The sequence below is a fragment of the Phodopus roborovskii genome, unplaced genomic scaffold (genome assembly GCF_943737965.1).
Source record: "Phodopus roborovskii unplaced genomic scaffold, PHOROB, whole genome shotgun sequence".
Lineage (NCBI taxonomy): Eukaryota > Metazoa > Chordata > Mammalia > Rodentia > Cricetidae > Phodopus > Phodopus roborovskii.
This window is the reverse complement of record NW_026126475.1, coordinates 1,163,054-1,235,142: the sequence shown is the minus strand read 5'-3', so window position 1 is coordinate 1,235,142 and position 72,089 is coordinate 1,163,054.

The following is a 72,089-nucleotide window of genomic DNA, read 5'->3' as shown; positions in this document are numbered from 1 at the left end:
AAATGATGAAGTAATGAGATGATGTTACATCAACTCCCAAAATCTGACTCCAAAAGGGACTTATGGTCCATATCATTACCTGTATTTTAAATTCATTAATTAAGTGATGAATTATCATTTAATTTCCTAGTTTAAGAGTTAAGGAAGTAAGTGTAGTATTAGATGATGTGATGGTCTGGCACGATGGACTCCCAAGGGAGGCTCAAATCTCCAGTGATCACTGAATACATAACGACAGATTTTCATAATTAAATGAATAAACTTTAATCCAGTGAATGGTGTTTTATGTGTGAAGCCTAAATGATGGCTCAATACTGAAGGGTCATTGTATTCTTAATCATAGATAGGAAAAAAATGTATAAATGAAGAGATTGTTTCTCATAATTAACCCCTAGAGAGATAACAAAATGATATCAACATTGATTTAAATAATGAAAGGAAGAAAGAAAGAAAGAAAGAAAGATTCACAAGATACAATTTAACACCAATAAGGTGGATCCAGACTCCACTATTCCTGGAGTAGAAAAAGAGAGATTTGTATAATGAAATAATCAGATAGTTAGATCGTCTGTCAAACTTGAGTCACACAAGGTGGCACCAAACTTCAGGGATCACAGATTATATAATGAAAGAATTTAACAATTACATCTTTATATATGTAAGTCTTTGAAATTTTTTGTATCTTCAAATCCTGGGCAGACTTGACAGATATGGAAATGTATGTTGTCATCAATGATTTTTAAAATGCCATAAGTTAATCATCAGATAATCATACTGTCTTGCATGATGAATTCTGTTGGCCTTACATCATCACCAACATCTGAATCTCTGTTTTGGTGCTGCAGGATCTGAGATAGTAGGCTCATTCCTGTCTTAGAAGTAGTAACCAAGATGTTGCTATCAGCTGAAAAGAAGGCTGCATCAGGGTAACAATCAGCATGTCTGTGGAAGAGATGTTCTTCCCTGTTCTGGGTCGTCATCGTTTTGTCACGTCTCTGAGATGGTGCCGACCTCCTAGTGCCACTACTTCTTCTCATGGTAGATCACACCCGATGTGAAGATGTGTAGGAACAGGAGGTAGTCCACACCCAGACCACCATGACGGCCTTGGTGTAGTCCTTGTACTTCTCGAATGGCCCCGAGCAATCTTCTGGACTCAATCATCCAGCATCCTTTTTACTCTGGGAGATGCATAGATCATTCAGAAAATGCTCTGCCCATGTCTACATCTTTCCTAACCTTGTCCCTGACAGATATTTGCACACTAATCGTAATCGGTGACGGCATTGTCTATCTCTTACATAATTTAAAGAATTAAATAAGTCAGTAATAGCTAACTGTCACAATAAATAGGTGATGTAGCATTTTACTGGCAGGGAAGCATGGCCAGACTCTAATCATGAAAGATGTCATCATCCTCAATTGAGTCAATGTATCATAAAATGTGATGATATTGCACATTACCTCCACAAGAGGAAGCTTTACACGTCTCTTCATGGAATGGAGGATTTTTGGTTTATATAACTTCATAAATAATTACATTATTCTGGGTATTAACACAGACTGTCAATTTAAATACTTTAATTATGTATATACAAGTTCTGTGGCACCAGATTCCAGGTGTCATGGATGATATAATCATTGTTTTATATAGATACATAATCAAACAATGAGTTCATGTAACAACATCCACTTCCCTAAGGGGCTCCAAACCAGGCTCTTGATCGATGCTGTCGTGATTAATTTAAATATTTTAACTACAAAATTGATACTTAGATGGTCCATAATAATTGCTTCCCACATCATGAAATCCACTGATCATGGATTATCTAATGTCCTATTTTAATAATCAAATAGCAACACAATTGACTCTCACTGAATCCTACATGATTGTGGGAAAAGCCCAGGATCATGCCTTATTTAATCAGAGAGCAGAGTCGTGAAATGTTTAAATGCTGAAATGTCTTTGTGTATGCAGGGTTTTTAGAAGATACTGCATAATTCATGTTGGACGGCTGCCTCAAAGGAGGTGGACTGCAATCCAATAATCCCTAAGTCTACTTTAACAAATGGATTATTACTATCATGAAGGAAATTAACAATGACAAATTCACCTTTTGATGAATAATTGTGAGTCTTATTATCTTTGTTTCCATAGTATTAATTCTTAGAAGAGAGAGAATTCATAAACAGAAGAAATTGAATGTTCTCTGATAATTAGGTAATCTAGAATTTGGTGACCAGTAAAAACTGTAGGCTAACTTCCAGAGATTTGGCTATGACTTGCTTAGGGAAACCAAATGTCATTGAAAGTTTAAGGAGATAGTTATCTTGGGAGACTGTAATGTCCCATAATAACACTTCCTCGAAGCTGATCTCTGGTACTTGGAGCATGATAACAGAATACAGAATGCAGGGTTGCCAGGCAACATTTAAGAACCAACATTCTGTCACATTCTATTGCCCCTGCCACATATTAAAAGGAGCATACCTAAAGATTAACTAATCTTACAGCCTCACTAATTTTCTCACAAAAACAAAGCAGGGCTCTTTTATTTGGGTTCTACATATTTACCTGTCTCTCAAGCTTCAACATACCTATAGTGACATAAGCATGAAAACGAAAGCATCATAATGCCATTTAAGAACAATAAAGAGTATTTTAAACTTTTTTTTTCTACGCCTCAATTTTCTAATTCCTAGAATGGATACAATACATTTAATCGCCTCTACCATAAACCTTTTCTCATTTTTGAAAATAAAATAATACCTCTTAATCTTCTGCTCTTTAGAGGAGCTAGATTACATGTTTTCTCGGCATTGTTTAGATTTGAATTGGTCCAGAACAGCCAGGGCCAGGGCCAGGGCCAGGTCTAAAATTAAATTGATAATAAATTAGTAGGCAATTTATATTAACACTGTCGAAATGGCACCAAAGACCTAAAAATATCACTGATGAAAAGATTTCTTTATATATGTAAATGATGAAGTAATGAGATGATGTTACATCAACTCCCAAAATCTGACTCCAAATGGGACTTATGGTCCATAAAATTACCTGTATTTTAAATTCATTAATTAAGTGCCCCTCCCACATGCTAAAAGGAGCATACCTAAAGATGAACTAAACTTGCAGCCTCACTGATTTTCTCACAAAAACAAAGCAGGGCTCTGTCTTTTGGGTTCTATATATTTACCTGTTTCTCAAGTTTCAACATGCCTGTAGTGACATAAGCATGAAAACAAAAGCATCATAATTCTGTTCAAGTACAATAATGAGTATTTTAACATTTTTTTTCTATGCTTTAATTTTCTAATTCATAGAATGGATACAATACAAATAATCAACTCTACCATAAACCTTTTCTCATTTTTGAAAATAAAATAATACCTCTTCATCTTCTGCTCTTTAGAGGAGCTAGATCACATGTTTTCTCGGCATTGTTTAGATTTTACTTGGTCCAGAACAACCAGGGCCAGGGCCAGGACCAGGGCCAAGGCCAGGGCCAGGGCCATGTCTAAAATTAAATTGATAATAAATTAGTAGGCAATGTTTATTAACACTGACGAAATGGCACCAAAGACCTAAATATATCACTGATGTAAATTTCTCTTTATATATCTAAATGATGAAGTAATGAGATGATGTTACATCAATCCCAAAATCTGTCTCCAAAAGGGACTTATGGTCCCTAAAATTACCTGTATTTTAAATTCATTAATTAAGTGATGAATTATCATTTAATATCCTAGTTTAACAGTCAAGGACGTAAGTGTGGTATTCGATGATGTGAGTGTCTGGCAAGATGGATTTCCCTAAGGAGGCTCACAACTCCAGTGATCACTGAATACATAATGACAGATTTTCATAATTAAATGAATAAACTTTAAACCAGTGAATGGTGATTTATGCCTGAAGCCTAAATGATTGCTCAATACTGAAGGGTCATTGTATTCTTAATCATAGTTATAAAAAAAATGAATGAATAAAGAGATAGTTTCTCATAATTCACCCCTAGAGAGATAACAAAATGATATCAACATTGATTTAAATAATGAAAGGAAGAAAGAAAGAAAGAAATAATACACAAGATACAATTTAACACCAACAAGGTGGATCCAGATTCTACTCTACCTGCAGGAGAATAAGGCATATTTGTATAATGAAATAATCAGATAGTTAGATCGTCTGTCATATGTGAGTCACACAAGGTAGAGCCATACTACAGTTATCATAGATTATATAATGAAAGAATTTAATAATTACATCTTTAAATATGTAAGTCGTTGAAATTTTTTGTATCTTCAATTCCTGGGCAGACTTGATAGATATGGAAATGTATGCTGTCATCAAGGATTTTTAAAATGACATCAGTTAATCGTCAGATAATCATATTGTCTTGCATGATGAATTCTGTTGGTCTTACATCATCACCAGCAGCTGAATCTCTGTTGTGGTGCTGCAGGTTCTGAGATAATGGGCCCATTCCTGGCTTAGAAGTAGTAACCAAGATGTTGCTATCAGCTGAAAAGAAGGCTGCAGCAGGGGCATAACCAGCATATCTGAGGGAGAGATGTTCTTCCGTGTTCTGGGTCGTCATCCTTTTGACAGGTCTCAGTGATGGTGCCGACCTCCTAGTGCCATACTTCTTCTCATGGTAGATCACACCCGAAGTGAAGATCTGGAGGAACAAGAGGTAGTCCACACCCAGACCACCATGACGGCCTTGGTGTAGTCCTTGTACTTCTCGAATGGCCCCGAGCAATCTTCTGGACTCAATCATCCAGCATCCTTTTTACTCTGGGAGATGCATAGATCATTCAGAAAATGCTCTGCCCATGTCTACATCTTTCCTAACCTTGTCCCTGACAGATATTTGCACACTAATCGTAATCAGTGATGGCGTTGTCTATCGCTTACATAATTTAAAGAATTAAATAAGTCAGTAATAGCTAACTGTCACAAAAAATAGGTGATGTAGCATTTTACTGTCAGGGAAGCATGGCCAGACTCCAGTCATGAAGGATGTCATCATCCTCAACTGAGTCAATGTATCATAAAATGTGATGATATTGCACTTTATGTCCACAAGAGGAAGCTTTACAGGGCTCTTCATGGAATGGAGGATGTTTGGTTATATAACTTTATAAATATTTACATTATCTTGGGTATTAACAGAGACTGTCAATTTAAATACTATAATTATGTAATTAGAGGATCTGTGGCACCAGATTCCAGGTGTTATGGATGATATAATCATTGTTTTATATAGATACATAATCAAACAGTGAGTTCATGTAACATCATCCACTTCCCTAAGGGGCTCCAAACCAGGCCCTTGAAAGATGCTGTCGTGATTAATTTAAATATTTTAATTACAAAATTGATATTTAGATGGTCCATAATAATTGCTTCCCACATCATGGAATCCAGTGATCATGGATTATCTAATGTCCTATTTTAATAATCAAATAACAACATATTCAGATGATAAAATGGTATGCCATACTCGACACAATGACTCTCACCGACTCTAACATGATTGTGGGAAACGCGCAGGATCATCCCTTATTAATCGGAGAGCAGAGTCATGAAATGTTTAAATGCTGAAATGTCTTTGTGTATGCATGGTTTTTAGAAGATCCTGCATATTTCATGTTGGACGGCTGCCTCAAAAGAGGTGGACTGCAATCCAAAAATCCCTAAGTCTACTTTAACAAATGAATTATCACTATCCTGAAGGAAATTAACAATGACAAATTCACCTTTTGATGAATAATTGTAAGTCTTATTATCTTTGTTTTCATAGTATTAATTTTTAGGAGAGAGAGAATTCATAAACAGAAGAAATTGAATGTTCTCTGATGATTAGGTAATCCAGAATTTGGTGACAAGTAAAAGCTGTAGGCAAACTTCCAGAGATTTGGCTATGACTTGCTTAGGGAAATCAAATGCTGTCATTGAAAGTCTAAGGAGATAGTTATCTTGGGAGACTGTAATGTCCCATGATAACACTTTCTCGAAGCTGATCTCTGGTACTTGGCCCATGATAACAGAATACAGAATGCATGCAGGGTTGCCAGGCAACATTTAAGAACCAACATTCTGTCACATTCTAGTGCCCCTCCCACATGCTAAAAGGAGCATACCTAAAGATGAACTAAACTTACAGCCTCACTGATTTTCTCACAAAAACAAAGCAGGGCTCTTTCTTTTGGGTTCTACATATTTACCTGTCTCTCAAGCTTCAACATGCCTATAGTGACATAAGCATGAAAAGGAAAGCATCATAATTCTGTTCAAGTACAATAATGAGTATTTTAACCATTTTTTTTCTATGCTTTAATTTTCTAATTCATAGAATGGATACAATACAAATAATCGACTTTACCATAAACCTTTTCTCATTTTTGAAAATAAAATAATACCTCTTCATCTTCTGCTCTTTAGAGGAGCTAGATCACATGTTTACTCGGCATTGTTTAGATTTTAATTGGTCCAGAACAGCCAGGGCCAGGGCCAGGACCAGGGCCAGGGCCAGGGCCAGGGCCAGGGCCAGGGCCAGGGCCAGGGCCAGGGCCAGGGCCAGGGCCAGGGCCAGGGCCAGGGCCAGGGCCAGGGCCAGGGCCAGGGCCAGGTTTAAATTAAATGGATAATAAATTAAATTGATAATAATTAGTAGGCAATTGATATTAACACTGACGAAATGGTACCAAATACCTAACAATATTGCTGAAGTAAAGATCTCTTTATATATCTAAGTGATGAAGTAATGAGATGATGTTACATTAACTCCCAAAATCTGACTCCAAATTGGACTTATGATCCATAAAATTGCCTGTATATTAAATTCATTAATTATGTGATGAATTATCATTTAATATCCTAGGTTAACAGTCAAGGACGTAAGTGTAGTATTCGATGATATGAGTGTCTCGCATGATGGACTTCCCTAAGGAGTCTCAAAACTCCAGTGATCACTGAATACATAATGACAGATTTTCATAATTAAATGAATAAACTTTAAACCACTGAATGGTGTTTTATGCATGAAGCCTAAATGATTGCTCAATACTGAAGGGTCATTGTATTCTTAATCATAGATATGAAAAAAAATGAATAAATGAAGAGATAGTTTCTCAAAATTAACCCCTAGAGAGATAAGAAAATGATATCAACATTGATTTAAATAATGAAAGGAAGAAAGAAAGGACGAAAGAAACAAAGAAATAATTCACAAGATACAATTTAACACCAACAAGGTGGATCCAGACTCCACTCTTCCTGAAGGAGAAAAAGACAGATTTGTATAATGAAATAATCAGATAGTTAGATCGTCTGTCACACTTGAGTCACACAAGGTGGCGCCAAACTTCAGGGATCACAGATTATATAATGAAAGAATTTAATAATTACATCTTTATATATGTAAGTCTTTGAATTTTTTTGTATCTTCAAATCCTGGGCAGACTTGACAGATATGGAAATGTATGCTGTCATCAAGGATTTTTATAATGCCATAGGTTAATCATCAGATAATCATACTATCTTGCATGATGAAATCTGTTGGCCGTACTTCATCACCAACAGCAGAATCTCTGTTTTGGTGCTGCAGCATCTGAGATAGTGGGCCCATTCCTGGCTTAGAAGTAGTAACCAAGATGTTGCTATCAGCTGAAAAGAAGTCTGCAGCAGGGGCTTAACCAGCATATCTGAGGGAGAGATGTTCTTCTGTGTTCTGGGTCGTAATCCTTTTGCCAGGTCTCAGAGATGGTGCCGACCTCCTCTGTGGCACCAGATTCCAGGTGTTATGGATGACATAATCATTTTTTTATATAGAAACATAATCAAACAATGAGATTTGGCTATGACTTTCTTAGGCTAATCAAATGTTGTCTTTGAAAGTTTAAGGAGATAGTTATCTTGGGAGACTGTAATGTCCCATGATAACATTTTCTCGAAGCTGCTCTCTGGTACTTGGCCCATGGTAACAGAATACAGAATGCAAGCAGTGTTGCCAGGCAACATTTATGAACCAACATTCTGTCTCATTCTAGTGCCCCTCCCACATGCTAAAAGTAGCATATCTATAGATGAAGTAACCTTACAGCCTCACTGAGTTTCTCACAAAAACAAAGCAGGGCTCTTTCTTTTGGGTTCTACATATTTAGCCATCTCTCAATCTACAACATGCCTATAGTGACATAAGCATGAAAACGAAAGCATCATAATGCCATTCAAGTACAATTATGAGTATTTTAAACCTTATTTCTATGCTTCAATTTTCTAATTCCTAGAATGGATACAATACAATTAATGACCTCTACCATAAACCTTTTCTCTTTTTTGAAAATAATATAATCCCTCTTCTTTCTCTGTCCTTTAGAGGAGCTTGATCCCATGGTTTCTCGTCATTGTTTAGATTAGCATTGGTCCAGAACGCCTGGGGCCGCGGCCGGGGCCGGGAAATCAAAATCATGCGAACAATTTATTGAAGATTTTAGCCATCATTCTTTACTTTAATTTCAATAATCATGTTTTTTTTTTTTTTTTTTTTTTTTTTTTTTTGTGGAGCACAGTTCTTACTAAGTTCACTACATCCAAGATAATTGACAAACAGGTCAGCCCTTCTGATATAATCTGCAACCCAAGAGATAGAAAGAGAGAGAGGGAGAAAGACACAGAGACAGACAGATCTGACAGAGAGAGAAAGAAAGACAGCATGAGGAGGGAGAAAGGGGGAGAAAAGAGATAATGGGAGCAAGAGAGACATCAACCCAAGCTTCTCCACCTTCTGGTTTCACACTCAGTACCAAAGGCACCTCATATAAGACTGGGAAGAAACCTCCCCTATGACTGGTGGCTATGCTTGAAGCTGGGATTGGAAGACAATGGACTTTGAGGCAGAAAACCTGCATTTGATGGGCACCATCTTCTGTTACTGGAGTTTAGTACCAGAGCCGGTTGTCTGGCTACACTAACAACCAGGCTCAGTCATTCATTATAAGGGACCCAAGCGAATTAACTAAGTTCTGTTGACAAGCCAAACTACAATGCCGGCACTCTGGATTCAAGGTGGACAGATAGATATCTCTCATGTCCTATGACAGACTAATCCATAATGTGAGTTCTATTTAAGACAGGATGTCACAGTAATACTATTCTTAAAAAGAAGAGAAAAAATACAAAAGTAAAATTAATGAAAATTTAAAGCATATATATTCAATTTGAACACTTATGAAAACAAAAAAAGAAAACAGTAAATAATCTATATCAAGGGTCATAATAGGCTTAGAATGCAAATAAATGCAAAACAAAATAAGAAAGCTAAATATGGAATTTTTCCCATCTCTAAAGCACTCCCATATACTTGGTTCCTGTTTCTGCTATAAGGTGGTCATATAAGAAGTCAATGTTTCTTTCATAGAGACATTTTCATTTGAAAGACTTAAGACTTTTTCTACAATGTGACTCCCTGCAAAATGAGAATTTTATTAGTCTATAGTTGCCGTGGTGGAAGGCCAAAAGAGGACCCCACAATGTTGACTTATGATCTTCACACATATGTCATTGTCTAAAAACTGGTAATTTATTAACAGACACACAAATACAACAGGATTTGTTCTGTTTCTCTTCTGGTAAAAATGTCTTTGCCATGGTATTTCATAGCATCTTTGCATAATCTATTTTGAAGGCAGTACTTCAAGTTGAAGCACCCATGGGCAAATAGTGAGGACATGAAGAAGCATGGAATTTGAAGGAATAATTACTTATATTCTTATCCACAGCACAATAAGCTATGTTGTGGAATAATGGCATATGCCATGGGGTTTCTCATGCTGCCTGAGTGAGTTCCAGCATTTTTAAGTTGTAGATCAAACTCAATTCTCCCGCATGTGTGGAACAAAGTGTTGTGGACTGGAGTTTGTAGGACTGTAATCAGAAACAGCAGCTCAGTCCCATGTCCATTCCTCATTCAGTGAGTGTGGACTAGTGGAAGACAAGCTATCATTGATGAAAGTAAGACAGAGACATAATATGATGTCAGGCAGGCAGATTCAGTCAATACTGAAAGCTCCATTTTATTCATACACCAAACTTAAGTAGTCAAACAAAGGTGCGGTAATGGAAGGGGACATCTATTAATATGTATAAAGGGAAAACAGAAATTGCTTCCACTAATGCTAAAGGCACTCCAAAATTGTATATACTATGTGCCTTCAGGCACCCCATTGCTGCACTTCCTCCCTTACTTCTGGGTGGTTAACCTGTCTACTCCCAAATCATTGCTATTTAGATAGGAGACATTCATCATCAAGGCACAGGTGTCCTGTAGCAGGAAAGGTAATGTCTTTAGAACAATAGGAGTTATTGGAGCACTTTGAACTCATGACAAGTTGTAATGGATTCCCATTTATGATTTGAGAAACTTCAGAGTGGCAGAATATATTCCAGGGCTGCCAAAGCCATAAAGAAGCCTTGTATGCAAACAGATGATGAGATCTACTTTTAACTGTTTGGTGGCAGTGCAAATGTTTACCAAGGACACAGGAGGCTGCCTGATTTTGCTTAGGTTGAGGCCAGCCAAACACAAGAATGAGTTTAAGTCCTGCACAGATAAACCCTGTTTTGAAAACAAAAGACAAACAAAACAAAGTCACATAAAGGAAAAATGAGATCAACCTTCTGGTGGTAGCCTACATGTATAAATGGTATTGAAGGAGGAAGCTTTCCCTCTTTGGCTACTTACCCTAGCTCTGCATACCAGATTCCTTCCTTTACTAACATTAGAGAATACTTTTTTTTGGAATTTTGATGTATAATGACCAGCTGACACATCCATCCTGATAAACTAAAAAACTCCTGTACTCTTCAGATTCCCATTGGTAGGCAACCATTCTTGGACTAAATATATCATAGCTTGTGAGACATCGTAATGAATCCACTTTCTACATATATGTAGAGATTCATCCTACATTCCTTTTCATGCAGAGAACCTTGATTACTGCAGTTGGTTTTTGTTTTGTTTTATTTTTTTATATGCTTACTGAAGATGTATTTCTCAGTAAATATTCAATTTTCCATGAAGACTACTTTTCTCATTATGATGCCTTTGCCAAGTGTTTGCTCTGAATTTCAGGGATAAAATTCTACATTCATGGAGCCATCATCCAGCATTCTGCCACGAGAAAGATCATTTATATTTTTTTGAGATGTGGCCCCTTCTTTTCTTTCCTTATTATCTGACGTTCCTGTGACAAACAGGTAAAAAGCAAATTTAGTTCAACTAAACTCAGTGTTTAACCAAATAACAAATAACACATTTTGCATTCCTAAATCTCTTTGTGGTAGTTAACGAATATTTGGAGCTCCTTTCCAACTTTTACACCAAGAATCACTCAATTCATTTAAGTAAGTATATTTAGCTAGCAACACTGCGTCTAGGAGGAAGAAAGGTAAAGGCCTGTGTACAAAAGAATGATAGCACAGGTCAGCTATAGGACAATTGCTATAGAAATGCACCTCACTGCTGATGTAGAAAAGTATTAGTGCTAGAAGGCAATCAGTAACCATTGCAATTTGTCCTTAAGCACTCTGCCACCACCTGGGAGGTGCTTTTATCACTCAGGCCTTAATAGCTAAACAGGCCCCTTTGTGACCTGCCTGTCAAAAGAAGTGCAGGGCCCTTCTGTTCTGGATTTGAAGAGAAACTGCAGCCAGTGGTTTTGAGTGATGTGCTTTGAGGAAGGGCAAACTGGAAAACCATAGCATGGTGAGTGAGCGGCTGCCATCCTCAGATCGGTAGTGGGAGATTGTGAGGTGATGGATCCAGTGTGGTGGATATTCCCTGGATCTGGGTGGGAAGCTACAAGGAGACAACCTGTCCCCTGAGTTCTCATGTAGTCCTCGAAATTCCCAGAAGCTAGAGGCAGTCCATCAAATAACTATTCTGTGGGCTGTATCTGCTTTGAGTACTGTGAGCAGGGAGGTGTCTATGGAAACATTTTTTAAGTCAACTTCTACATACTTCACGTGCACCCACTGAAAGCAAGGAAACAAACTTCCAGAAGCCTTTTAGTTAAGTACCTTTTATAAATTCAGCCATTTGCATTTTAATTTTATGTGTAAAATCCATGTATTGTTAATTTTCTGCAGGTTGTAAAAGGCATCTCATGTAAGGGTAGCACTTCACTATTGAGCAGTGATCTACAAGAGTAGAATTTGTAACACAAATGATTATGAGATATCTCATAAAGTAGAATTTAACTGAGGTAGTACTGCCTCTAAAACACATAAAGATAAGTGTATGCTGACCAGTTCTGTTAGAATTTTGAATCCTAAATACACATTTGTTGTCCATGATTTTCCAGACCTTTGACTGCAAACAATTACACAGAAGCTACTCTTGTTTTGCAACAGCATCTAGTCCCTTACCCTTATCATAGACCTGCCCCATAACATGCTGCTCAGAGAGATATTACAGTGTCATAAGCAACCTTAAATTGTATTATATCATATAGTTGCAGTTTTCTTCTCCAGAAAAGCATAGTTCTACCACTGTGGCAATAGGACACCAGATTTTAAAAAGTAAACCAATGATGTATGAGTGGCCTGATAAAGCAAAGCTTTTACTTAGGTCCTCATGCAGGGATGAGAAACATTCTTAGAAGAGATAGTAACAACCACAGGCCTAGGCCTTGAAAGAATTTCCTAAGGGCCTGGTATATTGACTATAAAACACAGAACCTCGTCAAAAACCAGGTATTTGCATGGGAGAGCTGGTAATTGTATGGAGCAAAGCCTTTGTGGACAGGTTCCTTCTGATATGTAGATATAAACTCCATAGAGCTATGGTTCTCAGTCCCAAAGCCACTGTGGGCTTAGTCAGCAATGATCAAGAGATATCCTGTATTCCCTAGCACTGCATTGTTTTAGTGGTGTTCTCCTGAGTTTGTCCCATTGAATGGGCTTCTACTAACTTCAAATAAGTATCCCCTTTCCTTCCATTTGGTCTGTGGAAATAGTATACAAGAGTCTATTCTCCTTAAGAAATTTTCATGGGACACATCTCCCTATACCAGTTTTTTTTTAAAAAATCTTTTCTACCTTCTACATTTCCTATCTATCGCATTCCCCATCACCTTCACCTCAGGATCCTATATGTGGAACAGGTACTTCAGTTACAGGTATCTGGTGGCCTTTAGGAACAGTACTGGGAACACATTTGCTGTGTAATCCTCCCATATCCCTAAGTAGCTAGACATGCTGTCTCCAGTCTCTACTGAAATTGATCACTATGTACAATGCAGCTTGAACCAAAAGCCATTTAAGAAGGGTAGCACATATGAAAAGCAAACTATGTCTAGGCTGGCTTCTCTCTGAGTATTTTCCAGAGATAGATACATATTATGTTAGAAATATTTGTCTTTATGGATCATCTCTGTGGAAGAGGTGATTTTTCCATGGGAAGGCATATTAATGCTACAACAGATGCATTTTCATCCTGTTAGAAGAATGTTTATGAGACAATCCCTTATGTTGATGCAAGTGGCATTAGTTGCAGTCTGTTGCTCTCCAAACAATGGCCTTGCTGCCTTCTGTACTATACCTTCAAATTTCTTAAATTACTGTAACACCTAAGAGATTTAAATTTTCTATTAGAGTCAGGTGGCCAACTATCCAGTGCAGTCACAGGAAAAGCATTTGCAAGCGGAGCATTGCTTCTGCCTTCAATGCAGAATAAGGAAAATTCTTTACACTGCAGGAGGATTCAGGGTAAGCAACGAGGTGCTGAATTCACCACTATGAAAAAAGTACATGACTGTGTTAAGGGGAGTGGTTTTGTTATTTCCCAGCATGTTTTAATCTGTCAAGTGTTTGAAAACAGACCAGAGTATGTAGGTGTACAGTTTGTGAGGGATGAAAAGAAAGGCAGGGTTTATCAGCGGCTAGCGTTGCCACTTTTGTGGGTGGAGCTTCTTTCAGTGTCCATCAGTTGTCTTGGTGGAAATGGATGGTGCCAGAAGCTGGCCTGTCTATCTGTTAAAAAAAGCTTTTTAATGAGACATTTTAAATGGCATATTCTCTAGGTCTCTGAGCATTTGAGGGCTGTATGACTGTTTAGCATACCTTAGTATACAAAATACCCCTGTAAATAATCTGATTTGAAAACAGGATCCAAGCTGAGAGGCTGTGGAGGGATATTTTACTCAGGGCCCTGCAGCCTGACAGTAACTGGTTTTTACTTAGTAGGGTACACTTATGACCACAGAGGACATAGAGGTAGAGAAAAACTCCCTCTGATAATAGAGGCTTAACGTTAATAAACAGCTCACAGGAAAGACTGGGTGGCATAAATATTTTGTTAGCTTGAAATAGACATTTATAACCTTAAATGTTTACCACCATTTAAAGGTTCATAGCAATTTAGAAATATTTGACACTTAGTACAATAGAATTTAAGTTGTATGAAGTTAGCATACATTTACATAAAGTTAAAGTTAAATGTACAGATATATTAAACAGGACTGTGTAAAATTGAGAAGGACTAGAACGTGAAGCTATGTATGACATAGTGAAAAAAGAAATTAGAGACAAAGAGTAAAGAATAAAGCAAATAAAAGAATACAAGCAAATGTAAATGAACTACAGGCTCTGTTGGTGGCAGAAGCTGGCTATACTCCCTGTACCTAAGTGGCTGGTGTAGCAGAGCAAAGAACCATGGGGGGTGAGGTTAGGCCACGTTGTCAAAATGGCAGCTGCCAAAATCATATCCCCAACATCTGGCAGAAATCATAAACTTTTGAGATTCAATTTTGTCTTGAGTAGAGGCTGCCTCAGCCCAGCCTACTGCCCTGAGAGAAGCTATAGCTTCTCTCAGTTTTAGTGTGGCAGGAAAAAAACAGAACCAAGTTGAGGGTAAGATATTGTTTAGCAGAGAGATAGAAAAAACTCCTTCCATCTACCTGTTCACTGGCAGTAATTTGAAAGATCCTGAAAAATATCTGGATCTAGAGAGCCGTTACGTGGCCAATTTGAATGTCCTAGGGGATATCTAGGCCACTTTTCAGTACTAAGGTAAATAAGTCTGGGTGCCTTAACAAGTGGCATTAAGTGAAAAGGTTTTAAATTTTCTATCAGGCATCCTAGTGGAGTGGTGGGAGATATTTCCTGAGTCGGATTATTCCCCATGTGTAGAGAGGAAAGTGACCATGCAGTCTTGGAACTCTTCAGCCCAAGAGTGTGGCCACATGATAAGCGAGTATGGCAGAGGGTTATTCGAAGATCGTCAGCCTGAAAATATTGCCAGGGTCAACAGAGGCCGGTAGGAGTCAGCAGTCCCAGAGCAGAGCAGATATCCCGCCCCAGGCATTATGTCTTCCACCCATGAGGAATACACCAGACCTTAAGGAAATGGGTTAAAATTTAAAAGGGTACCTTACCTAATTGAAGCCTTGTGGGGTGGTATTTCCAGGAGGCAGACTACTGGTATCAGAAAAAGGATCCCGAGTGTCTCTGGCAGGCCGACCACCAGCAAAGAGCTGCCAGTGACTCTCAAGAAGAGCCTGCCTGGGTTTTGGCACCAATGTTTTTTTTTTTGCTGTGCAGCTAATACCTAAGAAACACAAACACGAGACTCGGTGCCCATGTGTAGTTTGTTGAGAGAAGGGAGAAAAAGAGGGGGTAGCTGGTGGCCAACTGAAAGCATGAGAGAGAGGGGGTTTGGGGCACTTGCTTTAAAAGGGGAGGCTTGCACATGTGTAACTGAGTCCTCTGGCAGCCAGGTAAAGCTTGAGCCATCAGGTAAAGCTGATGGAGTGATGACCTGGCCATGAGGGTCCCGCCCATCATGGTGGGGGGGGGGCTCAAATGGCTGCTAGTTCCTAACAATCAGATTACTAAGTGGAGTCACTATTTAGCTACACATGTAGTTAAGTGTAAGTCACTAGTTAGCAAAAACTAACCCACTAGTTAGCCACACATATTAGCTCACTAGTACTCACACACACCATGCCACTTGTTAGCCACATACTTAATTCACTATTTGGCCACACACATGAAGTCACTAGTTAGACAAACACCTAAATCCCCATACCTATGCCACTAGTTAGCCACAAAAACTAAGCCACAAGTCCATCACACAAATAAAGCAGTACTTAGCCACACACACTAAGACAGTAGTTAATCACACACCTAAGTTACTATTTAGCTACATGCCTAAGCAGTAATTAACCGCATTGACTAATTCACTAGTTAGCCACAAAGCTAGGTTACTATTTAGCCACAGTCACTATGTCTCTAGTTAGTTACACACAATATATCACTACTTACCCACCCATACTAAGTCACTAGTCAGCCACACATCTAATTTACTAGCTAGTCACAAACATCAAGAAAATATTCAGCCACACACACACTGAGATAGTAGTTAGCCATTTACCTATGTATTTCTATGTATTTAGTCAACTACACACCTAAGTCACTAGTTAGCTACCAACACTAGTTCACTAGTTATCCACACACATTAAATCAGTAGTTAGAGACACACACTATGTCACTAGTTAGACACATACTAAGTTTGTCTAAAAGAAAAACTGCTCACACTAAGGTGGTCCCAGGACATGGGAATTAGGCCTTTAATCCCAGAAGCAGGGATTTGGAGATAGGAGTGACATGGCTGGACAGAGAGAGGAAGATAAGGTAGAAGAGCGAGAAGAGCATGCCATGAGATGATTTTGTTTGAGAAGTTAGTCTGAGGGATCGAAGCGATAGCTGTCAATCTGAGGAGGCAGTGTGAGGACAGGAACACATCGCTTGTCTGAGAATAGGTAGAGATAACAATTCTAGTAGCCAGATGCTCTGTATCTACGATCCTTCAGTTTTCACCTTCCCCTCCCTGTTAGATTACTGTGAGTTTTTATTATTAAGATCTATTAGAACTTGTGCTGGAAGTGATGTTCTCTCTGTGGATGTGTGATATTTCAAAGTCAATAGAGAGTCAGTTATTAAAGTATGTTAACTTTGTTTTTTGAAAACTACATTGGTATCTTTTTAATGTTTTTAATTTGTAAAATTTTTTATTATATTTATCAAACCGTTCCCTCCAACTTACTCCCACCCTCCTTCTTCCCCTCCCAACTTCCCAGGCCCCCAGCCACTCTCTCCTCCTATCCAACCAACAGTATACACGTAGGTGGATGCCTACCAGGAGGGGTCATCTAAATCCTTCAAGTCATTTTAAGTAGACACTAAAATGTCTCTCCTGTCTCAAGGTTAATGGAGTATCCCTCCATGGGGATTTTCCCCCAATGTGCTTTTTGCAACAGGGATACTTCCTGGTCCCACTCTCTGAAGACCGTTAGACTGCACAGGCCTTTTAGCTGAGACCCATGTTCAGGGGTCTGTGTCAGTCCCATGTTTGATTCCCAGCTGTAATTCTGGGGCCCCATTAGCTCCTCCTTGTTCAAATCAGCTGTGTCATTGGGTTTCTGCAATATGGTCTTGTCCTTCCTCTCTGCATATGGATTCAATTTTTGCTCAGGGTTTAGTTGTCTAAGGTTGCTTCTGTTTCCATCAGGTACTAGATGAGGTCTTCATGATGGTGGATAAGATAGTTATTGATATCATTGCCAGCAAAGGGAATTTATGGTAGCCTTTACACTGTTGCTCAAATTGTTAGTTGGGGTCATTATTGTAGGGCTCTGTACATTTCTCTAGGTTCTATTTCCTCTTCTAACCTATAATGGCTCCCTCTTTTATAGTCTCTTTCTCTCTTTTCTCTCCTCTGTTCTGCTCTCCTCTCTTCTCTTCCCTTCTCTTCTCAAGTCTATACTTCCCTTGACCAAATGTTCCTAGACCCACAATCTTTCATCTCCTCCCATTTTCCTTGTGCTAGTTCCCTCTCCACTCACTACCCGCCAATACCCACCCATATGCTCTGAGGACCTTTTCCCTTCCTGCTTCTGCGAGTATCCTTATGTAAAACTGTTAGAATCATCTTTCTATCCTAGTTTCTCTGGCAGTTTGATTTTTAGGCTGGTGAACCTTTGCAAAATCTAAAATCCACATATGAGTGAATACATACCATATTTCTCTTTCTGTGAATGGGAAACCTCATTCAGGATGGTTTCTTCAAGTTCCATCCACTTGTCTGTGAATTGCAAGATTCCATTTTTTCTGCCCACCCCCATAGAGTAGTATTCCATTTTGTAAATGTGGCAAATCTTCTTTATTTATACTTCAGTTGAGGGGCATCTAAGTTGATTCCAGGTTCTTGCTATTATAAATAATATTGCTATGAATATATGTGAGCACAAGTCTTGGTTGCATGGATTGGGATCATTTGGGTATGTACTTAAGTGGGAGATTACTGGGTCTCGTGATAGACTGATTCCCATCATCCTGAGAAACTGCCATGCTAGTCTCCAAAATGGCTGTACAAGTTTGCAGTTCCACCTGAAGTGGAGGAGTGTACCCATTTCTGCACATCCTCTCAAGCATAAGTTGGCATTGCTGTTTCTAATTTTAGCAATTCTGACAGGAGTAAGATGGTATCTCAAAGTTGTTTTAGTTGGCATTTCCTTGACAGCTAAGGATGTTGAATACTTTCTTAAGTGTCTTAAATCATTTTTTATTTCCTCTATGGAGATTTATGTATTCAGTTCTGTAGCCCATTTTAATAAAGTTATTTGGAGTTTATTGACTAGTTTCTTGAGTTCTTTGTATATTTTGGAGATCAGCCCTTTGTTGGATATAGGATTGGCGAAAATCCCAGTTTGTGGGCTGCAGTTTGGTCCATCATCCAGTTGTACCAGCAACAATTTGATGGGAGATGTCATTCTCAAAATATGTTTCTCATACTCGTTAATGAATAAAGCACTGTTGGACAATAGGAAAGCTAGATAAGTGGAACTAGGAGAAAAGGAGGAAAGAGGAAGGAGGAAGGAGGAAGCAAGATGGAGAGACTGGGGCGACGAGATGCCCGCCCTCTTCCCCGGTAATAACAGACCACGTGAAAATACATAGATCAACAGAAATGGGCTAATGCTTAAGACAGAGCTAGTTGATAAGAAACTAGTACATGGCCAACAGCATTATATCAAATACAGAGTCCCTGTATATTAATTGGTGCAGGCACAGCTACAGGACAAGACCAGCTGCGGGCGGAAAACCTTACTCAGCATTTTTTGAAGATGCTTTCCTCATCCCAATGTATACTTTTAGCTGTTTTGGTAGTATGTGTGTCGGTTAATATCAGGATTTTCTATTCGATTTCATTGAGGTACTTGTCTATTTTTGTGCTAATACCAGGCTGTTTTTAGGACTATAGCTCTGTAGTAGATCTTAAAGTCAGGGATAATGATCCCTCATGAAGTTCCTTTATTATACAGGTTGTTTGGCTATTCTGGTTCTTTTGGTTTTCAATATAAAGTAGATTATTATCCTGTCAATGTCAGTGAAAGATTGTGCTGGGATTTTAATGGAGACTGCATTGAATATGTAGATTGGTGTTGGTAAGATTGCCATTTTTCTATGTTTTTTCTACCTATCCATGAGATTGGGACATCTTTACATTTTCTGCTATTTTCTTTAAAGATAAAAATTCTTATTATACAGGTCTTTCACTTCTTTGGTAAGTGTTACCCCAAGATACTTTATGTTGTTTGTGGCTATTGTGAAGGGTGATGTTTCTCTGATTTCTTTAAAAACCCCTTTGTTGACTGAATATGTAATGGCTACAGATTTTTTTTATTTAATCTTGTATCCTCATATTTTACTGAATGTATTTTTCAGCTGTAGGAGAATACTGGTAGAATTTTTTGGTTGCTTATGTAAACTATCATATCATCTGAAAATAGAAAAATATTGAGTTCTTCCTTACCAATTTGCATCCCCTTGAACTCCTTTTCTTGTCTTATTTCTTTAGCTAGACATTCAATTACAATAATGAAGAGATATGGAGAGATAGGGCAGCCTAGTCTTTTTCCTGATTATAGAGGAATCACCTTAACCTTCTCTACATTCAGCTTGATATTTGCTATGGGTTTACTATATATTGCTTTTATTATGTTTACGTAAATTCCTGTTATCCCTGATCTCCCCAAGACCTTTAACATGAAAGTATGTTGAATTTTGTCAAAAGGTTTTTCTGCATCTAGGGAGATGATCGTGTGACTTTTCATTTTCAGTTTGTTTATGTAGTGGTATATTTGATATATTTTCAGATGTGAAACAGTCCCTGCAAGCCAGAGATGAAGCATACTTGATTATGGTAGATGATTTCTCTGACATATTCTTGGATTTAGTTTTCCCATATTTTCTTGAGTATTTTTGCATCGATGTGCATGAGGGATATTGGTCTGCAATTTTCTCTCTTATTTATGTCTTTGTGTGGATGGGTATCGAGGTGATTGTAGCCTCATAAAAAGAGTTTGTAATGAACCTTCATTTCTATTGTGTGGAACAATTTCAGGAGTATTAATATAGCTCTTCCATGAATTTTTGGTAGAATTCTTCACTGAAGAAGACATCTGGCTCTGGGATTTTTTATGTTGGAAGGCTTTTCATTATTACTCCTACATTGTTAGTTGTTATAGATCAATTTAAGTTGCTTATCTATTCTTGATTTAATTCTGGTAAGTAATAGTTATCCAGAAATTTGTCCATAGCCTTTGAATTTTCAAATCTTGTGGAGTATAGGTTTTCAAAATATGACCTTAAAATTGTCTGCATTTCCTCAGTGTCTATTGTTATGTACTACTTTTTGTTTCTGATTTTGTTAATTTTCATGTTCTCTCTATGCTTTTTGGTTAGTTTGGATACAGGTTTCTCTACATTGTTAATTTTCTCGAAAAACCAACTCTTTCTATCATTGATTTTTTTGTATTGTTTTCCTGTTTTTTATTTATTGTTTTTTAGAGACCCCCATTTCTTTTTGGCTCTGCTGCCTGTCCCACAACTATATGTTGTGGAACAAGTTGGTCTTGAACTCACAGAGATAAGTTTCCATCTGCCTCCTGAGCACAAGCATTAAATTAATTTGCCACCACCACCCAGCTTTTGGTACCTTTTTAAATGTCTTCTTTAAATATATTACTGTTTTTGTCTCTATTTTGCTGTACTCCTATGTTTCTTAGATTTTACTTATTTCATTCCTTTTCTCAAGTAATCATGATTTTTTATTTCTGTGTAGAGCAAAGTGTCTTCTAACTGTGGCTTGTCTTATTCTGTGTAATTGAGAATTGTTTTGAACTCCTAATCCTGCTTCTCCTGTACAGTGCTGGGAAGAAAATCCTACCCTTCGTTCCAGTTGGTCCCTTGCCTGGTCAGGGAGAAGGAAAATAGACCAGAAAATGAGTGAACTCCCAAGATCTCTGATTATTGTGGGGTCTCATAAATGAAGAGGGATTTGTGCAATGATTGAGTTCTTGTCCTTCTTGGATACTGGTGGAGTCACAGTGCAGAAAGGGAGGGGCAGAATGGAAGATGAGATTTCCTCCTTCAACAGTAGTTGAGGTGAGCAATGTGGAATTACGTAATCATTCTTAGAAAATCCATCATTGTCTCGGAGGGTAGTTTCTTGGAATCCACAGATGAGGGCTACCAAGACTTTGGATAGAGGAGAGAACTTATCATGTATACAAATTGCTATAATTACAGTATTTAGCCAAAACCAGTCTGGGTGAACTCTTGTGGACTATGTAACAGGACTATTAATTTTTTTTTTTTGTTCGTTTGGATGTACAGTGTGAGAGAAAACGTTTGAGGAATACTTGGTGTGCTCTAAATGAAACCCCTAGTCTCTGGAGCACATGGCCATGAAGCTATTTTCAGCTTTTGAAAATATTTTTTTTTCAGATCATAACTACATCATATCCACATACACTTTTCTATCCACAAGCCCTGCCATGATTACTTGTGTTCTCTAATTCACAGCCTATTTTTCTTAAACAGTATTTTCACATTAAACACAGTGAATATTAGAAGGTGTCATACATTTGGCTGCAGTATTTCCCAGCTATGAGGTCAATGGTTACTGGCCAGTAACAATGAGTGTGTAACAAAATGTGCACACAAGGTAGAGTGTGATTTTAATAATGAGCAGCTTGACTTCCAGGACAGTAGAAGAATGTATACTAAAACACAAACTTTCTGGATTAGGCCGCTATCTGCTGGGTGGGTAGTGCAGAGCTACAAGGACTATGCAATCTGAGTCATTGATTTCTGATTCCCTGGTAGTGGGATGCAAAATTTTAGGTCCAACTGGGTGGTCCCAGCCAATGCTGGACTCTGAGAAGCCTTCCTTCCATGATTCTCTTTTCCTTAAGTTCTAGCGTGTTGTAAGGAAGAACACAGGTTACACTATTCTGAGTGTAGAGTTTGCAAAGCAGGTCTGCTCAGATGTCATTTCTGCAAAATTTTTATGGATCATGAGACAGACTGGGGTTGTTTTGGTCCATGTGGTGACTTGGGCAGTTACCCTTGTCCTCTGAGCCTTCCTCCCCATGTGTTTCTTGGTTTGGGGTAGACTCTGCAGCCCTGGCATGGGTGGGTATTTTGCTTATTATATAACTGTCCAGTGTGCATATGCATGCAATGCTGTTGGTGTGCAGCGTGGCAGATACTGGATAACTGAAGGTCTGATTTCTTGAAGTTCTGAATATTCCATTCCACTTTCAGGTTTGCCTTATAAATAGTTTAGAAAGTAGTAAAAAATGGTGATGTGGATGTCTCTCAGCAATACAAGGTTATAATGTTTTTAACTATCTGCTACCAAGAGTTACAATACTGTGTTAACTGACATTTAATTCCGGTGTACAAAATCAGTCTCTATCCTGCAGAGATATCTCAGGTTTGGATGGTTTTGCGTAGGGAGTTAGGTCAGGATCTTCACCTTGGGCCATAAATCACTTGGCAGGAAGTTGATTTTAAATTATTCTCCCATGTTGTCTGTGGAGTGCGCATCAGTGCAGCTAGGTTTACCTGAAACAATAAAGGGGTATTAAGGTTTACAGAGCCATAGCAGAAGGTCAGCTCCTTTTGCATGGAGAGCTCTAGAACAGGGACATCCTGTCATTGGAATAGATATCCATAGCTACAGGGTCAAAAGTGTCTAAGGGTCACTTTTAATTGATTTAATTGGAGTGTTGAAATCTGTGTTTATATAATCTCTGTACACATGGATTCATAGATATTTGGATAACATTGGTCAAGATCACACTTTTCTTAGCGAAGTTTCTTTTGTACTTTATGTTAATAGTTGGTATTTTTTGACCTTTGCTCTTGGGTTATTCTTTCTATCTCTTTTATTCTTTTACACATATTATACATATTTTGATTGTTGTTGCTTTCTGGTAAGTACAAAAATCATATTATGTTAGTTTGTGTACTGTGTTTTCATAATTCCATTGAGCATTCTGAGTATTTCCAAAAAACATTGTTACTGTGCCTTTGCAATAAGCATTTTGTTATTAATTTTTGTTCATTGTCATTGGATTGTATTCATTTCATGTTACAAACTTACCATGTATAGGATCTTAAATTCTGATACTTCATGTTCTAAAACCATTATATAATTCTTTATTTATTTTGGTTTTATTGTTAATCTGTGGAAGAGATTTGGTTCATCAGATAAAACATGTTGTGTATCTTGGCAAGAGACTCAGCACATCTTTTGGGGATGACAAGAGTTCAGATACGTATACTCAACTTCACATCATTATCTTCATCCCATAACCTATATACTTATACAAACCATTTTCTCTCAAACTTATACATATAAAATATAGCAATAAACTTGATAAAATGGTAAAGATTAGTACTATCAATATTATTAGCATAAATTCTATTCTTATACACTACAGTTTAGATTTGACACACTGCACTGGAAATTTTAAAGCTACTTCTAGTTGTTCTTAATAATCAAAACATGGATTCAGATATGTGGTTAATTATGAAAGATCAGAAAAGCAGAGCAGTCAAGCCCTAGCTCTTATTTCTACTGAAGTACTCTTACCAAAGGGGCGGGCAATTCTGATTCTTGGAGTCTTCCCTCAGAAAACAATGAGCTTTTGTTTTCTTCCTCCTTATATTTCTTTCTCCCATCCATATCTACCTCCCAATTTCAGGGATAAAGGAATGAGCCACCACTTGTCTCTCTTTTAATTTTAGACTGGATCAATGTGGTGTAGCCTGGGTTGGCCATGAAATTACAGACATGAACCTGATTTTGTCTCCCAAGTGCTAGGATTAAAGGTGTACTCCACCATGGCCTGTCCTCTATGGCTAACCACTGCATAGCTCCACATTCTATTCTTAAAGCATGTTTGTTTTTTGTTTATATATGTTTATGGTTGAAGAAGAGAATAGTTTCAGTCTGAATCGTGTAATGGTCTTCGCAAGCTCTGCACATTGTGTGGAGAGAGAAAGAGAGTTTGAAATTCTCCTCTGCAGGAACAGAGCTGGGTCGTCTACTGATGACATGGGAAAGTGACATTGAAATTAATGTCTGACTATGCAGTGTTGTCTTTTGCCTTTAATTCCAGCACTGAGGAAGTAGACGCAACTGGATCTCTCTGATTTAGAGGTCAGCCTGGTCTACAGAGTAAGTTCCAGGTCACTAGGGCCACATTGTGAAACTCTGTCTCAAAAATAAAAATAAATAAATAAATAAATAAATAAATAAATGTATCAATAAATATTAGACAGTTAATGAAAAAAACTATTAGAAAACAACAACAACAAGTTTAATATTAATAATTAATAAGGAATTCACCAGCCCAGTTTACTAAGCAAGGAATGGGATGGCAGGAGCCACACAGGGAAATTCTGTCAAAAAAACCCAAAAACCAAATAAGTTCCTATTTGTGCAGATCTCTGAAATGTCTAGGTCTGGAGTAAAAGCCAGGGCCAAAGGAGGTCCTGGGCCTAGTGTGTCTTTAAGAACACTCTAACCCTTGAGGAAGAGCTCTTGTCAATCAAGCCTCACTAGCCAATCAGGTACATTGAGCCAACCCACCAGTCTCAGGTCTGGAAGGAGACTTCCTGGAGCCATGTTTCAGGCTTGCTTTTATATCAGAACAGGCACCAGAGGATTGATTGCTGCTCGGTGAGTGCTGCAGGGGAATGGAGGAGAACAGAAGCTGCAGCATGGTGGGTGAGTGGATTCAGAGGGTGGTATGGGGAGTCATGAATGTCTGTTTTGCAGGCCTTCCAGGAGGACGCTGGGCTTGAATATGCTGTCAAATTCAGTGTTCTGTTAGGTCCATTGTGGTACTAGGAGCTTCCCCAACCAGGGTATGACCCAGGAATACTTTTCCTTGTGGGCTGCATCTGTGGAAAGGATTTCGATTATGCAGCAAGGTGACTAACTTCTTTGAAGTCAGCTCCATTATGCTTTTGGTGCACAGGGATGGCAAGTTACCAAAGAAGGAGAGGTTCAGTTTGTCCAGTGCCTTCCAGAAGCTTTGCCCTTCACATCTAACATTTAGGGGTCAGATACATGCAGAGTTATTACCATTTTTTTGCCATCAAAATAACTTCTGTTGTTAAGAAATGAATAGAAAGATCTTATTTTGCATATCATTCCCAGTTCCCTCTCCGTCCCTCCCCCAGTGACCTCCCCATCCCATCCCACATACATTTCTCTGGGAGGCTGAGTACTTTAGGAGGATTCATCAAAACCTGTCAAGACATTTGTGGTTGGCACGGGCCCTCCTCCTTGTCTCTAGGCTAAGGGCGTATTCACACTTGGAATTAATTTTGTGTATGCTCTAAATGGCATTCTTTTTCTTAGTTTTTATATATATATATATATATATATATATATATATATATATATATATGGATTTTTGTGTTACAGCATGATCTGGAATTTCCTATTTTTTTATGGTTGTTGTATTTTATTTTTCATCCTTTCTTCCATTTGTTTATGCTTACTGATACATGTTAATAGTAAATGATATATAAGTAATATAATCCTTTGAAGCATGTGAAAATTAGGTAATTATCACACTCAGGATAGCCTAGTTTAGTTCTATTTCCCTGATATTTCAAATTGCTATTGGTTTTTTTATTATTATTTTATTTTATATAACAAAGTCCAATTAAATGAAAACAAACTTTTATACACAATATTTGGGAATTTGGGCGTCATTCTTTCCAAACTACTTCCTGCTGGTAAGGGACGCTGTCATGGGGGATTCAAAGAAGATTCAGAAATCCTGGCTGTAGTCTGTAGGGCTGCTTTTCCAAGCTGTTTTGAATGTAGGATCACTTTATACTCTGTTACAGGCGGTCTGGCGTGATCAAGCCACATTAGTCTGGAAGGAACCCACATCTTTTCATTTTCTGTAGAAATAGAAATAGAAATCCTTTTCCACAATAACTTGTCCTTCAACTTAAATTTTGAGTCAAAGCATTTTTTAATTTAATTTATTATTTTACATGTCGATCCCAGTTCCCTCTCCTTTCCTCCCTCCCTCCCTCCATCCCTCTCTCCCTCCTCCCCTCCCTTTTAACCTCTCTGCCTTCTCACATGCACTCTAACCACCCTCCACTCCCACCCCCAACCCCAATTAACAATGTAGGGGAATGCCATCCAGTTGGGGTCATGTAGATCTGACAGGTCATGTGAAGTAGGGACTAGGGCTTCTTTCCTGTCTCTAGGTTAAGGCAGTTATCCCTCGATGGGGGATATGATCGCAAAGTCCTTTTGTGCACCAGGGATACATCCTGGCTCCACTGTCTGAGCTCTCTTAGACTGCTCAGTCCTTCTGGCTGAGACACATATTCAGGGGTGCCTGAGTCGGTCCCATGCTGGCTTCCCAGCTATCAGTCTAGTGGCCTTTAGCTCCTCCTTGTTCAGGTAAGCTGTCTGTATGTGTTTCTGCCGGAAGGTCTTGTCCTCTCCATCTGCATCTGGGTTCTAGTTCGACTCAGTGTTTATGTATGGGTGTTTGCTTCTGTATCTAACAGGCATTAGTTGAGGGCTTCATGGAGAAGTTAGTTGTTGATTTCACTCTCCGGGAAGGCCATTTATGATAGCCTTTCCACAGAAGCTCAAATTGTTAGTTGTGAGTAGTCTTGTAGTTCTCTACACCTTACTTTTTGCTCAATTTTATCTCCAAACCAATATTGGCTCCCTCTTTTATGTTTTCTCTCTCTCTCTCTCTCTCTCTCTCTCTCTCTCTCTCTCTCTCTGTCAGTCTGTCTGCCTGTCTGTCTCTCTCTCTCTCCTGTCTACTATTCCTAACAGGGCTCAATCTTCCTAGTCGCAATTTTTTTCCCTTCCTCCCTCACATTTTCTCCTACTTCTCTCTCCATTCACTGCCCCCCACTTCCCCTGTGCTCTGGAGGACTTGTCCTTTTCCAGTTCTGTGAGGGACTGTATATGAATCTCTTAGAATATACCTTGTATCCTAGGTCCTTTGGTGGTGTCAATTATAGGCTGGTGATCCTTTGATCTAGGTCTAAACTCCATATATGAGTTTGTACATACTATTTTCCTCTTTTTGTGGCTAATTTTACTCGTTCAGGGTGGTTTTATCAAGTGCCATCTACTTGCTGCGAATTTCAAGATACCATTATTTTTTTTCTGCAGAGTAGTAGTCCATTGTGTAGATGTGCCACATCTTCATTAAATATTCTTCAATTGAGGGGCACCTAAGTTGCTTCCAGGTTCTTGCTATAACAAATACTGCTGCTATGAACATAGTTGAACAGCTGTCTTTGTTGTACAGATGTGAATCTTTTGGGTATATGCCTAAGAGGGGGATTGCCGGGTCCTGTGGTAAACTAATTCCCATTTTCCTGACGAACCACAATACTGATCTCCAAAATGGCTGTATGAGTTTGCACTCCCACCAGCAGTGGAGGAGTGTCCCCCTTTCTCCATATCCTCTCCAAAATGAGTCATCATTGGTGTTTCTAATTTTAGCCATTCTGGTAGGAGTAAGATGGTATCTTAAAGTTTTTTGATTTGCATTTCCCTGATAGCTAAGGATGTGCAGCATTTTCTTAAGTGTCTTTTGGCCTTTTTATTTCCTCTATTGAGAATTATTTCTTCAGTTTTTTATGCCATTTTTTAATGGGGTTATTTGGTGTTTTGTTGACTAGTTTCTTGAGTTCTTTGTATGTTTTGGAAATCAGTCCTTTGTCAGATATAGGATTGGTGAAAATCCTTTCCCAGTCTGTGGGCTGCTGTGTGGTCTTGTCCACTTTGTCCTTTTCCTTACAGATGCTTCTAAGTTTGAAGAAGTACTATTTATTAATTGTTTCTCTCAGTGTCTGTGCCCCTGGCGTTATGTTCAGGAAGCAGTCTCATATACCAATTTGTTCAAGGGTACCTTCTACTTTCTCGACTAAGAGGTTCAATGTGGCTGAATTGATGTTGAGGTCTTTGATCCATTTGGACTTGAGTTTTGTGCATGTCGACAGATATGGGTCTATCTGCCGTCTTCCACACCACCTCATCCTATTGTGCCAGCACCATTTGTAGAAGATGCTGTCCATGCACCATTGTATAATTTTAGCTGTTTTGTCGAAATGAGGTGTTCATAGGTGTGTGGGTTAATATCAGGAATTTAAATTTGATTCCATTGCTCTACTTGTCTAGTTTTATGCGAATAATAGGCTGTTTTCAGAACTATAGCTCTGTAGTAGAGCTTAAAGTCAGGAATGGTGATGCCTCCTGATGTTCTTTTATTGTATAGAGTTGTTTTGGCTATCCTGGGTCTTTTGTTTTTCCATATAAAGTTGATTATTATCCTTTCAAGGTCGGTGAAGAATTGTGGTGGGATTTTAATGGAGATTGCTTTGAATCTATAGATTGCTTTTGGCAAGATTGCCATTTTTATTATGTTTATCCAACCTATCCAAGAGCATGGGAGATCTTTCCATTTTCTGGTATCTTCTTTAATTTCTTTCTTGAGAGCCACAAACTTCTTATTATGTAAGTCTTTTACTTGTTTGGAAATCATTACTTACTTAGAGTTATTTATTGTTGGTGGTGTGTCATGTTATCAGCCCAACAGAGTTCATTAGATGAGATTCCCTGATCAGGAGATTATTCAGTTATTCCATTTTTAAAAACGGAGGTCATTGTGTACTTCATGGGTCAATTCTGTTGCAATCTCTCAGAAACTGATGATGCGAAACAATACAGTTTTTTTTTTTTTTTTTAAATCGTGTAATCATGAGACTGTTAAAAATCTACAATTGCATAATCAGTCATCACTGGGTAACACAGAGTTCCTCATTCAATGGGCACTGCTTCTGGTACCGATCTCCTGCTGTGTCAATTGCACAGAGATAAATGACCGATGACACCTCGTCATTCTCTTACCTTTACAGGAGCTTGATCCCATGGTGTCTAGGAGTTGTTTAGATTTGCATTTGGCTGATGACTAAGGATTTTGAACAGTGTATTATGTTTTTGTCAGTCATTTTATATTCCTCGATTGATAGTTCTCTATTAAGTCCTGTACCCTGCTTTCTAATATGGTTACTTAGAGTTAATTATTGTTGGTGGTGTGTCATATTATCAGCCCAACAGAGTTCATTAGATGAGATTCCCTCATCAAGAGATTATTCAGTTATTCCATTTTGAAAATCAGTGGTGACAGTGTCCTTCAGGGGTCAGTTCTGTTGCAAGCTCTCAGAAACTGGTGATGTGAAACAATACAGTTTTTTTAAAATCGTGTAATCATGAGACTGTTAAAAATCTATGATTATGTAATCAGTAATGCCTCATTCTCTGTGCACTTCTTCTGGTACCGATCTCCTGCCAAATGACCGATGACACCATCATGACTTATGCAATCGAATAAGTTTATAATTGGATAGTCCTGTATACTTAACTTTCATAAGGTAGAACCATACTCCAGTGATTGTCAAGGAAGTAGTACTTAGATAATTAAATAATGCCCTGGGATTACCTCCCAGGGAGGAATGGTCAGACTCTAGTCGAAAAAGAACAACATCCTAATCTATTTAAATAATTAATATATAATGAAAAATGATTAAATAATGACAGGGAGGTGCATACTTAAATCCCACATTGAGTAGTCAGACTGATCTCTTCCTGGAATAATGATTTATTTAAAAAATTGAATTGATAATTAATTAGTTGACGTTTTATATTAACACCGAGGAGTTGGCACCAAAGTCATAAAACTATCGCTAATGTATTGATCTATTTACATAGTTAAATGATGAAGTAATGACATGATGTTACATCATCAACTCCAAAAATCTGACACCAAAAGTGACTTATGGTCCATAACATTACCTGTATTTTAATATATTAATTAAATAATGAACTATTATTTAATTTCCTAGTTTAACAGTTAAATAAGTAAGTGTAGTATTAGATGATATGATGGCCTGGCACGATGGACTCCCATAAGGAGGCTCAAAACTCCAGTGACCACTGAATACATAATGACAGATTTTCATAATAAAATGAATAAAGATTAAACAAGTGGATGGTGTTTTATACATGGAGCCTAAAAGATTGCTCAATACTGAATAGTCATTTAGTTCTTAATCAGAGATTTGAACAATAAAATGAGTGTGTGAATCTCCCAGTTTAATCACTTATTTAATCGCAGAGTTGAGTAGTAAAATGTTTAAATTCTTAAATGTCATTGTGAATGCAGGGATTTTAGAAGATATCACATATTTAATGTTGGACGGCTGCCTCAAAAGAGATGGACTGCAATCCAACAATCACTAAGTCTACAGTGACAAATGGATTTTCACCTTCCTGAACGAAGTTAACAATGGCAAACTCACCTTTTGATGAATAATTGTGAGTCTTATTATCTCTTGTTCCATAGATTTTCTTCTTAGGAGGGAGCACATCCATAAACAGAAGACTTTGAATTGTTTCTCCACAGACTATGTTCTCCAATAATTAGGTAATCTTGAATTTGGTAACCAGTAAAAGCTGTAGTCTAACTTCCAGATATTTGGCCATGACTTGGTTAGCGAATCAAATGCTGTCATGAAAAGTTTTAGGAGACAGTTATCTTGGGAGACTATAATGTCCCATGACAGCTCTTTCTCGAAGCTGCTCTCTTGGCCTTGGCCCATGATACCAGGATACAGAATGCAAGGAGGGTTTCCAGGCACCATTTATGATCTAACATTCTATCACATTCTAGTGCCCCTTACATAGTCTAAAAGGAGCATACCTAAAGATGAACTAGCCTTACAGCCTCACTGATTTTCTCACAAAAAACAAAGCAGGGCTCTTCTTTTTTTTTTTTTGTTTTTTTTTTTGAGTTATATATTTACCAGTCTATCAAACTAAAAAATGCCTATAGTAACATAAGCATAAAAACAAAAGCATCATTATGCCATTCAAGTCCATTGATGAGTATTTCAAACCTGTTTTCTATGCTTCAATTTTCTAATTTCTAGAATGGAAACAATCAAACGAATCGCCTCTACCATGATCCTTTTCTCTTTATTGAAAATAAAATAAACACCTCTTCATCCTCTTCCCTTTAATGGAGTTTGATCCCATGGTTTCTTGGAGTTGTTCAGATTTGCATGACATGATGGTCTGGTACAATGGATGATATAATCATTGTTTTATATAATTAAGTAATCAAATAATGAGTTCCTGTAACATCATCCACTTCCCTAAGGTGGCTCAAAACCAGGCTCATGTGATGGGAGATGTCATTCTGTATGTGTTTCTCATACTGGTTAATAATAAAGCACTGTTGGCCAATAGGAAAGGAAGATAGGAGGGACTAGGAGACAAGGAGGAAATAGGAAGTAGAAAGGAGGAGCCAAGATGGAGAGTCTGGAGAAAGCAGTATGCCACCAACTCCCCGGTAAGAGAAATACATAGATCAGCAGAAATGGGTTAATACTTAAGACAGAGCTAGCCGATAAGAAACAAGTAACCGGGCCAACAGCATTGTATCAAATACAGAGTCTCAGTGTGTTATTTGGGGCTGGCTTGGTGGCAGAACAAGAGCCAGCGGCGGGTAGAAAAACCCATTCTCCTTACAAATGGCGCCCAACGGTTAATAAGAACTTCCACTTAAAATTTAACAAAAGCTTAAAAAAGGGTTTTAGAAACAAAAGAACAGAGACAAGCAAGGTTTCTTGGTAGCAGCATTTTTCTCAGATGAACTCTGCTTTGCTAGAGACAAGCAGATATTCTCGTGGCTCCTTTAAGGGAAGATTCCTGACTCAGCATAAGCACCAAAAAACCGCACAGCTTTTAAATAACTCTACTAAAAATTTATTGGTGTGTATGAGAGATGGCAATGGCAGTGGCCACATCTCCAAGCTGGCAGCATGCTTTCTGGGTGGCAGCGCAGACCAAGGTGGTGAGCACATATTTCCGTGCTGGCGGTAAAAGTACCCGCCACCATCTTTGATAACTGCGGCTGACACAGCTATGACTTTCATTTTAGCAATGTTGTTGTTTACCAGATAAGACTTGTGGCCAGACGAAGATAAAGATTTACAGTAAAGATAGATTCATATTAAGAAAAACCTCTAAAGGTTTACAGTGTGTTTTAAAATATACGTAGACATGGAAAAAAAAATGGTTTTAAAGAGACAAAGAGGAACTGGGTGTTGTAGCACACGCCTTTAATCCCAGCACTCAGGAGACAGAGGCAAGCAGATCTCTGTGATTTGCAAAGTAAACCTGGTATGCAGAGTGAATTCCAGGACAGATAAGAGTTACACAGAGAAACCCTGTCACAAAAAATAAAAAGTAAAAGAAACAGAATAATAATAAAGCCACGTAAAGATGAAAAGCTCAGAGAGAATCTGGTTACTGTATGCTATTGTGTTGTCTCTACATTGTTTGACTGCTGAGAAAATAACAACTGATTAAGGAAATGCTGCTGGATTAATTCAATTTATATATTTTAAAAATGCTTTGACTCCAACATTTAAGTTCAAGGACAAGTTACTGGGGAAAAGGATTTCTATTTTTGTTTCCACAGAAAATGAAAAGCTGTGGATTCCTTGCAGACTAATGTGGTTTGAGCAAGCTAGACCCCCTGAAACAGAGTTCCTGATGATCCAACATTCAAAACAGCTTGAACAAGGCAGACTTGCAGACAACAGCCAAGATTTCTGCAACTTCTTAGGATCCCCATGACAGTGCCCCCTATTAGCAGGAAGTAGTTTGGAAACAACAACGCCCAAATTCCCAAATATTGTTTATAAATGTTTGTTTTCATTTAAATGGACTTGGGTATAAATGGTTAAGGATCACAACCAATATCTTTTTAAAGGTAAAAAGGGAATTATGGTATAGATATGCATAGTTTGTTTTGGAATGGATTTTCATTTATTGATACAATTTAAGGTCAATTTTGCCATATGTATATTTCTCCTCTTGTTTGTATAGCTCATTTAGAAATGTAATCTATAATGTAGTACAGATTATAGATAATTACCTATGATAGTCAAAGCTTAGAGTTAAGTTAAGGTTTTCAAGATACACAGAGATGTATGTAAGATAGATAGGAATTCTTCAAACCTTTCAAAGACCTACAGAATATGGCATTTAAAATGCTTTAGGGTTTTACTTGACAATGAGACATAAATGCTCCTGACAACACCACCTACGTCAGAAAGGAAGATGGACATTAAAGAAACACGTTATGGAGTTTACTTCCAATATGGCAAGACTAGCCATTTGGACAAGATACTGCTCTTGTCTGGATTGTTTGACTTTATGCTGTATAAACTGGACATGCAGCACCCACAGAAAAGTGACTGCTGATTCAAGATGGACATTGCTACAGAGATCCTGCTTCATGGAAGAGTCTTCGAGACAGTCTGCAGGACACAGAGAAAAGTGACTTACAAACTGCCAATACAAGAAGACAGTTTAAAGTTTCCTGCTTGGCTGAAGAGTCTTCCAGACACACTATTGCCTATGGGCTGAAGATGGAAGATTACAATAGAACTTCAGGTGCCTGACAAGGCAAGATGTCTCTGTCATTTCTAGAGTTTATAGACTATCCTTCTGTGGACTTTGAAGAAGTTGAAGACAGATAGTTATGGTTATAGTTTTCCTTAGTATTAAAGATAAGTTACATAGATTTTAGACACACAAAGATAGGATAGATGATGCAATATTTTTTTCAAATCTTTCTAAATGTTAATGGACTAAATAGTGTTAACTGTGATTCTTATTTGATAACTGTTATGTGATATATTTTGCTATGTCAAGGTTAAAACCCTTGTTTTTATTTAGACAGAAAAGAGGAGATGATGGGAGATGTCATTCTGTATATGTTTCTCATACTGGTTAATAATAAAGCACTGTTGGCCAATAGGAAAGGAAGATAGGAAGGACTAGGAGACAAGGAGGAAATAGGAAGTAGTAAGGAGGAGCCAAGATGGAGAGTCTGGAGAAAGCAGTATGCCGCCAGCTCCCCGGTAAGAGAAATACATAGATCAGCAGAAATGGGTTAATATTAAGACAGAGCTAGCCGATAAGAAACAAGTAACCGGGCCAACAGCATTGTATCAAATACAGAGTCTCAGTGTGTTATTTGGGGATGGCTTGGTGGTGGAACAAGAGCAGGCGGGGGCGGGCTTGGTGGCAAAACAAGAGCCGGCAGCGGGTAGAAAAACCCATTCTCCTTACACTCATAAACGATGCTGTCGTGATAAATTTAAATATTTTGACTACATAATTGATATTAAGATGGTCTGTAATGATTGCCTCCCACATTGCGTCACCACAATCCACTGATCATGGATTATCTAATGTCCTATTTTAATAATCAAATAACAACATAATCAGAGGAAGAAATGGTCTGCCATACTCCACATGATTGTGGGAAACTCCCAGGTTCATCCCTTAATTAATCGCAGAGCCGAGTAGTAACATGTTTAAATGCTGAACTGTCATTGTGTATGCAGGGTTTTTAAAAGAATAGGGTTTGAGCCAAGTCAACTCACTGCAAAATGTTTTTTTAAATTTGAAATTCCTTTAAAGTTTCATTGAAAAAATTAATTACACTATAGTTAAGACAATCCATTAACCCCAAAATTCCTATTAAAATTGAATAAATGATTTGTACGAGATAATTTAAGAGAAATTGTTGAATATATTTGTAATAGAGATCATTTTTTATTTAATTTATTATTTTACATATCGATCCCAGTTCCCTCTCCCTAACTCCCTCCCTCCCTTTAACCCTCATTGCCCTCTCACATGCGCCCTAACCTGTTATCCCTGATCTCCCCAAGACCTTTATCATGAAAGGGTGTTGAATTTTGTCGAAGGCTTTATCTGCATCTAGGGAGATAATCATATGGTTTTTCTTTTTCAGTTTTTTTTATATGGTAGGTCATGTTGATAAATATTTGTATGTTAAACCATCCCTGCAAACGAAGGATAAAGCCTATTGGGTGATGGTGGATGATTTCTCTGATGTGTGCTTGAATTCAGTTTGCCATTATTTTACTGAGTATTTTTGCATAGATGTTCATCAGGGATATTGGTTTTTAGTTTTCTTTCTTAGTTATGTCTTTGTGAGGCTTGGGTACCAAGGTTATCGTGGCCTCATAAAAGAGTTTTGCATTGAAACTTCTGTTTCTATTTTGTGGAACAATTTGAGGAGTAGTGGTATTATTTCTTTCTTGTATATCTGGTAGAATTCTGCACTGATGCCATCTGGTCCTGAACATCTATCCAGTACTTTCTGGCATTGAGGGTTTCCATGGAGAAATCAGGTGTAATTTTGATAGTTCTGCTTTATATGTTACCTGTCCTTTTTCATTCACTGCTCTTAATATTCCTTCTTTATTCTGAATGCTAGGTGTTTTGATTTTTATATGTCGAGGGGTCTTTTTCTTTGGTCCAGCCTATTGGGTTTCTGTATGCTTCGTGTATGTTCATGGGCATGTCCTTCTTGAGATTGGGAAAGTTTTCCTTGATGATTTTGTTGAATACGTTTTCAACACCTTTGAGCTGGGCTCCCTCACTTTCCTCTATTCCTATTATTCTTAGGTTTGGCCTTTTCACGGCGTCCCACATTTCGTGGATGTTTTATGTTAAGGATTTGTTGGATTTATGATTTTCTTTTTTTGATGAATCTATTTCTCCTAGTTTATCTTCTGCACCTAAGATTCTCTCTTCCATCTCTTGAATTCTGTTGGTTATGCTTTCATCTGTAGTTCCCAATCTTTTGCCCCTTTTTTTTTCTATTTCCAGCATTCCTTGGGTTTGTGTTGCCTTTATTTTCTCTATTTGAGTTTTATAGTCTTGAACTGTTTCCTTCACCTGCTTGATTGTTTTTTCTTGGTTTCTGTACTTTCTTTACTTTCCTTAAGGAATTTGTTCATTTCTTCCACTTTTTTGTTTAATTTTTCTTCCATTTCTTTAAGAGATTTTCTCACATCTTCTTTGAGGGCCTCTATCATTCTCTATCATTTTTTGATGGTAATTTTTAAATCGTTCCCTTCTGCTTCCTCTGCTTTGTTGTTGTGTTCCTTTCTAGTTGGGGTAGATTCCTTAGATTCTGGTGGTATCATGCTTGCCTTCTGTTGCTGGTTATTTTCTTGTATTGCCGTCTTTCCATAGCGTCTGTCAATAGGTGTTTGTGTTGTCTCCCCCTCTCTCTTTGGTGCTTCACCGGTGGGCTTATGTGGGTCAGAGTTTCAATGTCTGTAGCTCTCTCATTGGTCCAAGCACTATAGGATGTCTCTCCGCAGACAGGGATCCAGGGATGGGGTCAGGGATGAGGATCCAGTAGAAGATGCCTGCAGAAATCCTGAGTGGTCCTGCAGAGATAGGTGGGTCTCTGGGAGGGGCCTGAGACTCCAGCAGAGGACTGTAGATGGGGGTAAGAGGTGAAGCAGTTGAGAATTACAGTTGGTCCCCTGTGGATAGGCAGGTCTCCTGTGTTCATATTCGCTCCAAGAATTCCCCCAAAGTAGTGTAGTCTCTAGCCAATGGCTGGCAGAAGAAGACTAAGGCTGGGCTGATACTCGGGATGTTTCTGCACCAATAGTCCAATCTCTCGGGGAACTGGCACTCTCCACCTGAGGCCTCTTTCTTTAGCAGAAGCTCTGCTTTTAGGGTCAAGGACTTGCTTGAGGGAACTCAGAGTTGACCCATAGAGATAGGCAGATATCTGGGAGGTGCCCAGACTCCAGCAGAGGACTGGAGGTGGGGGTCAGAGACCAAGCAGGTGGAAATTACGGGTGGCCCCACGTAGATAGGCAAGTCTCCTTTGTTCAGAGTTGCTCCGAGAAGTCCCGAAGTAGTGTGGAATGTTTGTTCCACCCTCTGTCCCAGTGCTCAACCAGAGCAGCAGGACAAGGTGCAGGGTAGGGCACAGGGTAGACAGGGCAGGTTGTTGGTGGGGATGGGTGGGGGTGTATCAGAGCTCCAAGTGTGCTCTCTATAGGGAAAGGACACAGGAGCAGCGGTATGAGGGGCCAACCCAGGAAGTTGGGGGGAGAGGTTGTAGGGGAGAGGTTGCCCCAATTTGGCCCAGACTCACCTCTAGCCAACGGCTGGCAGAAGAGCAAGTTCTAATAGATCTTATTAATACAAACTCACAGAGAGTGGGAGGGTGAAAATGGAAGGATCAAAGACTCAGAGCATCTGGCTACTAGAGTTTTTATCTCTACCTATTATCAGACAATGTGATAATGTCCTCACACTGCTTCCTCAGATTGACTGCTATCTCATTGATCCCTCAGACTAACGACTCAAACAAAATCATCTCACTGCATGCTCTTCTGTCTCCTCTGCCTTTTTCTTCCTCTTTCTGTCCAGCCATGTCACTCTATCTCCAAATCCCTACTGCTGGGATTAATAGCCTGAAATCTTAAGTCCTGGGATCACCTTCGTGTGAGCTGTTTTTTTCTTTTAGACAGAATTTTTTTCTCCCTCTCTCCCTCTCTCTCTCACTATGTCTCTCTCCATCTCTCTAATAGCCAGGACTGGCCTTTAACTCACACACTTCCATCTGCATCCATCCCCTTGGGCTGGTATGAAAGTTATGCCCATACCCTGCTCTGTTAGGGAAGATATTGGCCTCTATGACAAAATAGTGGCTTGGGTGTATAGCTAGCTAGTGACTTACATGCATGGCTAACTGATGAGTTAGGTATGTGTCTGACTAGTGACTTAGTGTGTATGACTAACTAGTGACTTATTGTATGTGGCTAATCTGTGAGTTAGTGTATCTAACTAGTAACCTAATTGTGTGGCCAACTATTGACGTACGGTGTGGTCTACTAGTAACTAGAGTGTTGGGCTAATTACTGACTTAAATGTTACTGACTAGTGACTTAGCATATGCAGAAAACTAGAAACTTAGGTGTGTGGCCTACTAGTGACATAGTGTGTGTGGTTAACTAGTGACTTAGGAGTGGCTGACTAGTGACATATTTACTGTAACTAACTAGTGACTTAGTGAATGTGGCAGAAAAGTGCCTCAAGTGTGTGGCTAACTAGAGGTGTGTAGTTAATGTGTTAGTGACTGTAGCTAACTAGTGACTTAGTGTATGTGGAACCTAGTGACATAGCTGTGTGGCTGACTAGTAACTTATCAAGAGTGGCTAAATAGTAACTTATGTTTGTGACTAACTAGTGACTTAGGTACCTGGCTGTCTAGTGACTTAATGTGTGGTTAACTGCCACAGCAGCCCCAGTAGAGACAGTGTAGCAATGGCTGAGAGAAATCTCAATGGCTACCTGTCCAGAGGTTCTTACCACATGTGGTTATGCTTCCAGGGGAAAAGTGGTCCAGGTTTCTGCAGGTGCTTGCCTGACTGGCTGATTGGAACAGGTGCTTGGTATATTTTGTGCTATGATACCTATAATGCTTTTGATCATGGGTGTTTTGGCCTGTAGCTCCACTGTTAATTCAGAGAAGCCCAGAAAACACTTAGATATAGTTTCAGAAACTGAAAGAGATACAGACCAGCAAACAGCAGATGGATGCTATCCTCTGTGCCCTGAACTACAAATCCCACTTAGCCAGTTGAGACTTCAGGTGTCAGCACAAGACCTAATAAATGAACATAGCTAAAGCTGTAGGACGTTGCCCACAAGATGACCCTTCCTGTAATTAGCCTGCCCTCAGCAAAGCTGTGGTGGGATTTACTACAATACTCTAACTTGAACTCTTAGGGCCCCTGAATCAATACAACAGTACAAGAGTTCTTACCAATGTTGTTAAAAGTTTACTGACCAGAGACAATGATTATTCTCTAAACTCAGTAAATCTAATCACTGGTATACTGACCACAAGCAGGCCAAAAAAACAATTTCCCAGCTACACACGTGCTTAGATGTATTTACAATCTCATGCTTTAAAGTAATTGCTGACATTTTTATAGTATGTCTATGAATTTTAAACTGTGTCCAAAGATCTGTTCTTTGAACTTTCTGCATAAAAACCCAATGATCTGAAGTAAAAATTGATGCAGTTGCAAAGCTCCTTGAGTGAGTTTATGTCTGTCTGTCAAGCGAAAGCAACTTCTGACCTGTTAATCAGAGTCTTGGTCTCCCCGCAGACCATTGCCCACTGAAAGGTCTGCTGCAGATAACAAGTGACTTAGTTTTTCTGGGTACTAGTGATTTAATGTGTGTAGCTATCTAGTGACTTAGTGTGTATGGATCACTAGTGGCTTAGTGTCTGTGGCTAAGGAGTAACTTACTGTGTTTGGCTAATTACTGACTTTGTGTATGTGGCCAACTAGTATACTAGATGAGTATGACTAACTCCTGACTTTGGTGTGTGGCTTACTAGTGACTTAGTATGTGTCTAACTAGTAACATAGTGTGTGTGTCTAACTACTGATATAGTGTATGTGGATAACTAGTGACTTAGTGTATGTACCTAACGAGTGACTTAGGTGTGTAGCTGACTAAATACATAGGTGAATGGTTAACTACTCTCTTAGTGTGTGTAAGTAATTTAGTGTGTGTGGCTGACTACTTTCTTGGTGTCTGTGGCTAGCTAGTGAATTAGATATGTGGCTGACTAGTGACTTAGTGTGTGTGGGTAAGTAGTGGTATAGTATTTGTGGCTAACTAGTGACATAGTGCCTGTGGCTAACTAGTAACGTAGAATTTTTCTACCTAGTGACTTAGTCAATGTGGTTAACTACTGCTTAGGCATGTAGCTGACTAGTGACTTAGTTGTGTGACTAACTACTATTTTCGTGTGTGGCTAAGTACTGCCTTATTTGTGTGGTAGCATTGTGACTTAGTTTTGTGACTAACTAGAGACATAGGCATGTGGCTGACTATTGATTTACGTGTTTGCCTAAGTAGTGACTTCATGTGTGTGGCTAACAAGAGACTTAGGTGTGTGGCTAACAGGTGACATAGTGTATGTGGGTAACAAGTGAGTTAGTATGTGTGGCTAACTAGTGGGTTAGTTTGTGGCTAACTAGTGACTTACACTTAACGAAGTGTGTAGCTAAATAGTGACTCAGCTTAGTAATCTGATCTTCAGAAATTTGATTGATCACAAAAAAATAGAGCAGTAATTAAGAAGAGATAGACTGATGCTGCCCATATGCTATTATTTTGTATTGAGCGTAGTAACCTGACACATAGTCAATGATCTCCTTCTCAAACCTCTGAGCTGATATTAGTGTGTCATGCAGGATTGAACATTTCTGCACAAAGAGAGTTACCTATTGGCAAATTCAACATTCATTGGCTCTGAACTAGCTTCCCAAACTGTATAACCACATACTCTGATCTGTGTTCATACACATGGCATGGATTCAAACATGATGGGAAATTACAAAATCACTCCCCCTACCACAGTCTGCTCCTTTTTTTCATAGTGGTGACTCAAGCACCTGGTTGCTTACCCTGAATCCTCCTTCAGTGTAAATAATTTTGCTTATTCTGATCTGAAAGCAGAGGCAATGCTCCACATGTGAATCCTTTCCCTGTGACTGCACTGGATCGTTCACTACCTGACCCTAATGGAAATTTTAAATCTCTGAGGTGTTATAGTAATTTAAGAATTTTGAAGGAATAGTACAGAACACAGCAAGGCCATTGTTTGGAGAGCAACAGACTGCAACTAATGCCTCCTGCATCAACTTATGAGCTTGCCTACAGGATGAAAATACATCTGTTCTAGCCTTAATATGCCTTCCCAGGGAAAAATCACTTCACCCAAAGTGGAGATCTATTAAAAACAAATACATCTAACATAACATGTATCCATCTAGAAAATACTCGAACAGGAGCCAGCCTAGACATATTTTTGCATTTCATATATTCTATCCTTCTTAAATGGCTTTTTAAGTTCAAGCTCCATTTTAGACATTGAACAATTTCAATGTCTAACTACTAAGGAAGATGAGAGGATTATACACCAAATGTGTTCAAAATACTATTTCTTAAGGACATCAGATACCTGAAACTGATGGACCTGCTTCACATGTAGGATCCTGAGGTGAAGGTATTGGTAAATGTAGAAGGTAGAAAATATTAAAAAAAAAAAAAAAAAAAAAGCTGGGATGGGGAGTAGTTTCCCATGCCAAGTAAGCTTCTTAAGGAGAATACACTGTTGTACACTACTCCCAGGAAGGAAAGGGAAGGAAACAGGAGAATTCCTTGAAGTCATTCAATGGGACAAACTCAGGAGAAGACCACTAAAACAATGCCACACAAGGGGAACACAGGGTATCTCATGATTATTACTAAGCCCACAGTGGCCTTGGGACTGAGAAACACATTTCTATGTAGTTTAGATCTACAGACCTGAAATAACCTGTCCACAAAGGCTTTGTTGCAAACAATTACCAGCTCTCCCCAGCAAATACCTGATTTTGGACAAGGTACCCTGTTTTTTGGTTAATACACCAGGGCCTTAGGGAAAGTTCCCAATGCCTAGACAAGGCTGTTACTATCTCTCCCAAGAATGTTCGTCATGCCTGCCTGAGAGCCTAAATGAAAGCTGTGCTTTATCTGGCCACTCATACATCGTTGGTTTACTTTTTAAAATTTGGTGTCCTATTGCCAATCTGGTAGAACTATGCTTTTCTGGAGAAGAAAACTGCAACTATATGGCATACTGGGCCTAAAGGTTGCTTGTGGACATTTAATATCTCTGTGATCAGCTGGTTATGGGCCAGTTTTTTTTTGTTGTTGTTGTTTTTGTTTGTTTGTTTGTTTTTTTGGTGTGTGTGTGTTTTGTTTTTGTTTTTGATATCAGTAAGAGACTACATGATTTATAAAACAGGAGTAGCTTCTTTGTAATGGTTTGGAGTCAAAAGTCTGGAAACTCATGGTGAACAAATGTGTATTTGGGATTCAAATTTCTATCAGGTCTGGTCAGCATACACTTAGCTTTGTGTGTTTTAGAGGCAGTCCTACCTCAGTTAAATTCTACTTTGTGAGACATACTATCTCCAAAACATTTGTAAATCCTTTGTGTTACAAATTTACTCCTGTAGATCACTGCTCAATAGTGAAGTGCTACCCTTACATGAGATGTCTTTTACAACCTGCAGAAAATTAACACTAAATGGATCCTACACATAAAATTAAAATGCAAAGTGCTGACCTTCTAAAAGTTACTTACCTAAAAGGCCTCTGGAAATTTGTCGCCAGGCTTTCAGTGGGTGCACCAAAAGTATGTAGAAGTTGACTAAATAGATGCTTCTACACACACCACCCTGCTCCCAGTGCTCATAGCACAAGAGAAGGTTACTCAAGCATTGCATCATGAGGAGAACACAGTGCACCTGGAGAACTTTACTGATTAACTTCACAGCGCCCTTCGAACATAACCCCAGCTCCGTGTGGTGGGAAGAGTTATCTACACAGGATATGAAGCAACCCCTCCACAAAGGCCCTGGATTCAGACAATTGCATTCTTCATTATGTTAAAGGAGGGCCTCTATTTCATTCTCAATACCTGCCAGTCTGTCTCGGTCCCGAGGCTGATACTGAATCTGCTAAGCTCAGTAATGGGTTTCTGTATGAGTCAGGACCTAAACAGAAGCCTTCCATGCTCAGTCAACATCTCAACACAACAGTATTTAACTTTTCAAAAAGTTGTCAGCTGGGCTCATCTTGCCCATCTGGCTGAACTATGATTCTCTAAAGAAAACTCGACCATATGACCGACCATGCCAGTAATGCCCCTTAAGCAGTTTGTGAAAGACCTGTTCTATGATAGGAGGATGGGGCCTGGGGCTGTTTGTAAATCAGGAGTTTCTCCGTTGACATGGTACAGCCAAACTACTACAGAGAGATTTAGAGATACAAAAAGAGATAATTGTTATGTAGGTTTACATTGAGTTTAGGTGAACTGAATTTGCTCTTTACCTGGTTAAAATCAGGAAAGAGAAGCAGGATCCAGATGATAAACAAGATAGTAGCTCTTTCTCCTCCTAGAAAGCTTCATGATGGCTCTAAGAATGAAGGAGTTTTATCCCTGAAACTCAGAGCAAATGCTTGGAAAATGCATAGTAATGAAAACAGCAGTCTTCCTAGAAAGTTGAATAGTTGGAGAGGAATGGAAGTAGGAAGTTTGTATTTTTGAGAAAAATTGTTAGTCAACACATGTTCAGTACCAGGTTAAAATAAAAAAAAGCAAAAACTAACTGCATTATTCGAGGTCCTCTTCATGAATAGGGATGGTAGGATGAATCTCTCCATATATGTAATACATGGATTTATTATAATGTCTCATTGGCTGTGGTCCAGATAGTTAAAAAATGACTACCTACCAATGGGAATCTGAACACCACAGCAATTGTTTAGTTCACCAGGGTGCATGTCTCAGCTGGTCATCATTATACACCAAAAGTCCAAAGAAGTAGGCTCTAAAACTAGTATAGTAATAAACTTGGTAGCCATAGCTAGCGTAAGCAGCAACAGAATGAGAGCCTCCTTCTTCAATACACTTTATAAATGCAGGATACCACCAGATGGTGTGACTCATATTAACGTGAATCTGATTCTTCCTTACGTGTCTTCTTTTTTATTTTTTTCAATTTTGATTACTGACAGCCTCCTTAGTTCTGATATTAAACATGTGCAGTGCCACCAAGTAGTTAAAGATGGATCTCATCATCTAGTTCCATATAAAGATTCTCTGAGTGGCTTTTACACATTTTACCTGCCGGTCCTGTCTGAAATCCTATATGGGAATCCATTCCAACTTGTCATGAGTACAGAGAGCTCAAATACTTCCTATTGTCCCTAAGATATTATATTTTCTACTACAGGTTGCCTGTGCCATGATGGTGAATACCTCCTATCTAAAAACAATATATTTGGGCCCATACAGGCTTATACACACCCTTCAGGCAAGGAATATGTGCAAGTATGGGGTTACTTAAGGCAGATAATATATGCAGTTATAGAGTGTCTTTAGTATTAAGGAAGCAATTCTTACTTGCTCATTATACATATTAATAGAACACCTCTGCCATTGTCCCAGCTTTGGATGACTAAAGTTTGACATATGAATTAAATGGAGCATTCAGTGTTTGTAGTGAGATATTTCCCTTGTCCTTGACTATGGCATAGACCACGCCCATTGGGGGTGGAGACAGGACTGGATGTGACCTGGGGGCTGAGGAGGATACTGGGAGAATTCTCTTGCCTGCACACAGGGACAGCAGTGCATGCAGACGCATCCTGGGACCAGCAACCTGCTGGTGTTCATCTGTCTGTTGTAAGTTATTTCTCCCTGAATAAACATCTATTCAGCCAATTTTTTTTCCTTCTTATCCTTATTGAACATCAATATCTGGTGTCAGAAGAGGGATCTGAATTTTAATTGGACCTGGTTTTCACCCAGGCTTCAGACACAGCTCCCTTCCCCCACCATCCTTGAATGGGCAGGGTCCCTTTACTAACCAGGACACACCACAGCTTCTGGGACATTTGCCTCTACTGTACAACTTTACCTCCACAGTGGCCCTGAGAAGGCACTCACTGCTTCTCATCTTTTGCAAATTTCCGGCTTTGCATTTGCGGCTGTTGCACACATGGCTCCTGCCCAGCTGGTGATTTTCCTGCAGCCTGAGTCGCCAGTAAGAGGCAACATCTGTGAGTCCTGGGGTCTATAGGGACCATGATCAGATGGATTTTCTGCAGCTGCATTCTTTTTGGTGGGATAACTAAAACCATCAAAGTTCGACGACAGCAGAATTACACCTAAGGTAATTGCAACATTCTTCACAATTTAAGTTGATATAATATCTGAGATCAATTGTTCCATACCTAGGGTGGATAATCTTATGAAGAAAGACTTTAGAAATTCTTTTACTTCATATATAGAAGGAATTTTAACAGAAGAAAATCATGGCTTCACACACACACACACACACACATATCATAATATTCTAAATGGTTTGAGATTAGAGCAAACAATAAGGAAATTTTACAAACCATAAGAGACTTGGAACGGGAGTTCAAAATATGAAAAATGACGATAGAGAGCTAAAAAAACCACATGCAGAATATTGAAAATTACAAAGGAGATCTTAAAATTGGAAGGCAAATCATAGAATGCTTAGAGAATGAGATTCAGAATATTAGAGTTGCAAATAGAGAGCTGACAGCTAGAATACAAAATATGGAACATAAAAATGACCAACTAGAAAACATAATTTGTTATATGTTAAATGCTTCAATAACCAAAACAGAAACAGTGCAATCCATTAATATGCTGGCAGAAAGAGCTCGTTCCTGACTGAACGAAGCTGCTAATAAGGTTAAAAAAACATGAACATCAGATGGAAAGACTAGCAGAATCCGTTCCATGTCTGAGGATAATGGAAAGCTAGCAGATAGAACATTGTTTCTGGAAGTCAATTTACATGCCATTCAGATAATATATAAGAATGGGAATATTAAAAATGTGGAATCATTTGTAGTTGGAGCAAGCAAAAGACTTACTTATTCAAAGAATTCTCTAGAAAGTTATGTGGTTCAAGATCAGACACTAAAAGAAACAATGCTTAATAGATTTTAGGCCTTAGAAGACTGCTGAACCATGCCAAATAAGGGTAAGACAGCCTTTTTACCTCCCTGCTTTTGTTGTGGTATGTCAGGTACTCTAGCCCTTAGCCAAAACTGGCTGTATCAACCTTGCTGTGAGAACTTGGATGACTGTCTATGTACCATGGTGTTTTTGTCCTTGCTGCAACATTTGGAAATTGCTCATCGACACTCCCTGCCTATCCTAGTATTGTTATTTTCTTTCTGAGGTCTTTGATGAGGTTGAATATTAAATTATCACAACTATTATTCTGTCTTCCTAGTTAGATATATTACTTACTAGACTTAAGCTTTCCAGCTTTGTACAACACTATTGTATACCCCGTTTTGAATTCACCCTAGGACTAGCCAGGTCATAAGTTTATATGTCCTCAATTTTCCTTGTCTTAGAGCACACTTGTTATTCACGGTTTTGTATATAGTTTTTGTATTAAGCCTAAATCGTTTCTTCAGAATAAAAGGGGAATTTTGGTGAGATATTCACTTTGTTCACACCTGTCGTATAGACCAGGGCAATTAGGGTGGAGACAGGGCAGGAAGTTACCTGGGGAAACTAAGTCTGAATAGGGGGCTCAAAGAGCTCTATTGCTTGCAGCATGGGGACAGGAGTACATCCGGAGGCATCCTTGGGACCAGGAACTTCTAGTATTCCTCTTTCTATGTTGTAACTTATTTCTCCCAGAATAAACATCTATTAAGAATATTTGTTTCCCCTGATCCTTATTAAACATCAATAAACGAGAGCTGGTGTTCCCCACATAAGCAGAAAAACAAGCCAAGAGGTAAGCGTGCAGAGGGTGCAGAGAAGCTCAGGGGAATGTACCACAGTAAGAAGGTAAACAGGTTTAAATAAAAAAGTAAGATATTCACTTCAGTCACAAAACCTCTGAGTAACAGTCATTGATAAGAGGAAAAAGGAAAAATACAAAAGGAGAGAGTTGTTTATGATAAGGATGTCTGAGAAAATCAGAGAAAGAGACTAAAGGTAATGTAAAAAGTTATAGAGGTTCAAAGAAAATTCGTATACAGGTCAGTGGAAGAAATAAACTATTTGCTGAGGGCTCTCATATCTACAAATATAAATTTAAGATTAGTAATATGCATTAAAATTTTTCACCATACCAGGCTAATTGTTTAAAATTTCCATTTATTTCTCTAAAGAAAATTATATGTACTTGTTAAAAAGTTCTAGAGTTTGCCTCCAATATGGCAAGACCAGACATTTTTTGTGCAAAATACTGTTCTTGTCTGGACTGTTTGGCTTTATGCTGTATGGACTTGACATGCAGGACCCACAGGAAAGTGACTGCTGATACAAGATGCACATTTCTACAAGCTTCCTGCTTCATGGAAGAGTCTGGTAGACAGTCTGTAGGGTGTGGAGAAAAGTGACTGATAAACTGCCAACACATGTGGGACATTTTTAAATGTCTTAATTTGCTGTAAAGTCTACCAGACACACCATGGCCTATAGGTTGAAGATGGAACATTACAGAAGAAAGTCGTATCTGACCAGGCAAGTTGTCCCTTTCAATTCTAGAGTTTATATATTATCTTTCTGTGTTCTTTGATGGAGTTGAAGACTGATAGTTAAGGTTAGAGTTTTCCTTAGTTGGGGTTAAAGTTAAACATAGGACTTTAGACTCAAAAAGATAGGATAGATGATAGAATATTTCCTTTAAATTTTACAAATGTTAACGGACTGGAAAAAATAACTTCAATCTGTGATTCCTGTTATAAACCAAAGTTTTATTAAAAGAATAGAGTTAAAACAAAATTGATTTAAATGTATTTGGGGTCTAATGCTAATAGCCCTCAGTAAAAATTTATCTCTAAACTCTGGTCATTATATTCAGATGATCAGCAAATCAGATGTCTTTTTATTGTAGATGATATTAATACTGTTTTTTTTTTTTGGCTAAAGTTGTTAAAAATTGATACTATTGAAAAGGTTACAATTAGTAACAGTAGAAATTAACATAAATTAACAGTCCCCCAAGTCATAATGGGTTTAAAGACATTAAGGGCACTCTATTTTTGATATTACAAAAAGGCATTACAGGATGTGTAATTGCTTTTAAAAACAGATTTAAATGTTTAAATTTATAATGTTAAAGGATATTGGTGCTTTTATTATATTGTTAATGTTTGTACTTAAATCAAAGGGCTAAAATGTAAGATCACAGCCATGAGCTCTATAAAATAAATAAAAGTTGAGATGCTCATTTTTTATAATACAAAAGGCAATGTGTCCTTGTTTTTGCAAAATTTGGTAAGTGGAAGCTATTTAGATAAATTGAATCACATAGATGTTTCAAGTTTCCCTAAGAGGAGTTTCAAATTAAAATCTGTATTTTTAAAGCTAAAACTGACAATACAAAGTTCTAGTTTTATAAAAGCTGCTTAACCTATTATAAAATTTTAAGAAACATAAGTTACCAGCCATCCTTATAAATTAACTATTGGTTATAATCAAACTAAGTGTTAAAGAGTAATCACAGGTATAATCCTCACTCTGTCATCTATATATGTTGTAAATAATTAAGGTCAAATGAAGTAACTGAAACTAAGTTGTCTACTCAGATATACCTAGACAGACTTCTAATACTACAGAGATCTGTAGAATAAGGCATTTAAATGTTAACTAAAAAGCTATAATAACATCAGACAATGAGTCACAGATCCTAAAAATGATGCTAGGCCTCTAAAGAAGAGTGTTGAACACATGGATTGTGATGACACTGACCAGGGTGTAAGATGTTCAAATACATTTTCTGCTGGAGGTAGGACGCAGATTAGACTTTGTAGAGGCTGCAGGGTTCTAAAAAATTGTTTGCACCACCTTTGCGCTAGACAAAATAATGTCAGAAATTTCCATGTCCTTCTTAGACAGAGAAAAGACAAACAAACAAAAGAAAAAGATTGGGTTCACTTCTTACAGCTCGAATGGACTGCATATAAGTACAGCTATCCTGAGGATGGAATTTTCTCCCTGGTCTTGCTGTCCTTCTTGATCACTATAGGTAAGGAACCAAAAGTCCCAATTAAATATATATGTTTTAACTTCTGTTCCCACTTTAAACATGCCTCAGCTCATATGTGCTTCTGGCAGATGAGCATAAGTTGCTGACTACAGTCTCTGCTCCTCAATACTGCACTCCCTGGACTCACGGTGAACCAGTCCAGCCAATGTGAATCTTCAACAGGGTCTACAAACTGATGCCTCTGATAAATCTTCCATTTCTTGAATCCCCCTTCCTTTTGTTGGTATTGTCTAGCATTTTAGCATTCTTGCTGCTGACAAAACACTGCAAAAGTACGAAGGAAGTAACACAGGCATATCCCGGACACAACCGTGTTTTGATTTTCAAATAGCTGTCACCTGGAGTTCTATAGCCTATAAAGCCTCCTTGAGCAGCTTGTTACTTTTATGTCTACCCACTTCCTCAACCTCCAAGGAAATGACTCCTGACTGCGAAAGTAAAAGGTTTTTATTGCTAAAAATCAAACTAGCTGGGACCTCATTTTGTCAGAAAAGTGGCTTAAAATTGTGAAGGATTTGTAACAGGGTAAAGAGAATGGGAGGCTTGAGACCACTAGTCTCAGTTCATAAGGTTCCCAAAATACAGGCAGTTGATAGAGTACAAAGTTTATTTACAAGGTCGTCATGGATCTAAGTGAATAGTATCTGTCATTTGTGTGTGCAAGATTGATAAGCACACCTGAAAGGATGTAGGTTTTTCTTTGTTTTTACTTCTCCTGTGAACAAGATATATGCTCTGTATTCTATAGTCAGGAATTTATCTACTGGCAGAAATTCGTGTTGTCTTTATATTTTCCTTCTTGCAATAAGCTCTAATTTTATACCTTTTGTTATTAATTTTTACATCACATTCCCACTTTGCTATGTACAATAGATGCCCAATTTTTTGGGCCTCCAATAGGTAAAAGACTTCTGGTGACTTTTGGGGTACAGGTTACTCAAATTGCCCCCTATGTGTAGGAGTTTTCTTTTGATATAGCATCTCAACCAGGGAAAAGGTGAAATATATTCTTTCTTGTACTACTTCCTGCTTACTTTTGTAGCATTCTTGAGCATGAGAAGGCTACAATGGTAGACAAAACCAAAAAACAAAAAATGAGGGGTATTCAGGAAATGGGAACATTTATCAGAAGCATTAGTTCGTAGACCCTGTTGAAGATTCACATTGGCTGTGCTGGTTCACAGTAAGTCCAGAGCAGTATTTAGGAGCAAAATGTAGTCAGTAACTGATGCTCATCTGCCAGAAGCACAAATCTGCAGAGACATGGTTAAATTGGGAACATAAGTTTGAGATATATTATCATCACCAATCTGTACTGAAATCTATATTGTAGAAAAAGTAGATATTGTGTATCTGTAAAACAGCAGGAATGTACTTATGCCTCTGAGTCCTAGCAAAACCTACAGATTTGGGTTACAAACTTGTACATTTTTCTTCTGTCAAGAGAGAGCCATGTATAGATTGGTCAGTGGTGCCTTATACCTGATGAAACATCCTTCATATTTACACTTCCATGACACCCAACATAAATCATAAAACATTGAGTTGGTGCCTAAACAGCTGGGAGTCCTTGCTAGATTAGCTTATCAGAACTTGATTAAAAGTTAAGCTATGAATTTTTATATTGTAAATTAATTTTATATATTTTAAGACGTATATTTCTTGGGCTAGATAGATGGCTCATTGGTTAAGAGTACTGGCTGCTCTTCTAGAAGTCCTGAGTTCAATCCCCAGCAACTACATTGTGGCTCACAAACATCAGTAATGAGATCTGACTACCTCTTCTCGCCTGCAGACATATGAAGGCAGAACACTGTATGCATAATTAATAAATAAATGTTCAAAAATGACTTTTATGATTTTAGATCCTCATTTAGGAGCCATATTAATGCTGCCTCATACTGCCAAGCTGACAAAGTTATGGTTAGCCAAGCCATCAAAACTATCAGATGTGAGAAGGATATAGTTAATTAACTGTTCAATCTATTAAAAAAAATGACAGGGACCATTCCTTATATTCCTAGCCATAACCAATTGTGTATGGCATTGAGGGCAGAAGTTCATCACCAAATACACAATTTGAGAGGCTTTTTGTTTGTTTGTTTGTCTTTTCTCTGTGGAAGAGAGACATGGAAAAGACTGACCTTCTTTTGTCTAGGCAAAGGTGGTGCAAATAATTTTTCAGCATCTACAAAGTCTAAGCTGGGTCCTGCCTGGCAGAAGACATCATATTTGAGCATCTTGCTCCCTGGTCAGTGTCGTAACAATCCATGCTGCCCCATAATCTTCTTTAGAGGCCTAGGGTCATTGTTAGGATCTGTGATTCTTTGTCTGATATTATTAAAGCTATTTAGTTAACATTTAAATGTCTTATTCTATACAGATCTCTATAGTATTAGAAGCCTGTCCACATATATTGGAACAGACAACTTTGTTTCAGGTACTCGTTTTAACCTTAATCATTTAGAACATGTATAGGCAACAGAGTGAGGTTTGTCCCTGTTATTATTGATTAACATTTAGTTTGATTATAATCAATAGTTAATTTATAAGAATGGCTAGTAACTTGTGTTTCTTAACGTTTTATAACAGATTAAAGAGCTTTTATAAAATTAGAACTTCATACTGTCAGGTTTAGCTTTAAAAATACTGATTTTAATTTGGAACTCCTTTTAGGGAAACATGAAACATCTATGTGACTCAATTTATCTAAATATTTTACGCTTACCAAATTTAGCAAAAAACAAGGATGCATTGCCTTCTGTATCATAAAAAAAAATGAGCATCTCAAATTTGATTAGTATATAGAGCTTATGGCTGTGATCTTATATTTTAACCCTTTGACATAAGCACAAACATTAACAATATAGTAAAAGCACAAATATCCTGTAACCTTATAAATTTAAACATTTAAATATGTTTTTATAAACAATTACATATCTGATAATGTCTTTTTTGTGATATCAAAAATAAAGTGACCTTTATGTCTTCAAACACATTATGACCTGGGTGACTGTTAAATTTATGTTAATTTCTAGTGTGACTAATTGTAACCTTTTAACTAATTTCAATTTTTAACAGCTTTAGCCAAAAAACAGTATTAATATCATCTACATTAAAAGGACATCTGATTTTCTCATCATCTTAATCAGATGACTAGAGCTCAGAGATAAATTTTGACCTGAGGGCTGTTAGCATTAGACCCCAAAAACATTTAAACCATTTTTGTGTTAGCTTTATTCTTGTAATAAAACTTAGGTTTATAACAGGAATCACAGATAGAACTTTTTTTTTTCCAGTCCGTTAACATTTAGTAATATTTAAAGAAAATATTCTTTTATCTATCCTATCTCTATGAGTCTAAAGTCCTATATGTAACTTTAATTCTAACTAAGGAAAACTATAACCTTAACTATCAGTCTTCAAGTCCATCAAAGAACACAGAAGGATAATATATAAACTCTAGAATTGAAAGAGACAACTCACCGGGTCAGTTCCAACATTCTTCTGTGATGTTCCATCTCCAGTATATAGGTCATAGTGTGTTTGGCAGACTTCTCAGCAAAGCAAAACATTTCAAAATGTCCCACGTGTGTTGGCAGTTTATCAGTCACTTTTCTCTACATCCTGCAGAATGTCTAGCAGACTGTTTCATGAAGAAGGAATGCTGTAGCAATGTCCATCTTTTATCAGAGTCACTTTCCTGTTGGTCCTGCATGTCCAGTTCATAAAGCATAAAGTCAAACAGTACAGACAAGAACAGTATTTTGCCCAAATGGCTGGTCTTGCTATATTGGAGGCAAACTCTAGAACTTTTTAACAAGTACATATAGTTTTCTTTAGAGAAACAAATGGAACGTTTAAACAATTAACCTGGCATGGTCAAAATTTTTAACACATATTACTAATCTTAAATTTATATTTGTAGATATCAGAGCACACAACAGTTTACATCTTCCTATGAACTTTCTACTACTTTCTTTGAACCTCTATATCTTTTTACAGTACCTTTAGTGTCTTCCTCTGATTTTCTCAAACATCGTTATCATAGACAATACTCTCCTTTTCTATTTTCCTTTTTTCCTCTTATCAGTGACTCTTACTCAGAGGTGTGTGGCTGAAGTGAACATCTTATTTATTTATTTAAATCCTGAGTGTACCTTCTCAGTGTGGTGCCTTCCCCTGAACTTCTCTGTGCCCTCTGCACTCTTAACTCTTGGCTCCTGTTTCTGCTCATGTGTGGTGCACCAGCTCTCCTTTATTGATGTTTAATAATGATCAGGAGAAACAAATAGGCTGAATAGATGTTTATTCTGGAGGAATATCGTACAACATAGAAAGAGGAATATGAGCAGGTTCCTTGCTGGTGCCAAGGATACCTCCAGATGTACTCCTGTCCCCATGCTGCAAGCAATAGACCTCTCTGAGCCCCCTCCTCAGACTTAGTTCCCCCAGGTAATCTCCTGCTCTGTCTCCACAACAATGTGCATGTGAACAAAGTGAATATCTTACTACAGTTCCCCTTTTAGTCTAAGAAAAGATTTAGTCTTGATACAAAAACTATATAAAAAACAGTGAATAACAATTGTGCTCTAATAACTGACTGAGAACTGGGAAGCCAGCATAGGACTGACTCAGGTCCACCTGAATATGGGTCTCTGCCAGAAGGATTGAGCAGTCTAAGGGACCTCAGACAGTGGAGCCAGGATATATCCTTGGTGCACAAAAGTACCTTGCGAACACAACCCCATGGAGGGATAACTGCCTTCACCTAGATACAGGTGAGAAGCCCTAGTTCCTATTTCAAATAACCTGTCAGATCCACATGACCCAAACTGGACGCCATTGCTCTACATATGGAATTGTGGTGGGGGGATAGGAGGGGAGGGTGGTTCGGGGGCATGTGAGAGGGCAGAGGGGGTAAAAGGGGGGGAGGGATGGAAGTAGGGAGAGAGGGAAGAAAAGGGAACTGAGATCAACATGTAAAATAATAAATTAAATAAAAAAATGTGCTCTATCAAAAGGAAAATTGAGAATATACAATCTTAAGACCTAACTATCTAGTCCTAGGGTGAAGTCAAAACAGTGTTTACAATAGAGTTGTCCTAAGCTGGAAAGAATAAGTCTAGAACCTGTTATATCTAACTAGGAAGAGAGAATGCTAGTTGTAATAATTTAATCTTCAACCTCATCAAAGACCTGAGAAGGAAAATAACGATACTAGGGGAGGCAGGAAGTGTGGATGGGCAACTTCCAAATGGTGCAGCAAGGACAGAAACAGCATGCTACCTGGACAGTCACCAAAGGTCTCACAGCAAGGTTGGTACAGCCAGTTTTGGCTAAGGCCTACAGTACTTGACAGACCACAACAAAGGCAGGGAGGTAAAAAGGCTGTCTTACCCTGATTTGTCAGGGCTCAGCAGTCTTCTAAGGCCTGAAATCTATTCAGCATTTTGTCTTTGAGTGTATGATAATGAATCACGTAACATTATAGAGACTTCATTGAATCAGTAAATCCCTTGCTTTCTCCAACTACTAAAGAGTCCATATTTTTAATATTCTCATTCTTAGATAAAATCTGAATGAAATGTAAACTGCCTTCCAGACACAAAGTTCTATCTGCTAGCTTTCAATTAATCCTAAGACATGGAACAGATTCTGCTAGTCTTTGCATCTGATGTTCCAGGTTTAAACTTTATTAGCAGCTCTGTTCAACCAGGAATCAGCTGTTCCTGTCAGCAGGTTAATGCATTGCATTGTTTCTGTTTTGATTTTTGAAGCATTAGACATACAAAAAATTCTGGTTTCTAGTTGGTCATTTTTATGTTCCATGTTTTGTGTTCTACCTGTCAGCTCTCTATTTGCATGTCTAATATTCTGAATCTTTTTCTCTAAGTATTGTATGTTTGTCTTCTAATTTTAAGCTCTCCATTTTCATTTTCAAAATTCTAAACAATTTTTTCCAAATATTGTATGTTTTCTGTTGTTTTTCATCCTTCTATTGCCATTTTCAATAGACTGAACTGTTTTTCTAAGCATTCTATGTTTTGCCTTCTAATATTGTCATTTTCAATCTAAACCATTTTTAACCGTCTAGGTTTTCATTCTAATTGGCAGCTCTCCATTGTCATTTTCAATATTCTGCATTTGGTTTTTTAGCTCTCTATTGTTGTTTTCCATATTTTGAACCCCTGTTACTAAGTCTCTGTTCGTTTTTAAAATTTTCTTATTGTTTGCTTTAAGCTCAAACCATTTAGAATATCTTAATGTTGATACCCATTGCTATTACAAAAAAAATGTATATATTGGTTAAGGCATGATTTTTCTTATGTTAAAATTCATTCTATATTTGAAGTAAAAGAATTTCTAAAGTCTTGCATCATAAGATTATCCACCCTAGGTATGGAACAATTGGTCTCATATTATATCATCTTAAATGGTGAAGAATGTTGCAATTACCTTAGGTATAATTCTGCTGTCCTCGAACTTTGATGGTTTTAGTTGTTGATCTCAATTTGTGGTGGTAGTGCCTGGCGGTGTCCCACCAAATTGCAGCCTGCAGCAGACAATCCTTCTGATCGTTGTCCCTGTAGAATAGCTCTTAACAAACTAAGGCAAGCAAAATTTTGTTAAACTCATGAGTGAAAGGAGCTTTGTGCAAATTTCTAGGACCCCCAGGGCAAACAGGTGTTGCCACTTACTGGCGCCTTTGGGCAGCAGAAAACACACCAGCTGGGCAGGCGCCATGTGCACCACAGCTGAAAATGCAAAGTGGGGAATAGGCAAAAGATGAGAAGCAGTGTTAGCTTTCTCAGTGCCACAGTGGATGTAAAGTTGTAGGGCAGAGGCAAATGTCCCACAAGGTGTGGTATATCCACCTGGTTAGGCAAGGAATCCTGCTCATTCAGGGATGGTGTGGGAAGCGAGCAGCGTCGGCTGACTTGGTGAAAACCAGGTCCGGTAAAAATCCAGATTCTGCTTCTGACACCAGATATTGATGTTCGATAAGGATCAGGAGAAAGAAATAGGCTGAATAGATGTTTATTCAGGGAGAAATAACTTACATTATAGAAAGACGAACACCAGCAGGTTCCTGGTCCCAGGAAGCTGTTCCTGTGCTGCAGGCAAGAGAGCTCTCCCAGGATCCTCCTCAAAATTCTTTCCCCCGTCACATCCGGCCCTGTCTCCACCCCCCAATGGGTGTGGTCTATGCCACAGGCAGGGCCAAGGTGCTTATCTTACTACAGATAATGAATGCTCCATTTAATTCATGTCAGAATTTAGTCAACCAATGGTCGATCAATGGCAGAGGTGTTCTATGAATATATATAAAGAGCAAATAGGAATTATTTCACCTAATACTAAAGACACGCCATAACTGCACATATTATCTATGTTAAGAAACCCCATACTTGCATGTATTCCCTGCCTAAAGGGTGTCTATAAGCCTTTATGGGCCCAAATATATTGCTTTTAGATAGGAGATAAATAGCCATAAAGGCCCAGACAACCTATGGTAGGAAAGATAATATCTTATGGACCATAGTTGTTATTTGAGCTCTCTGTACCCATGACAACTTGGAATGGGTTCCCGTATAGGATTTCAGATGGGACCAGCAGGCAGAATGTGTTCCAGAACTGTCAAAGCCACTCAGGGAAGATTTATATGGAATTAGATGATGAGATCCATCTTTAACTACTTGGTGGCAGTGCACATGTTTAATATCACAACTAAGGAGGCTGTCAGTAATCAAAAATGAAATACATTAATAAAACAAAACATGTAAGGAAGAATCAGATACACCTTTATATGAGTCGCACCATCTGGTGGTCTACTGCATGTCTAAAGGGAATTGAAGGAGGAAGCTCTTCTTCTGTTGCTGCTTCCCCTAGCTATGGCTACCAAGTTTATTACTTTACTAGCTTTAGAGCTTTTTTCTTTGGACTTGACAAGTATAATGATGACCAGCTGAGACATATATCCTGGTGAACTAAACAACTGCTGTAGTCTTCAGGTGCCCATTGTTAAGCAGCCATTTTTGGACTACCTGGACTAAAGCCTATGAGACATTCTAATAAATCCATGTATTACATATATGGAGAAATTCATCCTACCATCCCTGTCCATGCACATAACCTCGAATAATGCAAATAGTTTTTGCTTTCTTTTGTTTTGAACCTGCTACTGAACATGTGTTGATTAACAATATTGCTCACAAATACAAACTTCCTAATTTCATTCCTCTCCAACTATTTCTAGGAAGACTACTGTTTTCATTACCATGCATTGTCCAACCATTTGCTCTGAGTTTCAGGGATAAAACTCCTACATTTTTAGAGCCATCCTCCAGCTTTCTAGGAGGAGAAAGAGCTACTATCTTGTTTGTCATCTGGAGCCTGCTTCTGTTTCCTGATTTTAAGTGCCTGTGACAACCAGGTAAAGAGCAAATTCAGTTCACCTAAACTCAATTTTAAGCTACATAACAATTATCCCTTTTTGTATCCCTAAATCTCTCTGTAGTAGTTTGGCTGCAAATCATGTCAAAGGAGAAACTCCTGATTAACAAAGTGCCCCTAGGCCCATCCTCATATCATAGAAGAGGTCACTCTCAAGCTGCTTAAGGGGGAATTACTGGAATGGTCTGCCAGATGGTCGAGTTTTCATCTAGAGAAAATCATAGTTCAGCCAGATGGGCAAGATGATCCCAGAGGAGAATTGTTTGAAAAGGTAAACACTGTTGTGTTGAGGGGTTGACTGAGCAAGCAAGACATCTGTTTAGGTCCTGACTCACAAAGAAGGAACATAGCTCTTTCTCAAAACCAATAATGAGCTTAGTAGAGCCAGTATCAGCCTGGGCACCTAGACTTAGACACTCAGGTATTGAGAATGAAATAGATCCCTTCCTTTAACCTAATGAACATGCTTTGGAGAGAATGTAATTGTCAGAATCCAGAGCCTTTGTGGTGAGGTTGCTTCATATCCTGTGAACACTACTATTCCCACCACATGGAGCTGTGGTTATTGGTCCCAAGTGTGCTGAGGGTTTAATAACTAAAGTTCCCCAGATGCACTGTGTTCTCCTCATGATGCAATGCTTGAGTAGTCTTCTCATGAGCTGGTCTCATTGAAAGATAACTCCTACTGAATTCCTAAAATCTCCTATTTTTTTCCATCTCCCCCTGAAAGGAGAGAACAGTAAGCTATTCCTCATAAGAAGCGTACTTAGAATAAGACATAGGTTAAGTAAGACCTCCCTTTCACAGGTTTTATCTTTCCTTTGTTCTGCCTTTCCTCTTTTCCTCATGTTCTGGTCCTCCACTCCAAACCCTGTCAGCGAAGTGTGAACCTGTGTTTCATGTTACTCTTGTATTATTAAATAATTATAGTACTATTTTTTCTGTTGAAAATTTTAATTGCATTCCTGGCCTTACTTGCAGTTTCTTATTACTACTTAAATTCTTCAAAGTGTCAGTTGTAATATGACCCTGGAAGAACTTAAAGATGTCAGTTACTTTGTAATGCTAAAGTCTGTTTTAGGATCCAGGTTGTGGTGGTGCTTGCCTATAAACCCAGTACTCAGGAGACACAGGCAGGCAGATTTCTGTGAGTTTCAGACCAGTGTCATAAACACAGGTAGTCTCACTACAACTAAGGCTATTGCACAGGGAAACCCAGTCTCAAAATCTCCCAACACATCTGTTTTAGGCTCTGTCCCCTTTGCCCATTGGTCAGAAAAGAATGCATGCTATCATTACAGAGATATTCTTTACATATCTCTTAAGTCTATGGAGTTATTTCTCATTGGAAAGGCAAATATACAACAGCTGCTCTTCCACTTTTTTAGAATTAGGTTTCTGAGACAGGCTCATTCTTTTTGATGTAGGTGTCCTTGATCCCAGTTTGTTGCTTCCAGGGCAATGTCCTTGCTGATCTATTGATTATCCCTTCTTAAATAAGTGAATGTATTCCTTCAGTACGTGTTTCTGGACCAAGCATCTTAAACATTTTATATGTGGATACCAATTATATTTACAGAAATATTTAATAAACAGAAATCATTAATCTGTAACACTGCAATTTGATTTAAAATATAACCCACTTCAAAATCACAAATGATGTAAAAATACCAGAAGATGAAAAATTATGTCCATCGTGTTTTAAAATTGTCCATTTATATCATGGACATCATGGAGTCGAACATGCATTGCACTTACAGGAAAAAAAAATCATGTGTAGCATGCTTTTTTCTTCAGACTAGAGTAAAATGAACAGTTTGTGTGTGTGTGTGTGTGTGTGTGTGTGTGTGTGTGTGTGTGTGTTTCAAAGCGAATCAGGGTAGGTAGTCAGCTGCTTAATTTACTATCATGAAAAAAGGCCCTGCTTGAGGAGAATGGGCCGATGATGTCATAGGGAGTGGTACTATTAGAAGGTGTGGCATTGATGCAGTTAGGTTGGCATTTTGGGAAGAAGAGTTTAACTGGTTATGGGCTTTCAGGGTTTTTGTGTGCTGGATATGAGCAAGTGTGTAAGATGACGTATTGTGGTCTGTGTATCAAGATGAAACCAGCATGACATTCTTCTTCAAATCATTTTTTCTGTTATGATGACAATGGACTGGACCTCTGAAACTGTGAGTTACTCCAATTAAGTGTCTTCTGTATAAGATCTCTCTTGGATAAAATAGTGGTGAATATCTCATCCCTGCCTGTTATTGGTTAGTCCAGGGTTGGATTCCCTGACTGGGAGAGGATTACTCAGGAGACAGAAGCAAGCAGATATCTGTGAGTTCGAGATGAGCCTGGTATATAAGACTAGTTCCAGGACAGCCTCCAAAGCCACAGAGAAACTCTTTCTCAAAAAACAACAAGACTTGTGGAATTTGTTTGTGTTTATACATAGCAATAAGAAAAAAAATCTTAACTAATGAGTATTCAGTGATTTCTTTTTTATATCCTCAGGGTGTATTAATTCATGTCACATGAATGAAGACAGACTAGATTTGTGTGATCAAAATTTTGGAAGGTTATATTTAGCTGGGGCATGACATACAGGGTTAGGTATGAAAATTGCATGGATCACATTTTATTGTGCCTGTGCTACCCTGTGCTGGGAAGAAACTACTGCATCCTTCAGCATGAGGCTTTGGGTGTTCATTGAGAAGCAAATACAGATCATTCATTGACTGTTTACCAAACACTGTGGCTGGATTGGGGACTGCAATTAAAGAGAGGAATATGAAATAATTGAGTTCATTTAAGAACTTCGATTTTGCTGTAGACACTGTGCAGAAAGAAGTGGGAGACAGAAGGAACATGAACAATTTTGTGCTTTCCATCGGTAGAAATTAGCATTGTGGAAACTGTAATCAATTTTAGATGATTTGCAAAATGCCTGACTGGCCATTTCTTGGTGATAATGGACAGATGTTAACATGAAAAGAAATTGCAGGCTCTCTTGTAGGAGCTCCAAATGTAAACCACTGCCACACAGCATGGTGAGTGTCGGGGATGCTGTGCAGGAAGAGCAGCTCTGCCTAGCTGTCATTGCTGCTGGGTTTGTGAGGGACCATGTGACTTGTGCTGCCCAGGGCCAATGGCCCTTGTGCTCTGAGCCTACCTGTATATATGTTCCCTGAGGAGAGTGAGATAGCTGTGATATCAGTATCCATACTGGTCTGTGGTGGTGCAAGACTGTAATCCAAGCACTTGGGAGGTAGTTCCAGACAGATCACTGTGAGTTCTAGGCCAGGCTGATTTTCAAAGAACATTCCAAACCTACAGAGAAACCCTGCCTTGAAAAACCAACCAACCCAAACCAAAAGAAAACAAAACAGAAACAAATATTTGTTTCCTCTGTACTTCGCAGGCTTGCTTGTGGCATGTTTTGGAACATACAAGGGAGAAACTAATATTTTGGCTTCTGGAAATTAGAAATATGGCATTCCACATTCAGGTTTAAAAATCAGTGGAAATAGGAGATGGGGATCATCCTTCAGCAAGATTTGACCACAGTGCTTTTAATTTTCCCTTACCACCATTTCAACCAGGAAAGTTGAAATCAAATAACTCTATTGTACTTAAGACATCATCTTTCCTGCTACAAGATGCCTGAGACTGGATGGTGAAAGTCTCCCATCTAAATAACAATAGATTTGGGCCCAGTCAGGTTTACACATACCCTTCAAGCAGGGAGTAAGTGCAGCTATAGTGCCTGAAGGGAGATGGTATGTGCAGTTATGGAGTGCATTTAATATGGGAAGCAATTACTATTAGCCATTTATACATATTAATAGAAGTCCTCTGGCATTGCCCTACCTTTGGTTGATGACTTAAATTTAGTGAATGAATAAAATGGAGCTTCATTTTTTAAAGGACCACAAAATACCATCATACTTGGACACATATCTTACAGGCTCCACAAAGTTGATGCCATATGGATCCTACTGAGTCTATTCCATAATAGCTTTAGAGAGAATTTCATTGAAATACTTCTTTATGCTGAAGACCAGCTAAGACATCTAGACTCATAAACCAAACAACTACAGAATTCTTCAAATTTCCATTGTTAGGCATTGTTAGAGTATGTGGCCCTTAGCTTCCGAGACAGCCCAATAAATCCACTTTCAACAATCACAGTTTTCCTCTACAGAAAATTATGTCTGCCAGATGGAAATCTTGAGACCAGGTGACACGTTTGTGCATCACAGGGTTGCTTTTGTGTTTTGTGGGAACATTCACTGGTAAACTGTAAGTTTGGCTTCTGGAATTTATGAACATCTCATTCAACATTTAGGTTTTCTTACATGATTTACTCAAAGTTTAGAAACTGCTAAAAAGAAGTGATGGGGATCTTCCTTCAGCAATATGTGATCAGAGTGCTATTAACATTTTCCTACCTCCCACAACAATGGTGTGATTCAGGAAAGTTGAGTTTCTGGGAACAAATGGAATTTCTGATCTACAGAACTTTCTAGGTGTGCATGATGTTGAATGTGTGGATTGTGCGGATGCCTCATACTGTTTCATGATACATGTGGCAGGAACAGGTATTAAATTATTCTTCTATGTTATTTTCCATCTGGGCATCAACAGGTCCATGTTTACCTTAAACAACGAGGGGACATGAGAGTTTGCAGTAGCAAAGCAAGAGATTAACCCCATTTGTATGTGGAGTTTTAGACTATAGCACATATCTGTTGGGAAGAAATGTCAGTAGCTTGAGGGTCAGAAGCAAAACAGTTCAAGGATTCTTCTTGTTTAAAGTTTTGGCAGTCGTGTAGTCTAGTTATTTAATTTGTAAACATATAAAATCATTAGTAGCTGTGTTACACTAGTGAAGACCTCATTTTACATGGCTGACTTTCCCTTGACCTCTTGAGAAATGGTTGGTTATATTTTCCTGCATTTCTTTTTCCATTTTTCTATACATCCCCTTTATTCTTTCCCAAATATTTTGTACCTTCTCAATTGCTGTAGATTTGTTGTGAGTATAAATGTCACACTGTGTCAGTGTATGCACTATCATTTGTAATCCTGTTCATACTTACATGTGTTTCCAATTTCATATAGGTCAGGAATTAGATGAGGTGTTGGAAATTTTATTTGCATTTTAATGAATTCATATTGCAAATTTACCTTCTATGGTATCATAATGTTGAGGCATCCATTTCCCAATGATTATTCATTGAATTCTTTATTTATATAGGCTAAGCAGATGGCACAGCACATAATCTTGTAGATGACCTGATTTCAGATCCCACCAACCAAACACAGAAGTTTGTAAAAACCTCTTACTATAGATGCAGGATATCTAACAACCACTTCTATGGTGTGTCCCATAAACACACATGGAAAACATCTCTCTTACAAATACTGTATATTCAAAATTTGGTGTAAACATTTCTTTTTACTTATGAAAGACCCACAGATGCCGTGGACCCTCACGCCCTGACTCAGGAAAGGCGCCCCCCCCCCCAAATCACTCACGATAAGTGGTCTTGATGCAAAAGCATGAGGCTTTTTATATTCCAGTGCACTGGGGTCCACAGCCATACTCCACGTGGGGTAGAGGACTAGGAACCCTGAGTACAGTGTTTAGACAGGTCTTATAGGGTTACAATAAAGCCCACACATCATAAACCAATCATCTCATAGCATCTGGTGTGGATCAATTAATTTGAAGTATCCAAGCCTGCACTTAGCCCAGGAAGTCTGCTTTCGCTAGGGCTTGTGGGTGGTGTGACAAGGCTCATTTTGTGTGTTCACTTACTCTCTCACTCACAACCCTGTCATAAACAGTCAAGAATGTGACCTTTAGCATACTCATTGCTAGGTGGCAAGGTCTATGGAGATTTAGGCTAAATTTTTCCATCACTACACTTATAGGCAAATGAAAACAAAACCAGTCGCTTTGGGTGCATGATACAAATAATACACTGCTTCTTTTTAAATGTTATTTTTAAAATTTAGTCTTCATTTTAAATACCATCCATAGTTCACCTCCCTCCCCAACTTCTTTCCCCAATATCTTCCCCTTCATAAGCCCCATCCAATTCTTAGAGGGGATAAGAACTTCCTTTGGGAGTCAACAAAGTCTAGCATACCAAGCTGAGGAAGGCTCTAGGCATTACATCCTGTATCATGACAGAACAAGGTGTCTCACCATAGGATGTAGCTTACAAACATCCAGTTTGTCACCTGGGATAGCTCCTGGTTTCACTGCCAGGGTCCCTCGAACAGATCTATTCACAGGGTTTAGTCTGATGCAATGAAAATCCTCCAGCAGTCAGTCCATAGTCTGTGAGTTCCACTAGTGACAGTGTTAGGGGGTGTGGCATTGTTGGAGTGGGCTTTACCTAGTTAGAGGAAGTATGTCACTGGGTGTGGGTGGAGTCAGGCATTGATGTTTCTTGTATATAGGATGCTGGCCAGTGTGTTGGTGAACATTCTGTTGCCTCTGAGTCAAGAGTTAATGACACTAACCTACAGCACCACATTCACCTGCAGGGTGCCATGCCCCAGCCATAATGATGATTAACTAAATCTCTGAAACATTAAGTGAGACAACTCAATTAAATGTTTTCTTTTTAAGAGTTTCCATGGTATGTAGTATCTCTTCACAGCAATAAAACCCTAACAAAGACAGATGTGGGTATCAGGGTCTGGGATATTGCTGTGAGAGGCTGGACCACTCATAATATTTCTTTGATGTTATATGAGTATAATTGATCTACTAGCTTGTTTCTCCCTTTATGTCTATTCATTTTGGTTTTTTTCCTCAGTGCTATATAATTTTTAAAGGGCCAAGAAAAGTTCTATGTGAACATCAAATTCAGTTTCCTTCTAAGGTAACTTGATGAATACATTATAATGACCATGTCATGAAATAAATGTGGGAAGTGCCAGAATTATATGACTATATTGTCAAAGATGCAGACATTTACAATGTGTTTATCAAACTTCCTGTTTAACACAGATATGGTGTAGAACCCTTCATGGACCCCCGAGGGACCTTGAGCAAGCCTGAAGCTGTTGGCTGGAACTCCTTGCCTCAAGGCTGTTTTGGAACTCTTCCCATTTTGATAACACACCTCATGATACACACCTTGTGACAACACACACCTCGTAGGGAGGAGCTCAGCCTAAAATTCCTGTAATTTTCCATTGTGCTGTAAGTTGGTATTTAAGACCATTCTTTCCCCTCAATAAACTGCATTCGGCATTTGGTGTTCTGACATTGCCATTGAACGAATGAACCCCTGTCTTGACTTTATTTCAATCTCTAGGCCATCACCTAATTTGTGGAACAAATCAGGACACGGACAATACCAGTGGACCTTGCCCAACAAGATTTGGAAAGAAAGGATCACCTAAGAAATCACACTCAGAGGCCGGCCAGAAAAATTAAGTGAATGAGGGTGTATTGAAGGATGGGTGCCAGTAACCCTAAGGAAAGTCTCAGTGGACTATTAGTGGCCCTATTGAAAAGACAGAGCAAGAGGATTAAAACAAGACAGCTAAAGAATTCATTGCCACAATTAAAAAGAAAAATGGCAGAGATGAATAGGACTTTTGAGGAATTACAATATTTATCAGGGGATAAGAGGGATCCCAACTAGGAGATGATAGTCATGCTGTAACTGATGAACTGGATACTTTGGAATCAGAAACTGAAGCTGGTGAGCCCATATTTCAACTCCCAAGGCACAACCACTTTTTGTGATTCTGCTTCCTTTTGTAGGGCCTCTACACCTCGAGGGTTAGAGGAAGAAGCCAAAGATTTAATAACCAAGGTAGAAGTGTTAGAATAGGAAAGACAATTGTTTCCAGTGATTGAGACAGTGGATCCACAGGATAACAGAGTGAGGGAGCACAGCCAATTAAATTTTAAGGATACAAAACAGCTTAAAGATGCTGTCACTGCTTATGGGCCCCATACTCCTTATACTCAGACAATTTTTGAGTCGTTCACAGGATTAAATTGTATTGATTGGATGCAGCACTGTAGAGGCTTGCTGAGTGGGGGTGACTATTTGCTATGGAAAGACAAATTTCAAGAATTTTGCAAGGAAACCACACAAATTAATGCTGTTGCTGGATTTCCTGATAGGAATTTAGATATGCTCGCAGGCACTAGGCAATATTCTACACTTGTAGCTCAAATTCTTTTTGACCCAGAAGTACATGCAGAAAATGCTGTTGCTGCTATTAGAGCTTGGAAAGCCCTGCCTAATAAGGCTGCAGGAGATCAACTATCTAAGGTATTGCAGGGACTGTCTGAGCCCTATTCAGATTTTGCAGACTGCCTCCTATAGCTGCCAGGCCACATTTTTGGTGATGATGGAAATGCCATGCCCATAGTTAAAAAATTGGCATTTGAAAATGCAAACAAGTACTGCAAAGAGGCTTTACATCACCAAAAGGCCAAACATCTTAATGATTATATACGCATATGTCGGTACATAGATGGTCATCACATTATGGTCCAGGTTATAGCTTCAGTTATTAAAAGAGGTGGGGACAATGGAGGAGCCAGGCCAAAGACTTCCTGTTGGTGTGGACAACAAGGGCATTGGTCTGGCTCCAGAATGTAGTACTCAGTTTCTTAAATGGTCAGATAATGAAGACATACAGGTCTTTTTCACCCTTTTGTGTGAAGTCATATCCCTGTTAATCTTTGGGGGAGAGATGTGCTTCAGGCCATGGGAGAGGTCCTTACTACTGAGCCTGTAAAAAATATGCTGGCTAACTAAGGTTATGTACAAGGAAAAGGACTGGGTAAATTCCTACAAGGTGACCCTCAGCCTGTTGTACCTAAAAATTTAATTATCATAAGAGCCAGAGATCGCACTGGGCTGGGAAATTTTCCTTCCCTTAATTTTAAAGAGCCCTAAAAGAGTTATCTATGGGTGGTGTTGCCTCAAGGAATGGCCAATAGTCCCATTATTTGTCAAATTTATGTATCATTGGCCATTGCCCCCATTAGAGAGAAATTTCAATCCCTCTATATTTTACATTATATGGATGATATTATTTTAGGTGGCCTAGATTCTAAGGAAATGAACGAGGATTTTGGGGAATTGCAACATAATCTTCAACTAGCTGGCTTAAGAACAGACCCAGAAAAGGTGCAACAAGAATTTCCCTATCAATACTGGTCATCAATTGTTAAAGACTACTTTAAGGCTGGATAAACTGACCACCTTTAATGATTTTCAAAAATTATTGGGAGTCATAAATTGGGTTCGATCTAGTTTAGCCCTAACTACTGGGCAGCTTAGACCATTATTTGATATTTTACAAGGAGATTCTGATCCCACTTCTCCACACACCTTAACGCATGCTGTGTGGAAATGCATTCAGCTTGTGCATAAATGCCTCCAATCTGCACATTTAAATTATATTGACTATTCTAAGAACTTGAATTATTAGTTTTTGCTTCAGCATATTCCCCTACTGCGGTATTTTGAGAAACTGGTCCTATATTGTGGGTGCATGAACATTCATCCCCAAGAAAGGCAATTAAATCGTATCCCCAAGCAATGCTATTATTTAAAAGGCATGAAAAATGAGCCTTCAAGTTTTTGGCAAGATGCTGGATGTAATTTTATTCCCTATACTCAACAACAGATAAAATGGCTTCAACAGTTTGATGAGGATTGGGCACATTGCTTGTTTTCCTCACCCTGCCACTTTGATAGTTATTTTCCTTCCAGTAAGTTAGCTCATTAAAAAAAAAATCACCCTGTGTGTTTCCTCAAGGTTATTTCCCAAAATCCTCTGAAGGCGGCCCGCAATGTATTTACAGATGGCTTTTCAAATGGTTGTGCAATAGCTGTTTCTTTTCCCATTATCAAACGCTCTATACTTAAAGTGAAGTCTGCACAATTTGCAGAACTATCTGCAGTACAATTAGCCCTTCAACATTTTTCTAATGAGCCATTTAACTTATACACAGATAGTAAATATGTGCATCATATATTGTCTCCCTTAGAAACTGCTGCTTATATAGGTCCAGTCTCTCATGTACAAGAACACTTACTAGATATCTTACTAGACATCTCCAAGCAAATTCTGATTTGCCCAGCCCTTTAAATGAAGGAAATGCCATTGCTGATTTTAATACTAAAACAGATAATGCCATCATGATGATGAGAGAGTCTGGTTACGAAGCATCCTGCAAAGCACATACAACATTCCAATTAATGCAGGGTCACTTAAATTCCATTTTAAAATTGCTAGATACCAAGCTATTGATATAGTTAAGAATTGTCCACTATGTGCAGAGTTCTTACCTTTTCCACACCTTGGAGTTAACCCCCGTGATGTCACACCTAATGATATCTGGCAGATGGATGTTACCCATGTTCCTTCCTTTGGTCGACTACAATTTGTTCATGTATCTGTGGATACATATTCTAATCTCATATTTGCCTCTGCTCATACTGGAGAAAGGCTTAAGGATGTTAAGAGCCATTGTTTATAAGCCTTTGCTTATATGGGAATGCCCAGACAATTAAAAACTGATAATGCCCCTGCTTATACTAGTCAGGGTTTTAACTCTTTTTGCAAATATTTTTATCCCACATAAGATGGGTATCCCTTATAATCCTCAGGGTCAGGCCATGGTGGAACATGCTCATCGCACAATGAAAGCCTACTTCATAAAACAAAAAAGGGGGAGTTTACAGGGTCTTCTCATATTCACCTTTTTCTTGTCCTTTATATTTAAAAATTTTTAACTATTGATGGCGCTGCTCGATCTGCAGTCTACATTCATTGGCGCCCTTAGTCATCTGACTATGGTTCAGTTATGTGGAAAACTGTCCCTACTGGAAAACTGTGCGACCCAAACCCAGTTCTTGTATGGGCCTGAGGGTCAGTTTGTGTCTTTCCACAAGATGCAGATAACCCTGTTTGGGTGCCTGAGCAGCTGATTCGCCATATGCAGAGGGACAGTGATTGTAACAGCCAGAACGAAGGTCCGATGGGTCTTCAAGAATCTACCCATCCTGATGCCTGTGGGTCTGAGTAGCTATATGTGGCATTTTTTTCCTGACCATTAATTATAATTTGGATCCACTGGCTATAAATTTACACTTTGATCCAAAGGACAAGAATTTCACCTTTATCTCAGGCATTGTATTCTGGTTCCGTTCTTTCTGTTGTAACTAATGCTACTAATTTTGGAGAAAGTTTCATTTTTCTCAGCAGGTCAGCCAACTGTAAAAGCTGTCGTGTGTAATGAGTACCATTTTTTTTATCGGCCGCCGCTCGGTCTTGTCCCGCCGCCACACCAGCCCCAAATAACACACAGAGACTCTATATTTGATACAATGCTGTTGGCCCGGTTACTTGTTTCTTATCGGCTAGCTCTGCCTTAATTATTAACCCATTTCTGCTGATCTATGTATTTCTCTTACCGGGGAGCCGGCGGCATACTGCTTTCTTCAGACTCTCCATCTTGGCTCCTCCTTACTACTTCCTATTTCCTCCTTGTCTCCTAGTCCCTCCTATCTTCCTTTCCTATTGGCCAACAGTACTTTATTATTAACCAGTATGAGAAACATATACAGAATGACATCTCCCATCATCTCCTCTTTTCTGTCTAAATAAAAACAAGGGTTTTAACCTTAACATAGCAAAATATATCACATAACAGTTATCAAATAAGAATCACAGTTAACACTATTTAGTCCATTAACATTTAGCAAGATTTGAAGAAAATATTTCATCATCTATCCTATCTTTGTGTGTCTAAAGTCTATGTAACTTATCTTTAATACTAAGGAAAACTATAACCATAACTATCTGTCTTCAACTCCTTCAAAGACCACAGAAGGATAGTATATAAACTCTAGAAATGACAGAGACAACTCACTGACTGGTCACCCGAAGTTCTTCTCTAATTTTCCATCTTCAGCCCATAGGCCATAGTGTGTCTGACAGACTCTCCTGCAAAGCAGGAAACTTTAAACTGTCTTCTTGTATTGGCAGTTTGTCAGTCACTTTCCTCTGTGTCCTGCATACTGTCTCGCAGACTCTTCCATGAAGCAGGAACTCTATAGCAATGTCCATCTTGAATCAGCAGTCACTTTTCTTTGGGCCCTACATGTCCAGTTTATACAGCATAAAGTCAAACAGTCCAGACAAGAGCAGTATCTTGTCCAAATGGCTAGTCTTACCATATTGGAAGTAAACTCCATAACGTGTTTCTTCAATGTCCATCTTCCTTTCTGACGCAGTTGGTGTTGCCAGGAACAATTATGCCTCATTGTCAAGAAAAACCCTAAACCATTTTAGATGCCATATTCTGTAGGTCTTTGAAAGGTTTGAAGAATGCCTAACCATCTCAAATATATGTCTGTATATCTAGAAATACTAACTAACTTAACTATAAGTTCTAACTATCATAGGTAACTATCTAAAAATCTGTACTAAATTATACATTATATTTCTAAATGAGCTATGCAAACACAATACCTAAACAAGAGGAGAAATATATATATCACAAAATTGACTTTAAATTGTATCAATAAATGAAAATCCATTCCAAAACAAAGTATTCATATCTATACCATAATTCCCTTTTTACCTTTAAAAAGATATTGGTTGTGATCATTAATCATTTATAACCAAATCCATTTAAATGAAAACAAACATTTATAAGCAATATTTGGGAATTTGGGCGTCGTTCTTTCCAAACTACTTTCTGTTGATAGGGGGCGCTGTCATGGGGATCCTAAGAAGTTGTAGAAATCTTGGCTGTAGTTTGCGAGGCTGCTTTGTCCAAGCTGTTTTGAATGTTGGATCACCAGCCTGGCTTGATCAAACCACATTAGTCTGGAAGGAATCCACAGCTTTTCATTTTCTGTGGAAACAAAAATAGAAATCCTTTTCCCCAGTAACTTGTCCTTGAACTTGGATGTCGGAGTCAAAGCATTTTTAAAATATATAAATTGAATTAATCCAGCAGTATTTCCTTCAACAGTTGTTGTTTCCTCAGCAGTCAAATGATATAAAGACAATATAATTCCATACAGTAACCAGATTCTCTCTGAGCTTTTCATCTTTATGTGGCTTTATTATTATTCTGTTTCTTTTACTTTTTATTTTTTGAGACAGAGCTTTTCCTTGTAACTCTTATCTGCCCTGGAATTTACTCTTTGCAAATTTACTTTGCAAATCATTGAGATCTGCTTGCCTCTGTCTCCTGAGTGCTGGGATTAAAGGCGTGTCCTACAACACCCAGTTCCTCTTTGTCTCTTTAAAACCATTTTTTTTGTCTCCCAAGCCTATGTAATTTTTTAAAACACACTGTAAACTTTTAGCACCTTTTCTTAATGTGAATCTGTCTCTACTGTAAATCTTTATCTTTTTCTGGCCATGAGTCTTTATCTGTTAAACAATAACATTGTTAAAATGAAAGTCTTTGTTTCTGCCGCGGTTTACCAAAGATGGTGGCAGGTACTTTAACCGCCAGCACTGAGAGCTGTGCTCACCACCTTGGTCTGCGCTGCCACCCAGAAAGCATGCTGCCAGCTTGGAGATGTGGTCACTGCCATTGCCATCTCTCATACACACCAATAAATTGTTAGTAGAGTTTTTTGAAAGCCTTGCGGTTTTTTGCCGCATATGTTGAGTCAGGAATCTTCCCTTAAAGGATCCACGCAAATACCTGCTTGTCTCTAGCAAAGCAGAGTTCAACTGAGAAAAATGCTGATACCAAGAAACCTTGCTTGTCTCTGTTCTGTCGCTTTTAAAACCCTTTTTTAAGCTTTTGTTAAATTTTAAGTGGAAGATTTTTATTAACCACGTGGGCGTCATTTGTAACGAGTACCGTTTTTTTTTATCGGCCGCTGCCCGGTCTTGTCCCGCCACCACACCAGCCCCAAATAACACACAGAGACTCTGGTTAATAATAAAGCACTGTTGGCCAATAGGAAAGGAAGATAGGAGGGACTAGGAGACAAGGAGGAAATAGGAAGTAGTAAGGAGGAGCCAAGATGGAGAGTCTGAAGAAAGCAGTATGCTGCCATCTCCCCGGTAAGAGAAATACATAGATCAGCAGAAATGGGTTAATAATTAAGGCAGAGCTAGCCGATAAGAAACAAGTAACCGGGCCAACAGTCGTGGGCCACATACCCAGGTGTGGAGCAGAGAGGATAGGAGATTACGGGATCACGGCTGCCAATGCTGCCTTCACCACTGAAGAAACAGTTTCTACCATAGCCCTCTCCCAATCTGTAAATACTGCAAGAATGGTGGATCAACTATCAGGTGATTTGGCTTAAGCCTTAGCCACCCAAATCACACTTATTATCTAGTACAAATTGGCATTTTTAAACTAAATGTACAAACTAACCTCTTGTAGGTATACTTGAATTTTTGTGAGAAGCTCATATGGCTTCTTGTTCTCTGTCTTTTACACATATCTGTGTTAATGCATCATTTTTCTCCAGAAATCCTGGAGTTTTTAAGTTATACACATGCTTTACCCATTCAGATCATTAACATCTATGAAACCTGA